We start from the raw sequence: 71,420 nt of genomic DNA, 5'->3' as shown, positions 1-71,420 counted from the left end.
CATGCATGTGTGTGTTCAGTCGATCTGTGCTTGCAAAAATCATGTAGCAGCATAGATCTCATTTAACATGCACACGTACGCGCCACACCCTGAATTAAATTTCTATTTGAAAAAAAAAAAGACTGCTGGAGTGATTTTCATTTGATGTTGGGGCAAGAAAGGACCTGTGTTATTCCAGGCCCTGACACAGAGGGTGTTACATTCACCTTTCTACTGACATGATTAAGATCTCATATCCAGTGCTATCCAAGATAATAAATACAAGTTAAGCAATTCCTCCTTTCTTTTTCTCTATTTTAGGGTGGATGCATCCTTACAGTAATGCAGAAAAGAAAAACAAGTTAAACAATTAGCTTTTTTGACACTCATGTATGCACGCACATTTTTACTTACTTGGCTATTCCTGTCTCTCTCTTTCTAAAAGATTGGTAATACAGGCATTCATGTGGTATCATGTCTCAATCTCCCTCCTGGACGTCCCACTGCTGCACAGATGTCTCATTAAAGGTGCGGTAACACTTCACTTTGAGGAGATGAATGATGATTTCTTCTGAACTTTCAATACGTTTTTTGCAACAGGATATAATGTCACATTCTACTTCTAAAAAATAGTAAATGATAAATAATACACTCAATGTATTTTCAAATATACTGTCTAATCTACTTTTATGCAACATGCAACTTTGACATTTGTATTCTTTTTAGACTTACATCCTCTATTGGTCAAAAAGCTAAAAGCAAAAGATTCTGCTACATCTGTGTACATAAATAGAAGTGAACACTAAATAAAATCTTCATTTTACACTCCTGGTTCAGATCATGCTCCATAATTACTGATCGATTTATAGCAAAAAAAAAAAAAAAAAAAAAAAAAAAGCACTCACTCAACCCTATTTAAGTGAATTGAACAGTAAAATGAAACATAACAAAATGATCATAAAACAAATTAATCTTTTTTTTTTATTAGTCTGCGCTTTACCATCTCTGACCCTCTTCTCTTCACTTGTCTCCACTTAATTACTATAGTGCTGAGGGTGCAGCTACAGCATAGTCTCAAACACAAGTCTTTTCCATCAAAGGTCATTTCCTAAATGAGGCCTGCACAGTTGCCATATGTGTAATGGAGTAGATTAGCTAGATAATGGGAAAAACTGATCAAAGATCAGCTCTTAACTGAAGCTCTATTCATAACATTGTTAAAGCATACCACTCTATCTTCACTCTATCGGGGGGTTGGGTCTGAATCTGTGTGATTCAAGACCAGGTGTAAAAGTTACTCACAGATGATGATGTGTAGTGATTAAAGGCTCAGGGTTAGTGATATTTATAGAAAATGCCCTTGTCTGGAGAACACGACTGAGATAAAATGTAACTTCTGTATGCAATTAAACAAACTTGTTAAATGCAATAAAATTGTGAAAAATGTTTGCATGCAATTAATTTAGGTTTGTAAAATGAAACTAGAAGATGTTTGTTCAAACAGATAATGTTATGCTGAACAAATTATATATATATATATATATATATATATATATATATATATATATATATATATATATATAGTGTTGCAGCCTGTAATTAAAACATGCAATGCTGGTTTTGTCTGGCCAGAGGAGAACTGGCCCCCACCTGAACCTGGTTTCTCCCAAGGTTTACCTTTCTACTGACACAATTAAGATCTCATCCAGTGCTATCCCGGATAATAAATACGAGCTAAGCAATTCTTCCTTTCTTTTTTTCCATTTTAGGGTGGATCCACCCTTACAGTATGCAGAAAAGAAAAGCAAGATGAATAGTTTGCTATTCAACACTCATATTTACCTGTTAGACACTGTAAAGTTGCTTTGACACAACCAGTATTGTATAAAGCGCTATACAATATATATAACATTAAATCAGCAAGCAAGATGAGGCTAGTCTCAATACTTGCATTATATTGTTCATTAAATGAAAAAACATTAACTACAGTTTTCAGTAATGTATAGGGTTGGTTCATTAACAACTTGTTCACAAGCTTCATTATAGTTGCCTTAAAAAAATTAAGTCTTTACCCTTTACTCATGTACTGTATGATAAGGTGCATGTTAATTTGTTTTTGTAAACCAAACAAGTAAAGAGCAGTGTGTGTCTATGAGCACATGCATGTGTCTGAGCGATCGTTCAGCTGTCTTTACCAACGCAGCTGTCCGTTGTCATACAGACAGCTGCCCTGTCAACCTATCAATGAACCATTACTCATTTACATAAACAAACCATGAGTGTGTGTGCTTTTTCAAATCAAGTATTATGTTACAGCAAATGTTAGATTGCTTGTTCTCCTACCTTTAGTCCATTTGTCTATATGCAAACATATTTATGGAAAATTATGAATGCATTGCAATGCATCCATTTATCTTTGTGTGGGCTGCAGGTTCAGTGTCAAAAACCTTCAGACTGAGAAACTACGATGCATCTTAATTGCCCTTGTTATAAGCATTAAACTGGTTAATGCTCTAGGCTACTTCTTTAAGTGTCAAGAGTGAATTAGTGAGAAAGCAGCAGAGTAGATGGTTTAGATACAAAGTGCATTTGTAATAAATGGTGTATTTCATCACACACTGGCAGCTTTGTCAATTTCCTCCATACAGACATATTTACCTACAGCACATATCCATGCATCTGTGGTCCCTCTGAAACTGAAATCAGATTGTGTGTGCACAGTAACTCCACCAACACCGGAAATCTGGCCATGACCCTTGAAGCCACAGCTATGCTGTTCTGATATTTGAAATTAAGAAAAGATATTTGGAAATAAATGTCCCTCCTATGCATGCTGCAGATCTATAACCACTTGTATTGAGTCACTTGTTAGTGTAGTGTGTGTCTGTGTGTTAGTGTCTGTGCCCATATATCTGTTTTCTCATATCTCTGGGAGTAGTTAGGTTGCAGCTGTTGCTCTCAGATGAGTCCAGTCATTCCTCAGCTGTTCCACTTCTGATCACTGAACATATGCATGTATGTGTTTCTTCAAAGAAAACTCATTAACCTCACTAAATCACTCAAATGAAGGTGCAACGTTACATTACCTGCCATTAGAGAATGTTTTTTTTTTATTACACAGACACAAAAATTAAAAATGGCAAAGACTGTGGCATTGACTAAGCTTTTTATTGAAATAAAACTAAAATAACAATTTTTCCACCTGCAAACATCTGATCAGTTGATATTTACATACTGATTTAAGGGTGAAATTCTACATTTGTATAGTACAAATAACCCATATTGAAGCTAGTAGAATTAAATCAAATTTGTATAATCAGTTTGCATTCCGGTATATTCACACACACACACACACACACACACACACACACACACACACACACACTCACTCTCTCTCTCTCTCTCTCTCTATCTCTACTGATGCTGGATACACTTTCATGATGTCATCATTTACCCAAGTGTTTGTCCCTGGAGTCATGGAAGTGTGTGTGAGGTTGTGCATCTCAGATGAGACTTTTATAGTGGTTTATTGATTTATCGTGAGTCTTCATTTGGTCATGTCTTCATTAGTTACTGTCATTAACCAGCTTCTGTAGGATGGTAACACACCAGCAGAGTCTGGGAACTGTCCCTAGGCTGTGGGGTGTAGCCTGGGATTGTGTGTGTGTATGCATGCGCGTGTGTTAATAGGTGTGACAGACTACTGTCTCCCTCAATGAGACGCAGACTTTTCCCAGCCTTGGTAATGGAGCCAGTCCTAAAATAAACCATCCAACACACATAGATAAACACACACTGCTGCGTGAATTATTACTGGTAACTGCAGAATGCGTCACCTGAGAGGGATCCTTAGAGGACGCAGATCAGTTCAAAGGGAACTGACCCATTAAAGTGACCACTAATGGTGGGCCACTGTGATATTAATGTAGTGACACATTGAGTGTTGCATCTGAAATGTTGCCACCCCTCATTTGTGTCTGTTACGTGTTACAACTCTGCATTTCACCATCCAATCAACAATAAGCTAACTAAAATAAGAACAGTAGTAAATGGTACATGCAATATTGGTGTATACAATGTGTGCTAGTTCTGAGCAAATGAGTAAAAATAGACTCATAAACTCATCAAAAGTCACCAAGAAAAATCCAGCCTTTTCATTACTCCCAGAGAGTGTAAAGAGAGTTGGCAAAACCATTAACTCAGCAGGGAGTTGAGCTGATGGTCAACCACTGACAGACATGGTCCCACACACAACTCGAAAGGATTTTTCTGAAAGATTATGTAAATAGGCTAATGATTGAAAAAAAAGGGAAAAATCTGTTTTAATTTGAGATATGATTCAATATCCATATTCTGAAACCAACCAAATAACAAAACAAAAGACTGTTCATTCTTTTTGTCTGTTTGTGCACTTTGCATGCAAGTAGGGAGTGTTTGAGAAAAGGAACAAGTGTGTTTTCATTCATAATGCGTCACGAGAGGAATTTACTCAGGGTGTGACGTTTGATCGGAAACTGTTTCCATGACCATAATCCACAGAAAGCAAATGAACAGGGGTTAAAGAAAAAAAACTAGAGATATAGGTTTATTAAACATTTTCACCTAAGAAAAATTAAACAAATATTGAAATGAAGAATAGTACAGAAATTTGTATTTGATTCAAAAAATTAATTACACAATTTTTTTTTTCTACAGCTTTGAGGGAAAATATACATATTTTTTTTTATGATTTTTTAAAATTATTAATACTTTCATCAGCAAGGATTAATTAAAATAAAAAAGTGACAGCATATGCAGCACAGATTTGTTCGTTTTTTAACTGAGTATACCTGTAATTCACAAAGCATAATCAGCCCAATAAATACACATTAAACTCAAGCCCTGCAAGCAGCAGTGAGGTGAGTAACAAATCTGGACCTTACAATACTTTTTTTTTTATCCTTATGGCAAGAGACAAGGCAAGGATCATCCCTGCAAATGAATGCACTCTTCGGAAAAGAGCTTAAAATCTAAAAAGGCTCTAAAACATGACATTTATGTTTCTCAGAATTTCATCGCTGGAGTTTTCAAATCAGCACTTGCTATCTTATCAAATAATGCACTGATTATCATTCTTACACCCCTCACATGTTTTCATGGAACTTGAGTACATGGTGCTTGGAGACCTACGAATTATTTGCAATAGTAGTAGAAATGTTTAGTTTAGGCTTACATTGGGCCTCCTCTACTGTGCAGGTTAGTTTTTAGTAACGTCAGGCAGAATTGACAGGCTGGAATGTCAACATAGCTTTTGTCTCCTTTTTAAATTAAAAACAAAGGGATCTGTCATGCATTATCAGCATTTATTAAGTTATTTTGCATTGTTATATGATTAAATAGGTTTGACGTGACTGTATTATCATACCTGATGAATCTAATCAGATAAAGAAAAAAAAAGAATTACGTCATATCATAATTCATATCATATCATAATTCAAGCATTGTTATAACATTGCTGGCAATTCCCACTCACCGTAAGTCTTACCACTGCAAAAACGGCAGCATAAACCTTTACACATTAGCAGCTGTGGCACCTTTTACTTTGAGATTGACCCAAGCACCAAACACATGGAGTCTTTTAAAGTGCATTCTCATCTCAAATCCATTCATTAAGATGGAGGGCTTCCTCGAACCCCTCAAAATATCAGTTTGAATCTAGGACACATATGCAATGCAGCTGTGATGATGCTTCATTCAACACTAGTCTACTGGATAAATCTAGAAAGGCAGGTGGCAGTTGGTGGGACATCACTGAAACACTGACCTTTGCATCTTGTAGTGACATTTTATATTTTTATAGTCCTCTCCATCCATAGCCTGGTCAGTAATATTTATCAGACATAGTTTCTCACTGCTCAAAGTTGGGTGGATGTAGCTCTCCAGGAAAAGAGAAGGCACTAGAAAAGAGGATGTGGAAGTACGGTTTATCAGTTTTTAGCTAAAATTGAACACAGTAACTTCCGCTTTATTTGATGGGTTTCTTGGAAACCTTTATCATGCTGACCTGTGCCAGAAACTGGTCAAAATATATCTAAACCTGATGTTTTCCTTCGAAATAGGCCAGATGAAGGATACAAAACTAATATTGCCTTCTGAAGTGGCAGGGTTAATATCAAGCAAGGATGAGTTATTTTAACCCATAGCTCCATGTTTCGATCATGAATGAATCAGTGTTGTTGAACGAATCAGTTGAATAAAGATTCAGTGACTCACTTACAAAAAAAGACGCTTGTTGCCACACACAGACGTGACTATGCAACCTGTGGAAAGAGTCATTAAAAAATCCCCACTACTAATGAATCGACAGTCTGGAGAGTCTGTCCTGGAGCATGTAAACACAGACCAGCAGAGAGGGCTGCTATTATTCATAACTATTAAAAATAAGTCAAATGTAATGTTAAAACATCAGTAATACTAAAACAGTATACAAAAACTGTAGTAAATTAACACTGGTGGGAGACAGAAACAGTGAAATGTGCTGTAGGACAAAATATCACATTTTTAGTTGCCATTATTAGTAGCCAACTATGGTAGTTGTATCACTAAGTTATAGCAAAGTATACACCTGAGTAACTATAAAGTTTTGAATCCACTTGTTTTCTAATAGTTTCAGATGTGAAGCCTTATTTTCCAATCAAACTAACATCTCTCATGACAGTAAATACAGTGAATGCTGCAACTGTTCGGAGGACATACCGATTTATTAATTTATTAGGTTGATGTTTTCCATAGCTGTGCTGAGTGTGCGATTGATTCAGTCTAAAAAGTCACACACTTTTTATCGTCCTAATGGCTTTAATACACAACAAGAGTATAAAAGTAATATCAATGACAGTTAATATAAATCATATATTTTGCTCAGATGGATACTGGGGTCTTCTCTCACCAGCTTACAACGTATGTATATTTGCTAACTTCAGCGTGCGCATAGTGTTAAGCTGGACGGCAAAGTTTCTTATATGCCACAGCAGCATGTCATGGATGTACTGGCAGTAGCAAGTCTTGGTACTTCTCTGCAGCAGCAACAGTGTAGTAGATCTATTCCACCGAGACCAAACACATTGACCTAATTTTGTTTTTATATAACCATGCTAAACTCAGAGAGTTGTCATAACAGGAATCTCTGTATGAATTAATATGGTTGCACATTTTTTTTAATGTTTTGTAAATGTTTGAAAACTTTTAATCATTTTTTAATGTTCTAAACATTGTTTGATCCATTTAAAAAGGCAATGTAGCTAGAACATGTTGAACACACACAGTGGAGCTTTCAGTGTCCACCGAATCGGTACAGTAGTAATCAGTAATTATCTCTGTCTGTCTCTGATTTCTATTATTTTAGGGTTCTGCTGATGTCTGAGAAGAGGTCAAAGTTCACCATAAAAAGATGCCTACACAACCCCCGCAATTTCTTTCTTTCTCTCTATTTGGCATTATTTACACTCACACACACACACACACACACACACACACACACACACACACACACACACACACATCCTCTCTTTGACAGTGCTTTTTGTCTGTTTATCCCTCAGTGTGTGTGTGTGTGTGTGTGTGTGTGTGTGTTTCAACAGCTGTGATTTTCTGTCAGGACTTTGGCCATGGATATGACACACATCCACTCACTTTAAATCAAAAACACTAACTGCTTCTGTTTGTACGGCATATATAAGCTATGCCTCTTTAGCAATTCCTCTGTACAAACATTGTATGACACAACACATTAAAGACTCACAATACTCCAGTGTATGACGCAGGTTTTAAATGACTGATTAATCAAATTGAATAATACATATCAGTCATCACAGTCTCGTAATGCAAAAAATCCCCTCCCGTTCCTACCAGATTTAAGCCCCCCAAAAATAAATTTGTTGATTCACTGACTTGAATATAAAATAATTAGCAAATAGAAATAAATAGAATAAGTAAACAGAACAATTTACTTGAATAATTCAGAAGTGACAATTTTAGATAAATTTTTTTTCTTTCAACTTTTCAGTGACTAACTTTTTCCAGGTTTTTATTTAAATTTATTTTTTTGCTCACTTAATACTGATGCAACTCAGCACCAAAGGTTTTTAGAGCTACATGGTTCAAATGAGCCATATCCAATATGTTTTTAACAATCCTGTAACTAATTCTGTATTTAATGGGTATTTTGATTTATATTTTAATTTATATATAATTATTACTATTATTTAATTGTAATTAGGTTTTAATGACATTGGAACAAAAACCAGAGATCAGATACTAAGGGGGGGGGGGGGTCTCTACAAATATCACTCCATTTGCCTTCACCAATCAGCTTTGCTTGTTTCGAAATGCTCTGCTGAATGACAGTTTTGCTTTAATAAGGCTGCTAGGTTGAGGCAAACATTCCAATGAATCAAAAAGACGTATCCACTTCATGTTACATGCATTCCTTGAGATTTCTGACCTGGGTCAACCAGCAAGCCAGGACATGCACTTCTTCTCAGATCACACAAGCACACGCACATGTATGCACTTACACTAAAAGCACCCATAAAAAGGAGTGAGTACCTGTACCATTTGCCTGTTTCCTGCACTTGAACCCTGCAGGTGACCAATCAGAGTCTGTATCGGCACATTCTGTCCAATGTGTCGGCACATTCTTGTCCATCCCGAAAAAAAAAAAGGTTTGTTTTCTCTTTGTGTGTCATCTTTAAATGTACACAATATGCAATAAGCGATTAGATCATTGTGTCAAAGTTAGAATCCATCATACATCTCTCTCTGTGAGCTCTTCATCTATGTGTCCGTACCTGTCTTTGCTTTGTTAATGTAAGATTGGCCATTAATCTGAGTCTCAGACACTCTGTCATAAACATATTACTTAGCCAGAAGCTTTATTTGAATGGCAGCATGTACAAATATATATGTGCATGAGTGCGTGTGTCACACCTAGTCATAAAATCTGACTTTTGGTGCCTTCAGGCTATGCCTTATTGTCTTTTTAATCTCAGTGTGGCTTTGTCTTGTTATTCCCTGCACCATTTCTCTGGCAACACTGCCTCCTGCTGGACAGGAGGGGTCTGAACAGCTGTTGATAGATTCTTTTTGTTTCTCTCTTTTTTCCCTTCCATCAGATCCCAGGCTTGGAACTTTAAAAGACACAGACATCTTACACACCTGTTCTGTGATCCCAGAAGCTGGTTTGGTTTATTTATTTTCCTCATGCCCAGAAGAATGTGTGTCGCACACGGGTGCATGTGGTCAAACAGCAGTGCCCTCTGTTTGTACTTGATTTCAGTGCCACACAGCTGTCTGAAGACAGATCTAAAATCTCAAGAATTCATTATTAACTTCCATTGCTGATGAACATCACAGTCCTGCCTGTTTATTTTGATGCTGTTGTACTCTTGCTGTCCAGTGAATTCAGTTCTTGAGTGACTTTGTCATAACTGGACAATAAATATTTAGGATATTTATAACAATAATAGTCTGTTAAGTGCATTTTTAAATTTTTTTCTTACATCCTTAAATAAACGGCTAAGATGACTTCATGGAAAAATTGCCAGTGATGAGATATTTAGATACCTTATATAATGGTGGAGGGGTTTTATTTGGTGTTAAACTACTCTTCTGAAGGTTTCGTGTTGCCCAACATCATTGTTCACTCAGAGCTCACAAGGAGTCTTTTGTCTTCAATAAAAGCTGAATGGTTTGGTGTGGCCTATATAGCAAAACCATAAGAGACAGAAATCTGTCTATTGCAAAGTAACAGGGTGTGGATGCAAAATTCATCCCAACCAGAAGAACAAAACCCAGAGGTGGAACTGAGTCGCTTACAAGAATCACCACTCACCCCACAATGCATCGGTCAGCGGAGACCGCCCCAGTCTGAAACGATCACCTGCTATCAAGACAAGAGTATCATTTTAACATGCACCATTCTGGTGTTTTGTGTGTTTTGCCAGTGACCGATGGGGTTTTATAGGGGGTACAGTATTTTTCAAATGGATCCACGTATTTCTGGAACAAATCTCACTTTAAGCTATAATATTTTAATTATTAAATGCATTTTAAATAAATAATACATAAATAGATTAACACATTTTAAATCAATTGTATTTTTTCTGTCAACTTTCACTTTAACTCCACTACATTTCCTAAATAAAATCTATTCTTCTACTCCGATACATTTCCCAGAAGCATTTTCATTACTTACAATGAAAGACAGAACTCAGGGAACAAAGACTGCAAGCACTTAAAGGGATCAAGAACTGGCTTTTTTTATTTTGTAATGTTGTCTGAGGTCCACTTATGACATTTGTGTGGTTTTTACATCCAAAAACATCAAAATCATAAGTAATAGACAAATTTTTACCCTGGTTTTGAGGCCAGCTCAAGAAACTGAAATTTTTATAGGCATGGCGCATTGCAGAATTGGAAGTAATCGCCCACTGCTAGGATTGGATAATAGTTTTGCATAGTAAACTAACTTCCTGTGTGTCTGTTTGACAAGCTGGTTCCTTCATAGTTGGAACCTTCTGTGACTTTGGTTAGATGCACACATAATCAGGACATATCAAGCAATCTCTAACAACTTTTTTTACTCACGTAAGTTTCCTGTGGCATTCCTGTCAGATCCAATATATACGGCACAGATTATTTTTTAATCTCAGTCTGTCTGCAAATCCAGTATCACCGCAGTATTCATTTACATTTATATTACATTTAGCAGACACTTTTATCTAAATCGACTTACAAATGAGGACAATGGGAGTAATCAAAAGCACCAAGAGAGCAATGATATACAATTGCTATGAAAAGTCTCAGTTAGCTTTTCGGTATTCAATTGAGATGCAGAAAGTCAAATCAACAGAACTGGAATGAAAGCAAAGAGATGTGAAAGTAATGTGGTCATAAAAAGCATCAGGTTATTTTATTACGATCTATAACACACAGAAGATTTCTCAGATCTCTGAAGCCGTACAGGATGCCTGTAAAGATCCCTATGCTTTACCCTCATCCTTTCTGTGTGTATATATATGTGTGTGTTTATATACTAGGGGATGCTTACCACATCAAGGTTCAGGAACAATGGACCCAGAGCGGATATCCTCAACATGGACAGGTGTGGTGAGAAAAACCTCATATCTAATTTTTCTCTTTCTCTTTCATTATTCTGCGTGTTCGATACTTTACTTGTCCAATTACTGATGAGGTTTGATTGTAAAGTCAGACAGGTGGTATGTAAACTGATTAAACTGTTCCCTCAACTGCTCTCAAGAGTTCCTTATCAGTTGCTGTTTTGTATGGGAGAGTATGCGAGCACATTTGCGTGAACTTAAGGAGAATGTGTGTGCTTACTCAGACAAAACAGTCCTTTGGTATTATTCAGGGATGATTTCAATTGTCCAGTCCTTTAATTTGGCTCTTGTTTGTGACTCTTTCGGCGGGTTGCAATAGGTTAGACTAGGCGACTGTCTCAATGATGGAGTCAAGTTCATTTAACCAATTCACTGAAAAACACTGGATGCATCCAAAATCACATACCTCTCTACAATTGATCACAGAAGTGTATCAGAATTCACAGTATTCATATTTTCAATCTAGCATCGCGTTAGTTCAGTCAGGCCATGTTAGTCACGCTTGCATCAGCTGACAGTCAGCTGTTCCTGACGTGTACCAATCCAGTCTTGACGCCTATCACCTGCGGTCTATTTAAATTCCCATTATTCAGTGTCTCTTCCATCGCATCGCTGCTTGCAATTAACTCCCTCCTCCAACCCCAACTCCACCAACTGAACCTGTAATCCGACCTAACTTTGTTCTTTCTTTACAGTGTCTTCAATGGTAGCAGTCTCTATCACATTTTGTATACAACTCATGTAATTCTGAATTGTAATTCTGTAACCATACCGCCAACACTAACTGTATGCAATATAGTTGTCATGAAATATACTTGACGGAAGTGGTCCAGACTGAACAGTAGGTTAAAAAGTTCCTGGATGACTTACTATTTCTGATGATATTCTGAAGTGCAAATCCTTCGGACACATTACTATCCCATGAGGTCACAGGAGAAGATTTGTGAATGATAGTGAACTGGCACTGATAGGTCACATGACAACAACAACACTGTGAATGTAGTATATCTTGATCAATTTAACACATACAATATGCTTTTTTAACAGTCATGAAGTAATTATTTATTCAGAACAATTACTTATTCAGAGAGTATGCGATTTCAGAAAGAAATGTTCCTTGTTTGTGGAATGAATTCAATTCTGTACTTTGTGGTGCTTCTTTTAATTGCTCCTACAAACCTTTGTGAACTGCTTCAATTAGCAACTCAAACAGTTTCTTAAAATGGCCTGAACTGGCTGATGAAAAGAGCTGAAGGTTGAACTCCAACCTTATAACAAAGCCTTTTCAAAGGACCACTGATTATATTCTCACTGGGTTTCTTTGCCTGTCTCATAAGCTGTTTTTCACAAGAAAGTAACTAGATGAGGAAGAAGAAAAGAACATGAGAGAAGTGGAATTACTTGGGGTTCGCTGGTGCCACCAGCACCCCTTCATGTTGTTTTCCATGACACTATTTAATCAACTCTCTGCTCTTCTTTTATGAAGTCATAAATCATTATCTGACTGCAGTGAAATAATTTCACCTCCTCTCTGCTTTGTAACCATAGCAGCTGCTCAATAAACCGTAACTTAAACACATTGTGTGTGTGTGTGTGTGTGTCTGAATTCTTCATGGTAACTTGAGATTCACTCATGCATAGCTTTAAAAGTGAGGCTGTTTTTCCTTTTTACAACCTAAAATCAAATGTATACAGCATTAATATCATATGTTTGGTTTTAGTGGCTGAAAGTCACTCATGCACAGATATTCAGTAATCTTCATCTTAAAAACTGACATTGTTAAACAACTCTGACATTTCATTTATGGATTTTCAGCAACAAGACTTACTTCATATAACCACAGCCCTCAAAAAATGTGTATGCCATTTTCAGAATAATACCATAACATAATACAGTAACAGAGTGTAACAGTGGGGAGGGGAGATGTTTCCAAAGCCATCAGAAGCCAGAAATGTTCTCACATGGGCCTGGATAGTTGTCATCATCTTTAATTGCATATGTTGGAAAAGAGCTTCGAGGGACGAAAACAGTTGTGTTGAAATAACCTTTGAACTTGTCTCCCTTGCATTAGCTTGGGTTATGGAGTTCATTGTAGCAGATCCCAAAACCCTCAGACAAATGAATGCACAGACCTGAGGTCGATTTTGCTGGCAGATTTACTTCTACACGAACAAACTAGAACACACAGGAACCTCTTAATTGGGGAACATTTTTTTGGTCATGTCCAATAGGACCAAATGGATATCATGCTTATTGTGTAAGTTCACAGCAGCCCTGGAGACCCCTGAACGAATAAGGTTCAAAAAGAACATCTCTTTCTGCACCAGTTGGGTAACCGCCCCCGTCACAGCAGCCAATCAGACTTTGACTATCTCTTATTCCAACAAATCAAGTCTTGAGCAATCACCACACTTGTTTCATCTACACGCTGTTTAATTCGATTTTAACAGTCACTTCAGCACAGACCTACAGAGCAACGGCTCTGTAACATAAAGACATTTTAAATTAGCATTGTAAAACTGTTTAAACCAACACACTTACACAAGTGCATGACTAGAGAACAATTACAGTGCAGTGCTGAAACATTGGCTTGATGTGCAGCAAAGTATTACATGAGGATTAACGCTACAGTGTTTTACAACGTTTCCTCTGAAAACAATTTCTCTGACCATGCTTACATGCAAATCATTTCCTGATTAAGGTCCATAAGTCTCTATCATGAAAAACACATTTTAATGCTCATAGAAATTAAAAAATCTCAATATATTCCAAAGAAACAGACATGCCTTTTCTTGTCTTGCTATTATGTTGCTGAAATACTGATGGGGGCAACCAAGCAGCTTATGGAATGAAAGTCATTGATTTTTATAGTATTTTTCCCATACTATGGAAGTCAATGGCTACCGTCAACTGTTCGCTTAACCATATTCTTCAAAATATCTTATTTTGTTCTCAACAGAAGAAAGAAACCCATACAGGTTTGGAACAACTTGGGGTTTAGTAAAGAATTCTGGGTTTGCTACCCCTTCCATTTTTAGTAATTTTGCACAGCAGCTCATTTCTGTCTTCGACCACAGCACAAAAAAAAAGGAAGAAGAAAGATAAAAAAAAAAATAGTCAGCATATGACACAGAATTGGTCATATATGAACAGATATAAATATATATTCAGTTTCAAAGAATATTCCAGATACCCAAACTTCTGATTAATACAGACAAATACCACCAAACTTTGGAGTAAATTAGTCTACATTTTAATCTATCACATGTCAGATAATAGATGCTTCTGCTGGATGAAAGTCACTTCTGATCTGTGATTGAGATGATTGAGAGTTTATAACTTGTTTATATGCAACAGTGCGTGTGTGTGTGTGTTTTGAAAGTGCATTCAGAATGAAAGCAATTCCTGCAAAATTGATGCCCAACTAGTTATTCTTTATTACACTTCTGCTCTCCTGATTATGTGTCTCCACCTCTTTTATTTAGAACTTATCTTTTCCTTCAGTCTGGTTTACCTAATACCAGTATTATTGTTCTTTTGTATAACCTCAAAAAATCCCTTGATAAAATCTTGTTTTAGGTCAGTAATCCAGTCCCAGTTATCAAATGCAATAGATTCCCTTTTAGATTTAATATAAAACTCTTTCTACAGAGAGTTTTGTGGTAACTCTTACTACTATTTTTAGTAATGCTGCTAATGTTTTGTTTCGAGAAGTTTGTCATTTATGTTGGCACATGTTGTCTCCTCAGTGCTGTTTATAATATTGGGGCTGTCTAAACTTTTTTGAAGTTTAAACTCCACAAAATATGAAATTCAAATTTACCATATAGTAAATTGGTGAGCATGTGACAAATTTCAGCTGCAGTTTCTTTCAGATGGTTCGGTTTCTTGAGAGCATTGACTGATGCAGAATTATGTCATCTGTATTGGTGGTGGAGAAAAACACTCAGTTTTGAATGCATAAATGCTAATTTTCATTGATTTGGAGTGCACTAGCTTATATATATATATATATATATATATATATATATATATATATATATATATATATATACAATTTTAACCTCCAAAAAAAAATCCATTTTGATATCATGGGGACTGTAAAACAAATGCACTTTGGGTGGACTATACTGCCCTCTTCTGGCCATTTGCGATAATTTTCCTTTACTGTAGTGTAGAGCGGTGGTCCTCAAACCCAGCTCTGGGGACTGTAGTTGAGAACCACTGGTGTAGTGTACAGATATTATGTACTGATCTTTGCAAGTTTTATAAAATTTATAAACGTTTTTTTTTTTTGGTTAAATGTAATTTATTTTAAATCTGAAATGTAAATCTACATACAACATGATCTTGTATCTATAATACTTTGATGATGTTTTTCTTACCTTTCGGGACATAGACAGTATACCGTACACACAGCTTCAATGGAGGGACTGAGACCTCTCGGACTAAATCTAAAATAAACCGTATTCCTAGGATGAACGGAGGTCTCACGGGTTTGGAACGACATGAGGGTTATTAATGACATCATTTTCATTTTTCGGTGAACTAACCCTTTAAGATATAGGATGTGTTCAGATCCCTGCACTCTTGATACACTTCTGTACTGTTCAGAGTAACAACATCTCTCTTCCATCTCAGAGCATGTGCCAGCCATGCCAAGTCCTCAGACTTGTACAGTTCTCTCTCAGTGTACATTCTGCATGCTGTTCAACCATTTCATTAAAAAAAAAAAAAAAACTGTCACGTGTTCATGCAATACAGTTACTTGCATTATGTACATACTGTATGCTACAGTGTGTCATGCTAAACTATTTATTTGAAACAGTTTTATGCTAATTCCTGCATGTGATGAAGAAACTCGTTTTGACCAAGGAGAAAAAGAGTGAGGACGTGGTCTTTGTAACTCATTGATCAATCTACTTTTGAAGTCATGCAACAATTTGTGTTCCATGGGAGTGTTAAGTTCTTAACTAAATGCTATTAAAAATACAGCCTGGTCTTTTCAAACAGATGCAACAGATGAATCAAAATTGGGGGAATCTTAAAGTAAGTTCACTCAAAAATGAAAAGTACTCACCCTCAGTCCATCCGAGATGCAAATGAGTTGGTTTCTTCATCAGAACAGATTTGGAGAAATTTAGCATTATATCACTTGTTCACCAATGGATCCTCTGCAGAGACAACAGGGGATGAACTTTTTTGGACTTGAAGTATTATTATGGATTGACTGGTATGTTTGCCGTAGGGAATTGTTTAAAGTTAAATCAACAGATTGATTTATATCAGCTATTTGGACTCTCGTTCTTATGACACACATTCAGTGCAGAGGATCAATTGGTGAGCAAGCTATATAATGCTAATCTCTCCAAATCTGTTAGGATGAAGAAACCCATCTACATCTTGATGAGTAATGAGCGTGAGTAAATGTACAGCAAATTCTCAAAAAAATGAAACAAGAAATAGGACAGTAAATTAAAGCTAGGATGCCATTCTTTATTATCAATCTTATTACAGTGTTGAAGCCAGCTACAGAAAGGCCATTCCAAATGCTGTACCCATGTACCATACAATTATGCATACTCATTCACTTACAAGAAATTAATTGCACTAGTTGATGTACACATAATGTACATGCGGTTTCCCTTTTAACACTGACATCAGGAGGAGAGATGCGGGAACACTGAGAATATATATAAGGCAGTTGAGGAATATTTTCTGACATAGCCAGAAGGTTTCAGATGGAATGTAAAGTGAAAATAGTTCCAGCACATCTCCAAAATAAATTTTTTTTTCGGGAGTTAGATTTCCCCAAAAGTCTTCAAAATATTTCTCCCAAGACTAGTTTGCCCAAAAAAAAAAAAAAAAAAAAAAAGGAAGAAAACTAATTTTGGAATGCTTCATTTTGATCATCTTAAGGCAATTTTTGGCATTTTTTTTGTTTTGCACATCAAACAGAAGTGCCTTGCTTCAGCTCTCCATCACCCTCCTGGAAAACAAGAACATAAACAACGTTAACATAGGCATGCAGTTATTTGTTCTATAAACATTTATGAATATGTATAATGTTTTTACCTTGGCTGGCAATTGATCCTGCAAGGTCCTGGCTCTCTCTTTCTCTCTGGCCAGTTGGTCCTGACTGTTTCTCAGCAGTTGTTGGAGTTTGGTGGCTGCCTGGCCCAAATCTTTGGTCATCTTTCGCTCCTTCTCTAGACACTCCTAAAACATCAAGTCATGAGCATTAGGGATTTAAATAGAAACCCAGTTTTAACAGTTAAACAAGAAACATTTTAATTATTATCTTCCAGAATGCATGGACAAAGCCATAATTAAAAGTGCATATTTGTCAGCTATTTAATGTGCAAAGTACCTTCAGCTGAGCAACATCCTCCATGACTGCAGTGTCTTCAGCTAACTTCATCTGCTCTAGATGGCTCTGAATCTGTTTTCTGAGGGACTCCTGAGTCTATAAAGTATGGAATAATGAGTTTAATGATTAACAGGTTTTTAGAAATCAAGTAGTAACACAAGGTGGTCTTGGACACCAATGTACCTGCTCCACTTCTGCAGAAAGCTGCAGGTTTAGAGCCTGTTCACCCTGTAGTTTTTCCAATGTCTGTTCCAGCTGAGCCTGGACCTGACCAAACAAACAATACCACATAAGTAGATAAGTTATTGTAGCTAATCCAGGAACTACTGCAAAACCTTTCCATGCCAGCTGACACAAGAGCTGCATTAGTGGACAATGCATTCAGGAAATAAGGTGAAAACAAGCATTCTTATAAAATAGTAGGATCTTCAGTATAGAAGTAGGAGTTTCAAATGCAAAAGACAAATGTTAGTGGTTAATTAAGTTGAGTGTGACAGAAAGAAGCCAAGAGTGCATATATTCTGGGTTAACAGAAGCTGCTGCAACAAAATGCTATAAAATGAATGGTTAGAATTAGGAGTAAAACATCCCCTCTTTGGCAGTACTGGATAGGGAGAAAAACATATGGCCCATAACATAGCATTATGTATAGGGTAAAATCCTCCCAATATGTATAGTGAAAAGCACTATGTAAATAAATATGATCTGACATTTCTGTGGATATTTGTTGATTGATACAGACTGTCTCATAATACAATAAGCAAAGTTGGCAATATTCCAGTCAACCATTTTTGGAAGACTTCTTATATAGGCAATGCCAGGTTTTGAGACCCAACCACAGTTAGCACTGAAAAATCTATCTAATACTGCCAAGTGAGGTGCAGGGTGCCTTTCCATGTCGCACCCTAACCTGACACTCTTCTGCCTCAGTCCGCCCGTTCTCTCCCACTCCCTGAGCAAGCTTTGTCACGTCACTCAGTTGCTGTCTGATCTGGAAATAGAAGCTGTCAATCAACAAAACCGCCTTCTGTGTTTTTCCTTGGCAAAACCTCCTGTTTGCCACATGATTGTGGGTAAACAAAGAATAATAGGTGTAAACCTTGAGCAAATGCTTTGGACTTCAAGGGAAACCAACCTGTGTAAGCTCCTCCCTCTGCGTCTGCATCTCCTGCTGGGCCACACTCAACTGTCTTTCGGATTCTGCTAAAACATGCTTCAACTGAAAACAAACAAAATTAACTTTTAAGTGGCAGAGCAGGGCTAGATCTCAAGATCTTCTACAACCACATCAGATCTTAAAATTAAATGATGCTTGTCAATCAACCTCTTCACAAAGACAAAAACATTATTTAAAATAAATAATGATTGACTAGAAGGCTTTGTTTAGCTTATGTATCTCATATTGTGCTTTAGTGAATCAGCATAAAGACATGAGTGTGTGCTTACGTGCGTTATCTCTTCAGATTGACTCTGGCTGTCAGTGGATGCTGACTGGAGCTGTTTCTCCAACTGGGCTTCAAGCAACTTCACGTTCTCCTCCAGCTACACACGGGGGGTTGGGGGGGGGGGTGTACACATAAAGGATACAGACAATGAGAATTTCAGTTTAGAGAATGAGGAATACTGCATGCTATTATAATGTACTTCTGTATATATACTTGGGTTTTTTACTAGCATGAACCAGTATGTAAGCAGGCTTTTAAAGTCCAAAAAAGAAAGAAATATAAATAAAATAAAAAACGATAAAACAAATTGAAAATCCTTGAGACACATTTTATTCTATATATATATATATATATATATATATATATATATATATATATATATATATATATATATATATATATATATATATATATATATATATATATAAATAAAGACAAAAGTTTATGTACCCATATATTATACGAATTACTGATAATAAATGTTGCCGAAAATCTATATACTCAATCCGTGAAAAAATTTCCTTAGTCTTTCCCTTCTGTGATGTTTTGGCCTGGAGAGAAGCTACAAGAGTTTAGACTGAATTAAAAGCCAGATATAGTTCAATGTGTAGTTCAATAGTTCAAAGGACCCTGTATATAAATTATTACATGTTGCTCATTGGAGAAAAGTCTTTTGAATGTAAAATAAATAATGAATGAGAATGCATTAGTTGAGTCTTAATATGAATAACTGAATTTTTGGATAATACTTTATTTATTTAAATGAAGAGAACTGTTCGAACACACACCTTTATTTATATAGGAACTGGTTGAATATTTTAAACCAGGATATTTAAAGCCTGATAATTTTTTTGCACTCAGTATTAGGGCTTGGGCGTTGTGACGTCATTACTTGGCTTGACCACCACGTTGATGGCCTCCTTTACTGCCACTCGGACTACTGCGCAGTGTTTAGACGTACTCCCTCTCATCCGTGTGTCTTGATTTGATTAATTTTAAAAATCTATTTCAACCATGGTAAACCGTTGCTGTATTGTGGGGTGTAATAGCGCAACACATAATCGCCATGGGGAAAATAAAATGAGAATGGATTAACTTTACACCGCTTTCCTGCTTGGAGGCGCGACAGAGAACATAACATCTGAATATTCATTTATATAGCTTAAGTCAACACTGAGAATATGGAAAATTTCTCGGGTTACTCATCCAAAATACGGGAAATTTCAACATTCATCTTTTTGTTGCTATCCCTCTGCTGACAGCAAAAATTTGTACTACAAAACTGCAGCATTAACTAACTTCTCTCACAACAACCACGCAATCTTAAAAAGCCCAACATCATGCTAAGGTTGCTTTCATGTAAGCAAAACGATGCTTTGAAAACATCTGTTTCGCTGGAAGGGCAAGGAGTAGCAACAAGTCAACAGCACAGAGACTTGACAGCTCCGATTGAAGAGCTAACGGGATATTTTACTGTACATGAGACTTCAATGACTTGTAGCTTCGGAACTATTCTGAAGTGTAGGCGCTCACAAAACAAACAAGATAGCCCAAGATATCTGTAATGCAAAAGTGCGGCAGCAAGTCTTCGCCGGTACACCACTCTTTTTTGGGAATTTCATATGGATCTAATCCGTTAATAGGGCAGATTTTTCTCCACATACCGGTCCCTGGCATCCCTATTTAGCGTATCCCTATAAATCCCACAACATCTTTTTTCTTTCTCCCAACTCTGCTCTTCTCGTTCAACTTGCTGTATGTTTACATTTGCGAGGCTAGCAACATGGCCGCCACGTCCCAGAATGCAACTCGGCGCCCAAGCCCTATACTCATATTTTGTATTCCTACAGTGTCCTACAGTACAACGGTTCATTTCCACAGGTGAAATCTATACCTGTTGGGTCCTCGGGTTGTCCGCTCTCAAGCTCTCTGTTGTCTCTTCTAATTCCTGCACCTTTTTGAGTGCCTAAAAAAAAATCAAAGATTGACAGACTGAAACTTTACAGAATTTTCTAGAATTAAAGATACATAATAAACTCTTTCTCTATGTATATTACTGTTCTCACACTGTGTCTGTAGAATTATATGCATGTGTTAATACAGTGCACATTGACCTACCATCCTTAGTTTCTCTTCTGACTCAATTATCTGGGTCCTCCACACCCTCTCCTCCTCCTCTACACTCTTCTGAAGTGTTTTCAGCATCCCCTCCTATAGAGCGTCAGGAAACAAATTCGGCTTGATCCATTTTTCATTAAGGCTTTGCTGAAACAGATGCTTGGTGTATAATCTCACCGTCTCAGCCAGTACGCTCCTGTACTGCTCACACTCAGACTGTAATGTGCTCTGACTCTCCTGGGCTGCCTGTAGTTTCCCCATTATCTCCTAATAATAAAAACAGCATTGTAGTAAATACAAATATGCCATACATTCCCACTAGGGAGCAACAAAGAACCATTTTAAGATGATAATAGCACAAGGCTAAGATCTGCAGCACACTCACCACCATCTCGGTGTTCTGCTGGGATTCTTGACTCTGTTGCTTTTGATTTAGCACCTCTTGTGCTTTCACAGCAAAGTCCTGAAGCCAATTGGTCTGAAAAAAAAAAAAAGAGAACGAGACACTCAGAATTAGCTAAAAATCAAAAGAAGTGCATCGTGTACATTAGCATTCACAGGTTTGGGGTCATCAAGAAGCAATGAATACTTATATACACATTTGATAATAATAGCAATAATAAAACATTTCTTTGCACCAAAGTCATCATATTAGATTGATTTCTGAAGGACCATGTCACAATGAAGACTGGAGTAATTTATGCTGAAAATTCAGCTTTGCCATCACATGAATACATTAAATTGTAAAAATATTAATATAAAAAATATTTTAAGTAGTAATCTATTTCATATTATTACTGTTTTCACTGTAATTTTGATCAAATAAATTCAGAACAAACTTTTGAATGATATTGTATGTATAGAGTGGCTAACGTTATGTGTATTTGCTCTCAATATTAAGTCAATATTACAAGAGCACCCAAAAATAAAACCAAGTGATAAATACCATGAGAAAACTGAAATCCTAGATACCTGTGCTGTTTCTATGATGATGTGTGGGAAAAGTGAGTGAAGAACTTCTTTGGTCTCAGCCTGGACAGATTTCAGCATATCCTCCAAACTTTCCTGTAAAGAAATGATATGCTCAGTGACAACCGAACTTACATTAAAAACTCTAAAATAAACAAAAATAATAATCTGTGCATAGAAATACAAAAAGGTAAAAGCGGAGACACTTAATTAAATACTGTCTAAACCAAAAGAACATTTTAAATTGTGAAATAATATGAAACAAATAATTCAAGGTTTCTTTAAAATTAAAACGGTTGAGTAAAATGATGACACTTCTTAACACTTCTTTTATCTGTGGCACCATTATTACCGATAACATTTTACACACAGAAAAACCTAGGTAATTTAAAAGTCTAGACGTCTGAAATAGAAATGGAAGTGCACTGCAACAATCTACTTTGTACAGCAAGAGCATATACCCAGCTGACGAGATGAGATGAGATAAGATGTGCATCTACTGCCTACGCATATTTTTATGAATCACGGTGTACATGGAAGATAAAGACAAGCACGTCCACAACAGTCTTGGCTACTTACGTAATTCTTGCCATGTGACTGATTTAGATCCGTGAGCTGCTGCACTTCCTGTTGTAGTGATGTCACTAGGCTCTCTTTTTCAGTTACACTGAAAAACATTATGAAAAACCCCTCATTTTTTGTGGAAGTAGACACTCATCACAGAATGGTGTCAATGTGGGTGACTAACAGGAACATAAACACGTAGGTGGCCTTCAGTTGGACTGAATCTGTACCTTTTATGTAGTGACTCCAGTTTGGCTGTGCTATCTGCCAGCTGTAAATGAAGAGTGCTTTATTAGAAATATGTTCATTTTTTTTTAAATCAACATATGATACACTAGCTTTAATAGTCAAAAGTACTAAATTACATAATAATAACAGGAAAGTCTCACTTACTTTAGTGTCATACTGTTCTTTACAGTGCCTCATCTCTTCTTCAAATAAAGCCACCCGAGACTCCTTTTCTTTCAGACTACAGGAACAGGAAAAAGAGAACATACGGCATTAAATCTTTTTAAACAGAATGTGAAGAAAAAACATGAATTTAAAGCTGTTTGAATCACAACTGATATACCTGTTTTGTAGCTGTTCCAGCATTTCTGTGTTTTCAAGCTATGAATAATAAAAAAAAGGCAAGAATGGTTGAGTCTAAATTGAATTATTGTTTGAGGTGTAAAGGTTTGCATATGATAAACTTACTCTGGTGAGGTCTGAACTCTTTTCTTTAAACTGTTGGAGCTCTCCCTGAAGAGTTGCTATTTGGTCGTCCTTTTCTTTTACGCTTAAATTCAAAGGAAAAGATCAAAAACAGATTCAAATCAACTAAGAACTACTGAACTGAACTGTATTAGTGAAGCAGCAGAAAACATGCGTATCGTACCTGTGCTGCAATTGCTGCATCTCTGTTGTGTTATCATCCTGAAGAGGACAGATGATTGGTTCAAATAAGGGAACAATTAAGAGTCAAATTTACTAATAGTAATGAAATACTAAATATTAAGATAAGTTGAAAAAGGCTAAAAAGCAGTATGTTCGGCTTCACCTGATTTGCAATGATGTTTTTTAGTTGGATCAGCTCCTCTTCTTTATCCTTCAGGCTATAGATTAAACAATAAATATGAATTCATTTTCAACAAATGTTAGATGCAAAGCTTCTGAAAATGTATATGGGGGGGGTTGAACTGTACTAAAATTGTGGAACCCTTTGTGGATAACACAAGAACATTTGTCACTGAAGAATAAAACAAACATTTCATTGTCATCTGAAAACAAGTCTTATTTCTTTACCCAATTTTTGCGTCTCAAGCAAATATGGCCTCACATCTTACCTGCTCTTTGCTTGCTCCAGTTCAGCCATCAAAGCCTATAAATATTAAACATGCAAATCCTTATGAAATTACTGCTCAACCACATATTACAATGTTTAACAAACTGTAACCAGTTATTCAACATGACACCTTAACTACAAATCACTTAATGGACTTTGCACACACTCTTGTTACACATTATATATGCTTGCTATAGTAATAACATCAAATTATATTTAATTACATGCAAATAACTAAACCAAACCCTAATCTTAACCCTGTAGTAAGTACGTGTTATTAATTAATATTGCAACTATGTTGAAATAAGGAAACTGTAAAATAAAGTGCAACTGAGACATTTATATGAGGTTACACACATAACATAATATTATTATATTTTATTATACCGTGACAAAGGCATTTGTATTGGGACATAGAAAGTAGAGTGTCACCTCTGAATTGTGGTTTTGTTCTTTGTTCTGGCTCGCCTCCAGCAGTTTCAGCTGGCTCTGCAGCCTCTCTAACTGTCTGGTCTGCTCTATCTTTTCCGTCTCCATACTGGCCACACGAGCTTGAGCTTCTGAAACGGTGCAGTTAGGAAAAAAAACACTAATTTTACCAATTCATAATTTCACTGCTTCTTTTGTCCAAAGCGATACATAGTATGCAAGAAAGTTAGGGATACCGCAAGATAGGGCTGGGCGATATATAAAAAAAAAAATATCTCGATATTGTCAAAATTTTTACGATATTCGATATATATCTCAATATGTTTGCATTTGCATTTAAATAATAAAAAAAAAAAAACATGATTTCCTTTTGCCCATAAAAAACAAACAAAAACAATTTAGATTAAACAGCTTATTTAAGCATTTAAAAAAATCTAGACCAAGAGATCACTTACTACTTTTTATTAAATGAATACATGTAGGCCTATATGTAACTGAAGCAGTGCAAATTAAGTACAGAAAGTGCATTCTGTCGACTTTTTAGTGCATGCAATTCACAATTTATACTATGCAACTGGGATAAGCATTTTATTTTTATTTTTTTTAACAAGTTTTTAAGCTAAGAACACAAGTCTGTCAACTGTCTGCGGTTTTAAGAGAAGCTCTGTGGCATGAAACTATGTTCCTACTGACATTAAAAACCCTCTTAGATGGGGCATTCTCTCTGTCTATATAATGGAAACTGGTAAACATATCAGTGAAATTCCCCAATAGTAATTCCAATTGGCCATAGCCTATGTTTCACAATTCAAACATCAGCGGTTGAGTAAGTGCATTTATTTTGCAATCACAAATGCAATCAATACAGTTGAGATCTCACGACAGAACACAGACCGGCTCTTTCGTAATGAGGAGTGAGTACGTGCGCATGGTTGCCAGATTGCTTAAAATAAGCAAACACCAGGCAGAAAATGTATCCTTATAACAGTGGAGCTCTGATTCTGAGATTTAAACTCGGAATGTAGTAGAGGGGCGTAGAGCAGTCAGCAGTTACAGGTTCCTTTTTTGGACATTTGGCGCGTTCTTTTGGGAAAGTATGCTTGAATTTGAAATATTCGATATTCCCGATATATTACAATTTTTCATCTTCGTCAAAATTATTCCGATACTATCGCTAATATTCGATATATCGCCCAGCCCTACCGCAAGACATTATACCTCGCAGCATATACACCTCAGATATAAAGAAATGTTTTTAAAGCAGACTGAATCTTGGATAATTCTTCTTGTGGTTCTACAGTGGGTGCTGCTGACCTGCTAGAGCAGTGGCATCTTTATGAGCTTGTTCAAGCTGTGTCTGAAGGCTGTTTCTGCTGCTCTGGGTCTGTCGGAGCTCCTCACTCACATCCTCCAGACGCTTCTGCAGAGCCTTTTCACTGCTCACCCAGGTCCCCTGCAGGGGACGAAGCATGAAAACAGAAAACACAGTTCAGATTTGGTCATGCAACACAAACAGTAGAGTAGAACGCTAACACCAAGGTCATTGGTTCGAAACCTAGGGAAAGCACGCACTTATAAAATGTAAAATATGTGCAATCTAAGCTGCAATGAAGCATAAGTACCTAAAATATTTGAAACCTTAAAAACAGTGACCACAATTTTATGTTCTGATATGATAAAAGACATTCAAACAGTTTTGTGTTCAATAACTTTTTTTTTTGGAGAGAGGCAATGTTAATTAAATTTATTTTATGTCCTAATGGTTATTTACACTAATTTCTAACTGGGTACTAATGTACAATAGGAACACTGATTCTCTTTGTGTTCAGCTACTCAAGAGGTTTCTCATAAGGTTGCTCTACGCAAAAAAAATTCTGTTAAGATCAATGACTCACACTCTCCAGACATTACCAATGTCTCTCCTTAGCCTGTACACTTTCTAGATGCTTAAAATGGCCTCAGGACACTACTTTTATTCAGTGGACTTTGGTTTGTAGCAGTGGATTAGTGAAGAGATGCTAAAGCTGTTCTGTGTGTTTCCAGTATGAATAATCAGACACTTCTTCCTGAAACTGTACTGCTCAAGCAGGCTCACATTCCAGATTCGCTCGAAGAAGTGTTTCCCTGTAGCATGGGCCATTTTCACACAGAGCACTGCGGAGTGATCAAACATTCTGCCAGCATATGAACAATCCCATTAGCAGAGGCACCAGCACTGGGGGGTTAAAGCGTCAGCTTTACCAGCAAGCCTAAGCAAGCTTTTTAAATACACACACACACACAGATTGCAAGATACTAAACTTGCCGACCTGCAGATGTGCAAGGCTAAAAGGCCCAGCGAGAGGTAGCAGAAAGCTCTAATGAGGCTGGTGCTCATGCTGGGAGATGTTTTATAAGAATTAGAGTGGCATTTTGAACTCTTTCATAAGAGGCATCACAAAACTAACTACAACTCAGAACATGAAACAACAGGAATGATTGGCATCTGTGGTGCAAAGAATGGTTTTTAAAGGGTGGGTAACTGACCTGCAGCTGGGCGAGTTGTTTCTCAGCCGCGGTAGCTTTAGATTCCAGATTTTTCCTGAGCTGTTCGTCAGCCTGCAAGGCCTCGTTCTTCTCCACCAGTTCCTTATTCAGCCGAATGCAGTCCTGACGCAGTTTGGCCAATTCAGCATTTTGTCTATTGGATTCAAAAGATTTAATATAGCAAAAAAAAGCTGTGAGCTATAAGCTGTCATCATAAACCGCTACAATGGTCAACAACCCACATGAAGACCTTTTTGACAACTGCATGGTTACTATATTTAATATGTCACGCTAGTTAGTCTGCTGCAGTCTCAAATTGTGAAACAGATGAATTAAGCAAGCAAGACATGATTGGGTTCGACAGGAGCAGTAGGTTCATACTTGCTTTCCGTCTGACTGGTGGCTTGGTTAAGTGCATCTCTGAGGATAGAGTTCTCCTGCTGTAGACGGGCCAGCTGAGCATTAGGGCCTTTCTCCAGCTGGTCCTGGAGAGCCAAGATCTAATGAGGAGTAGAAAGGGCTTAGACATGTCACGTAAATATTAGGGCTGCCAAAGCTCACTAATGTAATTAAAAGCATCTAATCGTGTTAAATTCAATGCATTTACTTTGACATTATTCCCTAATGATATAAAAAAAAAATATATGGGCTAGGCTTTTATATATATATATATATATATAAATAAAAAAGCCTAGCCCATATATTTTTTTTTATATCATTAGGGAATATATATATATATAAGCATTGTAGTCCCACTAAATCCAGCTCATAATATGAGATTAATCATGTTAAATAGACAAATTACCATGTGATTAATATTTAAATTTTCTGTCCTACTAAAATATTTTGGTAGACATCCTTGTAATCTTTGGATAAAAGCGTCTGTTAAATGACTAAATGTAAATGTAATCGTGTCACTTTTTAAGAGTCTTGCTTCCATGCAGGTCTATGGCAATGCCAAGGTAAGAGTGCTGAGCTCTTACCTTGGCATTAAGCTGCTGAGTCTCTGCGAGATGGTCTTGATAACTGGCCTGCATGCGTGCTTGTAGGGCAATGATGTCCTGCTCTCGCTTACTCAGCTGAGAGCTCAGCCTGGTCTCTACAGACGCCACCTTTGACTTCTCCCCAGAGAGTTCCTATAGACAAACAAATCATACACCGGTGATGATCTGACGTGAAAACTGGTCATCAGAATACTTGTGGCTTCTAGTTGAAGGGTTATGTAGAGCTGAAAAAATAAAATGTATATTCTACCATGAAAGAAATTATTACTTATATTCAGCTAATGTTCCAAAAGACTTTCAAAATCAATGTTTTTTTTTTTTTTTTCTTTTTTTTTTACTTCTGAAAAAATATGCATCAAGATTTCCACAAAAATATTAGGCAGCACCAGTGGTGTAATCTAACGAAGTAGTAATACTTCAAGTATTTCTTTGGAAGTATCTGTACTTTACTTGAGGCTTTATATTTCAGTCAACTTTTACTCCACTACATTTCCTAATCTAAATGTATACTTTTACTGTGATACATTTCCCCGAAGCATATTCATTACTTCCTACAAAATAGTCCGAAGAACATGGCTGCAGGAAAGAAGGTTTGACGAATCAGTGGTAAGGCGTTTGCAAGTTATTCTCCTAAAAACACCTTTGCTCATGTGCAAACAAGTACGTGCACAACCGCAGATTATTCAATTCCCACTCAGGTGGAGTCTGCGATATACAGTATATCATCTGTGATAATATGGTAAGTGTTGTCGAAATGACGTGTGATGATATGACATTACCAAATCTCACACAGAGTCCACGCACGTTGATTTATTAGTCTATTAAAACGATAAATTCCAGGCTTTCTAAATTGTAGATGGCAAAAATGCTTCTGTATGCTTTTTAGATTTATATAATTTAATATAATCTATATCACACAAAGAGTACAGTTTTTCTGCAGATATCAGCATGGACACGTTTAATAATCATTTTATACACGTTCAGTAAAGCAATAATGACAACATTTTAGACATAATATGGTTCGTTTTTGCTCAATATTGCAAACGAAAATAGTTCCAAACAAAGATCACAGCACCGTTTTGTGTCCCTGAGCAATGGTGTTTACTTATTGAATTAATCAGCTTTTTGAACAAATTGGTTTTGAATGATTCAGTGATTCACCATTGACTCATTAACACAGTCAAATACTTATGTTTCTGAATGAATCAGTTGTTTGAATCTCAATGACTAACTCATTAACAGTCACTTGCTGTCACCTACTGGTGGTTTTAACTGCACATTTCGACATGCTCTCATTCCGGTGTAATAATCAAGGAACTTAGCTGCCGTATCATGGGTGCAACAGGCGCAATGACATTGGTTATTGAAAATAGGCTTATTGGAAGTAACCAAGCTGGGACTATTTTCAGGTGCTGGATAATTTCATTGCATTACATTTTCCGTCGGTCTTGGTACACGATGTAACTACAGAGTCAAGTTTTAAATAGGAAAAATATCAAAACTGTTTGGTCATTTTTGTGCGAGATGCTAACAGTCTAATCAGATTCAATGATCTATGCTAAGCTAAAATTGCTACTGCTGGACCCAGAAATCATCAGAAATCAGAGTTCAAAAACGGTAAAACTCTAGGAGAGTTGGAAAATTAGCCTATTTAAAAAAAAAGTGGAGTGTTCCTTTAAGAACAATACATATCACATACTTTAAGACTTTTACTTCAGCAATATTCTAAAAGGTGACTTTAACTTCTACAAAAGTTATTATCTGGTAAGATATCTGTACTTTTACTTGAGTAGGACTTTCAGGTACTTTATACACCACTGGGCAGGACAAAGGTTTTCAACATTACCAACCCTGAACTTCTGAACAGTCAGAATATGCTGTAGGTTCAAACCTTGCCTCCATCTCAATCAGTAAAAAGCCAAATATTGATGTTCCACTTTTCCCTCAAAACACAGTCTATTATAATAGAGTACTTATAAGGCTTGATAGGTGTGCACATATCACACTTTTCCTAATTTGTATGCGATTCTTTTTTAGACTGGCATGAGTGTTTCAACAAGTGCCTTACTTTAGTCAAATCCCTCAGTCTGCTTTTAACAGCTGCTGAGTCCTCCTGCTCGGCTGCCAGCTGCTTGTCTCGTTCTTCCAGCTGTTTCTTCAGCACAACTACCGGATCACCCTTCTGTGTGGCCTATAAACATGCATGAAACTCTATTTAGACAAACTTCCTTGAGTTCAAATAAAGTGATTTAAACATATGAGACATAAAAAACTACTTTAGGAAGTTGGCTTTACCTTGTGCCATGTGTCTTGAATAACGCCAGCTTTATCTAGAATCTCAATGAGCTGCTGGGCCTCTCCTTCAGTGAACACCATACTCTTCACCGTGGAAAGCAAGGCCTGGTAGGGCAGGTACAGTGGACTGTCTGCGGGGTCTGCAGCCACCACTATAGAGAAAAACAAAAACAGATCATTTATTAAGATTATGCTTGAGATTATGCCAGTGTGTCATTCTGTATTTGAGGGATCCAAATCAGAAAACTAAGAAGCATATTGCTGCAGATCAGTCTCTGGTCTAATCTTAACTAATTGTTTTTATGAGCAAATTCTCCAAATCATTTGATTACACTCCTAAACATTCCCTAAACACCCACACCATGATCTCCAGCATCAAAATCAAACATGTTCAGAACAGTTCATTCATAGAATGAAACAGAGAGACCAAAACAAGAGCAGCTTCCAAAAAATGACGTGTACAATACAATTAACTGGATGTTTGTACAGTAGTGTGTGCATGTACTATAAAGTTGTTTTTATTTACAGTGCCAACATGGCATGAGTGCAGTGTGGCACCAGGGTGAGATGGCATCCAGGACTGGTGATAAACTCCCATTGTCCAGCCACTAAAGGCATTTGTGTGCTCCCCTAATGGAGCAGCTGAGGCAAACGTATTGTTTGAACAGGGCCAAGAGGGCTGTGCTTCATGAAGAGGAGAGGAATTCTGGGAGCACAGAAGCACACCTGTGTGCTGCCACAAACTCTCTGCTTTTTCCCACGGCAGAGCAATACCTCATCACCAGTGAGTGGAAAATGTATAAGGACGTGTGCATGAAAGGAGGATTTCAAAAGGAGAAAGAAATGTTTGAACAAAAGAAGAAACAAAATTAAATATGATCAGTGTTATTTTATTATAACATCTGGGCTGGGCATGGTGAGGCGTACCAATTTTTTTTGTATTAATAAAAATTTTTACATTTTCCTTTTGATTTAAATGTTACTTGGCTATAGTAATTTAGTTGTGTGTGTCATTTTTATGAGTTTTCTCTGAATTTAGATAAGATAAATCTGGGCTGGGCATATATATATATATATATATATATATATATATATATATATATATATATATATATATATATATATATATATATATATATATATATATATATATATATATATATATATATATATATATATATCTTTTTTTTTTTTTTTTTTTCAATTAAAGTGAACGTTTTTATTATAAGTTTCACTTAATGAAAACAACACTGAATGGTTGATTATTCCAGCAACAGATTAACTAATGAGGTAGTCATTTATCTAGATTTTTAGTGGTATGGCTTTATTTTGTGTTGTGACTAGTAGATTTTGACAATATATAGTTTTTCTTATCTCTAGTTTACAGTGTGCAAAAGAGAAATAAAGGTACAAAGAATAAAGTGAAGACAAAATTATGCATAACATCATAAGAATCAAGGAAAAGGCAGAATACGAAGCTGTTAATGAAACTCAAACTATCGCATGTGCTTAAGAGCTTGTGAAGTAGCTCACACCACACACACATGCATGAAAACCAAGATCAGAAGATCAGTGCCTCCATTCCCCCATGAGTAGCACTTCAGAAAGAAACCCCCTCTGAGCTCTCTGCAACCAATCAGAGCCAACATCAGCAAATAAGGAGTAGTGCTATTCTTACACCCCGCCCACAAAGGAAATGGAACACATCAGTGCTATCTGTCAGAAGAAACAATTCAGACGCTACTCTGAAGTAGATGAATGGCATCAGGAAGTTACACGTTATGACATACGTCATAAATTCAGGTTTTACAAGCTTCACATGTAGATGTAATCTGTGTGGTCTAGGCAGAACAGTTTTATCTATGTGTATTTAAGGGTATGGCAAACCAATCAAAAATATCCTGTTATTGCACTGAGGCCATACTTCCTTTAAAGCATACCTGGTTCCATTAGATTCACTTAGAATGGCTTTTTTCAGTTTACAGGTCTAATATTAGCATCTAAAAATTACACTGCATTCTGATAACGTAAATTTATTTTCAAATCAATTATGTATGTATGTGATATATATATATATATATATATATATATATATATATATATATATATATATATATATATATAAATAATATAATACAAATATGAACAAAAGCCAAATTAACATTCAAAATTAATGAGTTAACCTAATATAATAACAAGCATTAAAGAGTCTTTGAGCTGTAGTTTAGTGCCCATGAAGATTGTAAAACAGAAGCATTAATTTTCAATTAGAAAAACTATGACTCCTAAGGTTTGATGATGTCTCAGTGCATCTTACTGACTACTACTGAAAGCTACTATAATAAATAATATTTTTTTTTTTATTATTATTCTTATTAAGTGAAATGTCTAAAATGTACAGGAAACAGTAGGAGGAATCCACTTAATATATGGGGAGATAACAGCATACCTGGCTCTGACTTCTTCTTAGAGCCTCCTTTCTTCTTGGCTGGAGCTTCTTGTTTGGGCTCTTCTGTTTCGGCCAGCACAGCAGTTGCTGAAGCAGCTTTCGAAGTACCCACTGGAGGCACAGCCATGACAGGAACCCTTTTGGTCACCATCTCCAATGGAGCCACAGATTTGGGCTGAACCTCAGCTGAAGCAGACTTTGCTTTGGATTTCTTCTTCCTCTTATCCTTAGGAGATGGGGCGGGTAGAGCATCTTCAAGAGCAGGATGGGATGCAGGAGGGGTAGTACCTGTAGCAGCCTTTTGTGAAGGGGCCGGGGCAGGTGGACTGGGTTTTCGGTCAGGTGGTGAGGACTTCTGGGCTGGGGATGGTGAAGCAGCTTTCTGGGTCAGGTCATTTGAAGCAGCCTTCTGGGATGGGGCAGGTTGAGATGATTTCTGTGTTGGGGCAGATGGAGCAGCTTTTTGAGTTTGGGCAGATTTTTCTGCAGGGGCCGGTGGAGCAGATTTTTGTGCAGAGGAAGGTGGAGCAGCCTTCTGGGATGGGGCAGGTTGAGAGGATTTCGGTGTTGGGGCAGGTTGAGAGGATTTCGGTGTTGGGGCAGTTGGAGCAGCCTTCTGGGATGGGGCAGGTTGAGAGGATTTCTGTGTTGGGGCAGATGGAGCACCTTTTTGAGTTTGGGCAGATTTTTGTGCAGGGGCCGGTGGAGCAGATTTCTGGGCAGAGGAAGGAGGAGCAGCCTTCTGGGATGGGGCAGGTTGAGAGGATTTCTGTGTTGGGGCAGTTGGAGCAGCCTTCTGGGATGGGGCAGGTTGAGAGGATTTCTGTGTTGGGGCAGTTGGAGCAGCCTTCTGGGATGCGGCAGGTTGAGAGGATTTCTGTGTTGGGGCAGTCAGAGCAGCATTCTGCGATGGGGCAGGTTGAGAGGATTTGTGTGTTGGGGCAGTTGGAGCAGACTTCTGGGATGGGGCGGGTTGAGAGGAGTTCTTTGTTAGGGCAGATGGAGCAGCTTTTTGAGTTTGGGCAGATTTTTGTGTGGGGGCTGGTGGAGCAGATTTCTGGGCAGAGGAAGGAGGAGCGGCTTTTTGGGCAGGAACAGTTGGAGTGGCTTTCTGGTCTGGGGCAGGTGGACCTGCTTTCTGAGCAGGGGCAGTTGGAGTGGCTTTCTGGGCATTCTGGGCATTTGAAGCAGGCTTCTGAGAAGGGGCGGGTAAAGTGGATTTCTGTGCAGGGGCAGCTGGAGCAGACTTTTGGGCTGGGGCAGGTGAAGATTTCTGGGTAGGAGGAGGTGAAGCAGATTTCTGGGCAGGAGGAGCTGTAGTAGACTTTTGGGTAGGTGAAATAGATTTCAGGGTTGGAGCAGGTGAAGCTGATTTCTGAGCCAGGGTAGGTGAAGCGGGCTTCTGAGAAAGGTTGGGTTGGGGAGACTTCTGAGTTTGGACTTCTAGTTTAGGTGCCGGTGAAGCAACTTGTTCTGGGCCTGGAGGAGTTGAAGGACTGGGCTCAGCTGGCACTTCTGAAACCTCAGGAGTGGCCTCTGAGTCCAGGAGCTTCCCATTGGGCTTATCTTCCTTTTTCTTAGCACGGTTTTTCTTCTCAGCTGCCTTGTCCTTTTTCTTCTTATCTGATCGTTGGCTGGATAGGGTCTTCCCCTGCTCCTTCCTCTGCTTGGCTATAGCTTCTTCATACGAGGTCTCCTTCATGGAAAATGTTGAGACCAGAGCGATCCCAATGGCTGAGAACACCATGAAGCCACCAAATACCACAAATCCAAGGGTCTGAGGATCATAGATGTCCATGATTGGTAGCTTCCTTTCTGATATAAGAAAAAAAAAGGTGAGGTTTGGTGCATTTTATCATCAAATAATATATATATATATATATATATATATATATATATATATATATATATATATATATATTCCACCAGTTTAAAATTCCACCTTAAGGATTTTTACCTCAAGAGTAGAACCAAAATCTTTAACAACTTCCAAGTAAAGTCCCTCTAAAAGGTACAATTTGTAAGATATTTGCAGTAAAATATCCCAAAACCACTAGACTAGTGTTATATATTTTGTCCAGCTGATTACTAACAATATCTATAATGTTTTCAACTACTTGTAAATCATGAGAAAATTCCCATTCTAAACAGTGACACAGGGCAGTGTAGTCGCCTGTCAAAGATGTTAGTTACTCTTTGTTAACGCCTTTACTGACGTAGAAACCACATGACAACAATGTCGTGGACAAATGCGGAAGTAGCTTCGTGACAAACTTTAACTAGAAAGAGATGCCGATCTTGCTTGTGTTTTACTCGTCAGGTAAGTTGTTTTGATTTGTATCTTTACAGAAAACGTATGCTATTATAACGATCAACAAGATTAGCATTATGGGGCATACACGCCAAACGCAGGCCATCGCCTCTCTAGACCAGCGAGGACGCGTCTGATCCATAGTCTGATTGTGCCTTTGCATTGACTTTGTATGTAATCTACTCACGCAAATCGTTGAACCCGTGTTAAATCCATGATTTATCTTTCCGTCTGATTGATGGCCATCAGAGGTTGGGTAGAAGACAACAAATTCCATCATTCCACGCTCCTTCTTAGTGGCATTAAACCACACGATTGTTATTGTTTTGATAGTGCGCCCTCTAGTGGCAGGTCCTACAACCTGTACCTTTAACTGAAGATTATTTGATCAAATACATATTTATTGCTTTACTTGATTTTTTTTTTTTTTTTACTAAGGACATTAAAGTTTGCTTTTGAATGTTGTTCTCGAGATCCCAAACTTTACACTTTGTTTATTCTTTAAAAAAAAAAAAAAAAACATTACTTGAGTAGGAAAAGATGATTAAGTGTGCTCCACTTCTACCATATACTTTAAAGAAAAACACTACTTCTGGTAGAAGTGTACCATGCAACCCAAAAAAATAAAAAATAAGGTATAGACATCCAAGTGTGCTACGCTCAATTTCTACTACAAAAACAGTTTTTGGAGAAAACGTTCTTCCGTATAATATGCAAACACTCTGTTCGGTTAAAGCAACAGACTTTCTATTCCACCATGTGCTCCTGTCTGCACATTTCTATACTCTGCTGTTTCCATAGGATTCATACCATGCCAATCACACACCTTTTCTAAAAACAAGCTGTGAACTCACCATATCCTAGAAGCAAGAACTATCAAGACACATTCAGGAGTAGAATACAGACTTTTAGAGGCCATATGTAACTTGTACATTGGAATGTTAAGTTTTTTTGTAAACCGATTTGTGCATAAACTGCTCTATTTTCCATAGCCTTTGACAATGTTTTCTTGTGTTGTAATATATAATGACTTGATTGGGTGCCAATCAAAGAGATTTACAAGAACCTAATGAATGAAAAAGCATAATCAATTTTACATTGAAACAAATATTGTATACTGTAAGATTATTTGCATTATGCTTATACCTTCACATTCACTTATAGACCTGCTCTTTAAAGTAAAATAGACCAATAGGAGATTGGGGGGGGGCCTTGAAATTTTAATGATCATGCCTGTAAAATGTGACAGACTACATTTATGTTAATTTATGTCTTACATGTTTAAAGATGTTATAATATATAATTTATTATTAACAGTTACAAAATAGATAATTTCTAATGACTTCACAGGGAGTCATTTAAAGAGCCAATAGGAAATTAAGGGGGAGACTCAACATTTGCTATGAAACTGAATTAAAAGGATGATTCACACTAGATGGAACGGCATATTTTCCACATTCCATACTCTCATTTGACACCTATTCATAAGGTAGCTGTTCAATTCACATAAAATAAGAAATCAATGCTCAGGGTTTCTGCACTCTACAGCTGTAACGTTATTTGCAACGTGAATGAACCAAGTTACCAAAATTAAGTTTTTAAACAAATTTCGGATAATTCCCACAGACATTAAAGCTGTTATAAATGTTAAGTTTAATGCAGTTTTTGGTAACTCACAAAGGAAAAGCTGGTAACGTTACTAACGGTCTAAGTTAACTACAACAGAGCATCACCCCAAACCAAAATGTGAAACCACTTATTATAGTCATGCTATTCGCTACCTAACTACATAAGATGTCTTTAACCCCTTTCGGCTTACGAGCTAGTTAAATAGGAGGGTAAATAAATGGCTGAGATAAAAGTTTACTGCTAACGTTAATTTCTACTGAAAATCTTTTAAGCTTTTAATGAAAAACGCCATAACAAAAGCTTTGAATCTCACCTTTTCTCGCGGCAGATTTCCGTTGGATGAATCACTTCAGGAAGAGTTTAAACAGAAGTGATTATCTCGAACCAAACTGCCTTCGCCACGCCAGCAAAAAAAAACTAACTAAAAAAAAAATCTTATCCCCAGCTTGAGGAGTCAGTCGATGTCTGTGTGGAGTCGTGGCACTTTCTAGCGCTGGCAGTACGCCGGTAAGTGACCCGCATTCCGTACATTCAGAAGACAGCTGATTGGCTAGAGTGGAGTCAGTCAAACAGGTGCGAACCAATAGAATTTTGCTGTCGTAAGGAAGGCTGGTCTTTTGGACTCTTACGGGAGTTGTAGTTTTTTAGCCGTTTTTTAAAAAAGTCTTTCAATATTACAGTCACAGATTTGATTTGAATACCAGACGATTACATTTGACTACCTCTAGTACATCAGCAGTCTGGGTGCTTGTCATTATGCATTTTATCCATTGTGTTTGTTTATTAATTAACAACCACAGTATCATCAGCAAATACATACATGCGTACACACATATACAGGTGTTGGTCATATAATTAGAATAATTAGAAAGAGTTTATTTATTTCACTAATTCCATTCAAAAAGTGAAACTTGTATATTATATTAATTCATTACACAAGGACATATATTTCAAATGTTTATTTCTTATAATTTTGATGATTATAACTGACAACTAAGGAAAATCCCAAATTCACCTGTGTTTGAATGTGGGTAGTCCAACAAGTCATGTCCTCAGAGATGTTTACACCAAGGTGTATATATATATATATATATATATATATATATATATATATATATATATATATATATATATATATATATATATATACACATACATACATACATTGTTAAATGTATTGTTTTCAAATACACAAACAAAATTTCATAAAAACAGCCTTTATTTTTCACCATTTGTTTCACATGAAAATATGTTTAAAGGATAATAATTCCACATTTTTTAAATATCTTAACATAAACAAAGAGACAGTGGATGGAGGAAATACCTTGCTATGAAAATGTACATTTAAAAGAAAGTCCATCTTCAAGGAAACAGTTTTCAGAGTCATGAACTACCATTTATTTAATTCTTATGAGACTAAATGCTAAATGCTATACTGTTTATACTGTGACTAAGACTGTTGTAAAAGTAATGTGTAAATCAAGGTGTGAATTATTCATTGCTAATGTCCTTTACAGATCAATATAAGATCAGCCAATATTTATATGCTTTATCTTTATTTGCCTTAAGCTTATACCATGACACTCAGTTATAGAGCTGTTTATTGAACATAGACTACAAAAATATATTCATTTACTTTTCAAAGTTTATTCGTTGGTGTGGTTGTGGTTGTGTTGTGTTAGATGTGTGGTGCAACACTCTTTTGTTTAGCAGCGGGTGTGGTTTCCATAGAGCGCTAGAACATCATTAGAAATGTTTAAATATCCAATATATTTTGAGTGATGGTGGGCTATTTATACACAGGTGGGCACTAATTTAACACCTATTGCTGAGGTATTTGGTGCATCCATTCTTCAAAGACAATAATTAAATGGAATCATAGACAACACTTTGGAAGTTGACCAGTTGGTGGTTGGGACATGGTGCTACAACTTAAATGGTTCAAAATGGCTTTCTAATATCTGTCCTCTGTAGTGGATGCCATTTATGAAAGAGTTTACTATACAACTTTAAAAAATCAGGCATCAAATCATATCATGATTTGTAGAGCTCATGCTTTGTAGAACTGTAGAAACATACATCACACAAGGAGTGGACACACACATTCCACATTCTTTTGTTTATTGTGCTTTAGTATGGTGTAATAGCTCTCACAGCATCAAATCGAATGAGAGGGCGTTGAAAGAACACAATAACACAATAAACACAATATACAGTAAAGCAGATTTACCTGAATGTAGTGCGTCACTACACACCTTCTTGCCTCCCCAAAGAAACACAAGTCTTTTCTATTTCATTTAATTACTTTCCAGTATACATTACTGAATTATTAGGGTTTAATGTAGCTCTGAAACCCTAAAAGATTTACAGAGATTAGCATTCTGACTTAAAAGTTAAAGGCATAACAAACTGTAAGAGGTAGAGTCAAAAAACTTTGATGGATGGTAGAACCCACCCCATCTACAACCTCACCAAGGCTTGCCCGGATTGGCCTGACGGGGCACTACAGCAATCAAAACTACGAAAAATCACTCATAACTCATGAAGTGTTTGTCGCAAAGTGTCAAGTACTGTATCTTTTGTTCAGATTACACAACTAAACGTCGGCAGATCACTGTGCAAGTGAAACAGGACTTGTTTAATTGAAAATGAACGCCAGAAAGAAATTAGCGCAGCACTGTTTCCGTAATGATCTTTTCTGAAAATTTTTGCTCCATTTCTTCTGTCCACGTTCCTATTTTTCTTCCAGTGACCTCAACCTTGCTCTCTCATTGGCTGTAGTTTGTCGCGACACCTGACACCACAGGATGTCAAGTCGGCAGACAGGCCCAAATATTTATCATGCTGGATATTTGTCTGGCCTCAGTGAGCCGTCTTTGATGCGTCATTGAGTTGTTCACACATAAAGATTGTTGAGCGCTAATGATTGGGTGAAGACGAACAAATAGCATTTGACGGATTCGATCGCCCTCTGATCAAAATTTTTGCCTATTTTGGATTTTTCGAAAAACCTACTTTTGTGAACAAGTCCTAGGTTTTTGCCTGATTGGAAACCAGATCAGAACAATTCTCTGGAGAGTAAATATCAAATAATTATATACATATATATATATATATATATATATATATATATATATATATATATATATATATATATATATATATATATATATATATATATATATATATATATATATATATATATATATATATATATATATATATATATATATATATATATATATATATATATATATATATATATATAAATAAGACTTCTCAACTCACCTCCGCAAAGGAATGCCAAAACGTTCAAAAAAGACAAAGCCAGTTTCTTATAGCAGCTATAACTTTTCAGCGGTATGAGATATTTACACCTAACTCGATATGCATATGTAAGACCTCAATCTGAGTTACACAGCTAACAGCCATAAATGTTAAAAACATCATATTTCTATGGTATATTACATGAAATTGGCAAAAATGCTTTTTCTAATCCTTGATTTATGTGGTTAGGTGGCTTGCTAAATAGAATGTCTTTTTTCAAATGGGCTTAAATGCCTTAAAGCGCTTGAATCCCGGTAATCGCTGCTTGCAGCTATATTTCAGACTTCTAGTTGCATAATCCTCTAAAACAGCTGAACCATGCACTTGTATAACAGTTCACATGTTTGCTAAATTTATGTGATACACAAGTTAAATACATTTTCCTTAAAAATCCAATAAACATGTGTATAAATATCCTAATTCAATATTTGTTTATTGTTTATTCACCCTCAGTATAAAAAGCAGTGCCCATAAAATGTAAGTGCTTAATTATAGTCTTGAGTTTTAGGTTCCATATGTATAGAAATGTTAGACAAACTAGTATGTTTAATTACTGCTGACTCATGGATTTATCAGTCAGCCATTCAAGGTCAAGTCAACATGGTCTGTTTGCTTAGTGAGTGAAAGTCAGTTACAGTAGCACATGGTCTAGAAAAGTAATTGCCAAAGGAGTATTCAGTGTTCTAGTATTCAGTATTTAGTGTTCTCTAGTCTAGAGCACAGATGGAGCCCAGAACATTATAACCTCGAAATAATGTATGGTGGATATTGTCTCAGCTTTTACCGCGATGTTTGATGTCTGTAAACTCATAATGAGCATCCACACGGACTGATAATATAAAAAAAGCAGACCAGTTTGTCTACTTCAGGAGTAGTTTTGTTTACTCTACAGTGTAGAGTAAACAAAACTGCGTCTCCTACTTTATCAAGAGAAGTGGACAAACTGGTCTGCTTTTTTTAAGGCATATAAAAGAATGCTACTATACATTACTGGGAATCATTAAAATTTCTGTCAGAGCCAATTTACTTTCTGTTGTTTTTGTAGAGTTAATGCATTTTTATCATATATTCTTAGGTCCATTTATAATTCTAATATAATAATAATAATAACAATAATAATAATACAGTATAATAATATATTATTATAATATAATTAATAATACATTTCCCATTTATTTATTTATAAAGACTTTTACTTTGTGGACTAAACACCCTGAAACAGACCAAGCAGTGCCAAGAGCACACTCTCACCTAACCACTCTCATCTTTTAATGGACTGAAAGTGATGTGACGTACAGCCAAGTACGGTGACCCATACTCGGAATTCTTGCTCTACATTTAACACATCCAAAGTGCACACACACACCGTGAACGAACACACACACACCCCGTGAACACACACCCAGAGCAGTGGGCAGCCATTTATTCTGCGGCCTTGGTCAAGGGCACCTCAGTCGTGGTATTGCCGGCCCAAGACTCAAACCCACAACCTTAGGGTTAGGAGTCAAACTCTCTAACCATTAGTCAACGACTTCCCCTGAACACAGGGGAACCAGAACAGATGCCCTCCACTGGCACCTGAGTTTCTAACTGTTATCCGTTACAGCAATATTTTTAGTCCGAGTTGATGATCTTAAGAGTTTTGTCCATTTAGTAGTGTCTTGCTGGGTAGCCCCGCCCATTGTGAAATCTCATTGGTCAAAACACACGCTCCTCAGTCATAACATATAAGGAAATACTCCTAAATGTCGTCAATTTCACTGTCCTCTTTTTCTTTATTTTCATTTTAAGATCTATGTTCTGTTAACACCACTTAAAAAGAAGTACAAATATTGTCGGTCAAAAATCACTTTTCACAACAAAAAAATTGTCATTGCCATCTTCTATTCTGTTCAGGTGCAGTCTTCTGACACAAGACATGTGATTGGATAATCCAAAGACAATATTGAAACACTGTAGGAAAGCAGGCCCATAAAATGATTTTTAGATTGTGGTTAAAAAGAAACCGGGACAGAAGTATATAAAAATGTAATGGCATTGTAAAAGTGTAATGAAAGTCTAGTATGACTGGAAAGTGAGTGGAATTGTATTTGACACTTAACATCTTATATTTCTGTTTCAGCTGCTCAACTTTGTATTGTATATGATGGACAGACTGACATTATTCAGTTTTATTTATATTCCTACTAACCAAATAAATACTGTAAATTGAAATTATATTTCTGTTGAAATAATTTTTAACTCAACTGCTAAGTGACATAAAATTCATTAAACTATACTATAAAAATGCTACAGTAAAAACCTGTTAATTGGTTAATGGTAAGTTCCCTTACTATACAGGGAAAACAGCAATAGATTTAACCTTACATTTTATATAATTTTACAGCAAAATTTTGATTAATGTACAGTTTTTGGAAGTAAAAAAATAAAAAGTCATTTTATATTATACATTGGAAACCATAAATTGACCTTCCCAGAATTCCCAGGGTGAGACCTGTGTTATTATGGTGGTTGTCAGTAAAAAACTGAACTTGGTCTTGACATTTCAGCAGAAAATGGTTGTAGAATTTTCTGGTTTAAAATGTTTTTTGTTTGCGTTGTTGTTTGGTAAATTACAGTTTTAAACAGTAACTTACAGGTTGTTCTGTAAATATGTCTGAATTTCTACAGAATAATTTGGGCAAGCACAGCTGCCTTTTTTGTGGACACAAGGTTTGGTGCATATCTGATTTGTTTGGTCTTCAAGGTTTTAGTTTTAGCATAAAATATTTGAAATGGTGGATAGAAAAAAAGGAGGGGGAAAAAGGAAAAAAAAGACTTAAAAACTGCTACTAGGTTATTCTTCCCTGAATTTCATATCCCATTACATCACTGGATAGCCTACAGATAACTCTACACTTATGTACAACAATTCAAATGCAAAACAACAACATTTCCACTTCAACTGCTGACATAAACTGATTGTGTGGTTTGGAAGAGCCGACCCACATCTTGACTGCAATGACAACATTTTCCAACTTGTTTAAGAGTCCAGCTTCCCTCATCACTGATTTGGCAATTAAGCTTTTTGTTATTGGCAGAGCATAGCGTGGTGGAATGCCATCAAATTCTTGCATTCTTGCATTAGCACACACACATTTGGCCAGTCATGATGAGTCAAATTGCAATCCATCACCACGATCACCTTAACTGAAAAACAAGTCCGGCTAAACTGATGAATTCTAAATGTGAAAAGTCTTATAGAAAGCCCCTCCCCTGTAATCATAATGTCATTAATATCCATGAGTGAAGTGTCATTATTTAGTGACATCACAGCCAGCATGCTGCTAAAAATCCTGTCGGCATGAGACAAATACTTTAATCAACAGTCAGATAGTTATGTCTCTGGGAACATTAGCTGAACAAAAAGAGTGGGTCATGAGGTCTGAGGTTTAGAGGCCAATGACAGGGAAATATAATCATAATGGAGAAGTAACCAGTTCCTCTTCTCATCGACAGTAAAATGTGAATCATTGGATAATGTAATGAGCCCTACAGCCAAAAACAGTGGACAGCAACTCCAGCTCCAAAAAAAGGAAGAAGGTAAACATCGGGGGGAAAAAACATCATTCAGTGTGCTTTTGGCGAATCCATCAAATATTATAAAACTTAACACTGGTAAATAGCTATTTCTTCTTTTTAGCTGCAAAATTGTGTCTTAATATAATGTCTGATATTTAGCATTTCTCAAGAGCAACCAAAAACTGGGACGTCATTGAAATTCATAAGCACTGCCACCCTCTGGTGGAAAAAGTACATATTAAAACCATTAATAACTGATATGTAAAGGTGGCCGGTTTTATTCAATGAACAACTATACTAAAATGTGATCGCATGTAGATTATTTTCAACCATATAACCTTCAGAGCCTAATGATTAGACTCAGACATATTAACCAGAAGGTTGTGGGTTCGAATCTCAGTGACTGCAAGAAATGTCGGTGGCAGGGAAGTGGAAGAATAGCACTCTCAGCCACCCTAAATAACCATGACTGCAGTGCCCTTGAGCAAGGCACCACTCTGAACCCCATATTGCTTTCCGGGTGCCTCACCAAGAGTGGCCACCCACTGCTCCAGGTGTGTGCACTGACTTAGATGGGATAAATGCATTCTGGTATGGGTTACCATTTACTGTAAGTGGCCTATACTTCACATCACAAATCACATGCATACTTTTATATTGCATTTTAGACCGAACACTCAACATCGTCTAATATAAAAATCAGATTAAAAAGAAATGAAAAGCCTTAAAATGGGAAAACAGGGCATGTTTATTTTCATTATTGCAAGCTTTCATAAAAATGATGATACTCCGTATGAAAAAACTTTTTCCATCCATACAACCATTTATAAAATGTGTCTTCACTGAGACATGATTGTAATAGTGCTTTTAAAAAACAATCTCCATAAGCAATACAGTTACATCTTTTGTAGTTTTACAAAAAAAAAAACTAACTTTTTGGTCCAGTTTAAATGTAGGAAGTCTTAAACTGTTAGTAACAACATCAAGAGAAAACATTTAGTCCAGTAAAACAATACATTTGAATATGCTGATTTATATTTAGTGAAAGGATGTGAAGGCAAACTATCAAACAACATTAACTAAAACTTAAACCGGTGGCATTTTTCACAGTTTCACAGACTGGAGAATTCGACTTAAGTGTTCAGAAAAGGATGAGTTCAGGGAAAACATGAAGCTAACTTGAGGGAAATAGTTTCTTACACGTATATGGAAGCACCATCTTATTCATGGTTGTGTAACCTTTACCACTGGATTCCACAAACAACTAATAGTAACTGAAAATTGAGAGTTGTGCAATCCACCCACAAACACCAAATGGGGACATTAGAGTCAGTCTACAGTTTAAAGTAAAAACAATCAGATTCAATACAAAAAGTGTAGTTTTTCATCCTGGAAAAGGCTAATTTGACATAGAATTTGATCGTAAATTATTGTCAACATTTCCCTGCTAAAATGCAAGCAACATTTTTATCTAGTAATCTGTGACATGTTGGGTCGTGTCTTCCGATGAATCTTGACTGAGTAGAAACACGTTATAAAGAAAGATTCCATGTCACATAACACTTCTCAGGTTTATACTGCTCTGTTTGTAGTCACACGTCCAGTTAATGTAAACATATGCATCAGCTTTCCAATGTGACAGGAAAAAGCAGATAAATCACATTTAAAGGTAAAAAATTGCAGTCATAAATCAAAACAACAGAAAAATTGCTGAAATTATGCACTTTTTCTTCTTCTGTCAATGTGGTTATTTAAATTTGTCTGCATAATCTTAGCTAAAACATATCATCTCATCTCAAAAAACCTGGAATACTGAAATAATAAAAAAAGAAAGGGATGCTAACACAGACATTGTGTTATTGATAATTCAAATAAATGAAAGAGCTTTTGGTTGATGTCAGGTTCACTGCCCTCAGTTCGGTGGCAAGATACGAGCAGAAAAAAAGGGGCATGAGAGACAAAAACAAAAACAACTAGATAAAGTGTAACCATGATAGAGACATTGCTGGTGGTGGTGGTTCGTGTTCATGTTTTAGAAAGGTTAATGAACCACATGTAAGGCATTTGAAGTAGATGCATTCAGGTTCCCCTCTAATGGGCCGGTAACAATGCAAGTAGCTCAAGATGACCCAGTGGCCTCATCGTGGGGTCAGTTGCTATTGAGGATCTCAATGCTTCCCTGCAGAAGGGACATGCTGTTCTGTAGTGGGTCAACAGAGAAAAGAGACAGATATATATATATATATATATATATATATATATATATATATATATTTCATGAAATATTTGATAACTAAGCATATCTAGAAAAAATTGTGTTAAAGTACTGTTCAAATGTTTTGGGTCAGTAACATTTTACTTTTCTTTTTTATGTGCTGCATATATACAGTCTAGTGAAATATTGCTACAATTGAAATGTTTAATATATTTTAAAAGCAATTTATTCCTGTGATGGCGAAGCTGAATTTTCAGCAGCCTTTACTTAAGTCCTCAGTGTCACATGCTCCTGTGATTTTTTTTCAGGATTCTTTGATAAATAGAAAGTTTAAAAGGACAGCATTTCTTTATATAGAAGTATTATTTTCTATTAAAAGAGCATCTTACAGACTTCAGTCTTTTGAACAGTAGTTTATATTCAACACAGAAATTTAAATATAGACATTTCCAGGCTTAGAAATCACATCTTTAAATGTAAATACCTGAACACTGCTGAATAAAGATGTAATGATAAACATAGCACTTTTGCCTCCTCACCTTGGCATGTTTTATTTCCAGTTCGGTCATCTCAATCAAGTTCTTACGGAAGGCTACTACACGCCTTGCCTTGAAGCTGGTGAGCTCTTAAAACACAAGACATCAATGTTAGGAAGTAAGGAATGGCTCAGCCAAATTAAATCACCGATAATTTAAGCACTTTGATGATACTTTTTAGAACAGTAAAAAGAAAAAGAAAAAAGGGGTAATTAACCATCTTTCCAGGCACTAAGGCTGCACAATTAATTGAATTTCTAATCACGATTACAATTATGGATGCCACAATTACGTAATCGTTTAAAGCAGCAATTAATCATTCAAAGATCACTTATTTTATTTTGCATGCTTAAGATGCATTTTTTTTTTCTACATGTCATCTTAAGGGTTTTTTAAATTTTTTTCATTTTAGTTTTAGTATAACATGATAATACCATTCACATTCTTACTTTTGACTATCTGATGTATAGTTGACATTTGAGGCTTAATACTACAGAATAGCACTAAAAGAGTGTTTTCAGCTTGTTTTTTTTTCATATGAAAATATAGCATGCAGTTGCATCAAACAATGGTATAGACATCATTCAATGTAAATTGTGATAATCATAATTAATAACCGCAATTACAAATTCAAGGGAATAATCGACATTTATGATTTTTGTCATAATCGTGCAGCCCTACCAGGCACAATGGTTATAGTTCAGAGGAAGCTCCCGGATTTAATCCTACAATCTTTTGGCTACCAGCCCAGATCTATAAGCACCATATTAACTCTTCATATACTATAAACTCAGATCAGAGTAATTCATCAAGGTTATTAAACAGTTAAATAAAATGCAGTTTTGATTGTACAACACCTTTCTTGCCAGACTCGGAGAGCTTGTCAAACTTCTGCAGACACTGCTTCTGGTTCTCCTCAGCCTGTGCGATGTCTTTACCCTTCAGACGAGCCTTGTCAAGAGCTTTGTTGGAATTCTCATAATCGGCAAGTGCCCGTGCACGTCTATACAACAGGTCCTGAAGGAAGGAGTGGAATGCGTTATTGCTCAACCTACAATCAGGATGAATCAACTTTTGTGTGTTGTTAGTGAACAAAGACCCAGGGTGTTCGGCCATATGCAGGTACTTTTTACATAGTGGCAGGCAAGCTACAGTATACAATATTTTAGTTATAAAATAAATTCTGTTACTGTTCGTACCAATAATGTGCACTTGAAGATACAGCACTGATTTACTGGTTAAAAAAAAATCCCTGGGCAGTGTAACACTAATGTGTACAAAATGTTTTTTATTTTCCGCTCTACAATGGCCCTATTCTCAAAATCACTATAAAACACACAGTCTAATACAGTTGGTTGAATTATACAATTCAACATATGTAACCAATGAAACCAACTAAAATAGCCCAAACAGGGAAGGTGTTACCTTAGCAGCCTGGATGTCCCTTGTGTAGTATCTCAACAACTCTGTCAGCTTGAGTTCTTGATCCGATGCCACCCTGTCCTCCACTTTCTGCAAAACACAAATACTTGTGATCTTATAAATGGAAGTGAAAAAAAAGAAGGTAAGATAGCTCCTTCAGAGATACTCACTCTAAGCTTTTCAAACACTTCAGCACATTTTTCCAAGTGCCTGAAAGAAGAAGAAAAAATTCTATCAATAAGGCTAAACACTTTCTTTGTAGAATAATTGGTTTTTAAATTTTGAGGACTTATGATTAAATGTGTTTTTCTCTATTTCTTATTTAAAAGAAAGTGGAGTGAGGCCATTGGTTGGCAGGGCAAGTGAGAAGAAAAAAAAATATTAAAAGATTATTAAGCCATAGAAAGCCGTCTGAATTTAAATGAGCAAATGCTTAAGAGTTTAGGATCCCAATATTATTTTTACCCTAACTGATGCAGTGTGTAGCTTTTTAATTCTCAAACAACCACGTTGGAAAACATACCTTTGCTTATCTTCCAGGATGATAATGTTAAGATTCAGTCTCAAATTGTGACAGATTGGCCTGCACAGAGTCTTTGTTGGAGTAGACTCTGTACTGCCTGTCCAAAAATAATTTGCACACTAATATTTCATTGGACAACCTTAGAAAATTCACTTTTTAAATTTGATAACATTGTACTTTCATTGTGGCATTGTTTCGACAGCATTATGCAACATCACAACATTATTTCCTTCAAGAGATGCATTAATTTTATGTAGAGTCAAACCGCTCTGTAAAGTCATCTCCAGCACATCCCTAATACTTTCAACAGGGATAAGCTCAGGACTCTGTGGTGGTCAATTCATACAAGAAAATTATTTGTCACGATCACTGAACCCCTATTTTTACAATTTGAGCCAGATTAATCTTGACATTATCATCATAGAATATGTATATGGGTATGTTTTCAACATGGTTATTTGAGAAATAAAAATATATCAATCCCTCCAGTAATGATCCAATCCAATTGGATACTACTTGCTTATTTAAATCCAAATGGCTTTTCTTTTTTGTCCAGGCAGTGTATATAACAGTAGTAACCATTAACAAATACTAACTCCACTAATATCAATTAAGTACACTCTTTAATGAATCAAACGTTTGTTACTGTTCTTTGTTAAACTGTTTTTACTACCAAAAATATGAAACAGAATGTATTTCTCACTTTTTAAAGGCAGTATTGTTGTCTGCAGCAGTGTTGTTCAGAGCCCCAGAAATGTGGTTATAATCATCAGCAACATCTTAGGAAAGAAACACAATCTTTTTGTGAATATGAATATCCCTTAGCATTAACAAACAGCCAAAATACGTTCAACTAGTTGATTCATTAAAATTAAATGGTCTCACTTTTGTGAGAACGCGTCATTTTCTCAGCCTTAGCGGTGGCATCTTTGATTTTACTGGAATAATCCAACAGAAAATTCTTCTCCTGTTCAAAAAACTCATCAACCTCCTGCAAAAAGAAAGTTAAACAACGGTCATATCAGAGCACTGCAGCCTTGTGTTGATATGAATAAAAACACCCCCAAGGAGAGTTGACTGATACACTGACCTTGACCCCTGATATGAGGACCTCATCGGCAGTCTTTACCATGTTCTTAAAGAACCCACCAAACATTTCCTTGGCATTTTTCCTCCTCACGGTGAGCTAAACAACAAATGAGAAGAGGAATACAGAGTCAAGTACAATATGAACCATTTAGAAGGCAGAACAATAGTGCACACTCTTTATCCCCACTGGCTGAGATCCAAGGAGGTCACTTGTCTTTCCTATCAGTATAACTGACACTTATCAGAGCAATGAAAAAACTACAGGTTGGAGCTGAGTTCCAAAAGACGTTTTCTATATATATTTGTCTGAATCAGCAAAAAACAGCTGTCCAGTCAGAGACAATTTTTGCGCTGAACTAAGCAGGATGTGGCCCTCAGAGTAATATCCTGTCATCCCCTCCCCCTTTATCTTTTTCACTCATCCTCCACTCTCTCTCCATTTGTGTATTAACTGCCAGCAATGCAGCTTCACAGGAAATAAGCAATGCCAACAGTCCCTCTCAGTGTCTCTCTCAGTTTCCTCGTCTGTACAAAACGGAAGACTCACATCCTGGTCGTATTCCAGGAATATCTGGAAGTTTCGGTCCTTTCTGAACATGGGGTGGGAGGAGAGTCGCTGAAGAAAAACTTCATGAACCTGCACAGTCTTCTTAAAAACGGCAAGATATTCCCTGTAAGGAGACAATGTTATAAATAAATATTATTAAATGCAATTAATGCCACAACCGATATTCCAAAAAAAAAAAAAAAAAAAGAAATTATGCATATATATTATATATATACAATTTGGAATTAAACTCACGCCTCAAGTTCCTGCTTCATTTTGGCATATTCCTCTTTTGTCATGCTCGATTCCCCCTCTCCCAATTTATGCATCTTCTCCCGAGGACCCTCAAAGTCAGGTTTTGGTGGGGCAGGAGGGATCTAAGAAATATTGTAAAGGCAAGTCAATTCCATTCAATTTAAGACTTTTTGGCTATTCCAGCAGTCTACAATGCAGACTGACTGCAAGTAGAGAAACTTTGTGGTTTTCACGTTGGCCGGCAGAATGCCTGTTGCTGATGATGAGCTTTCACAAATCTAGACAATATGAATATGGGTTTTGACTTACAATGAGGCCAGCATATTCCTCAGTCTCCACAATTGTGTCATGAAGCCAGATGAAATCTTCATGCTGTCGTGGCACAGAAAAGTCCGGATTCTGAAAGGAACTAAGTGTGGTCTGAGAGGAAGTGAAGAGCAAATCGACACTGTGAGTCAAAGACGTACTGTCCTCCACTACTACAGATCATGGCACGTTACACTATGAAATGCGTGAATGTGTGCAAGCTACTGACTTATTTGAAGGACTAATTTTGATCTGTTGGCTCACCTTGGTGTGGACGGTAAATTTGACTTTGTCACGTTCACATAGGGCATCAGGGATATCAATGACGAGAGAGGCATCATTGTTCAAGTCGACTGATACAGAGCGCACCTACATAAAAACATGATTTGTTGAAAACTGAATCATCTTGCAAAAAATCAAAATCAAGAACAGACATTCAAACAAGTACTGAGAACTATAGTTATGTCATATAGAGTCTGTCTCTTGAACAGTTTTGGGGAGATTTTTTTAATATTATTTCACTGTCTGTCTATGCTTATGAACACAGGTTCTTGAGCTTAATTAAAAAAAAAAAAACATGTTAGTAAAGAAAACGTATTTAGTCATCTATCCCACTGTAACTGTAGTTTGGAAAAAAACTATAGATTTACACATATAGATTTACACATATAATGTCTACAGAAAAGAGACTACAGCAAAAACAATACAAATACAAAGACGATAAAACTTCATCACTACAGTATAATTGCACTGACAACTAAACCAATATAATTATTGTTATGTAGACAGACAGACAGACAGACAGACAGACAGACAAACAGAAAGAAAGAAATACGGCAGACAGACAGATAGACAGATCTGTCACGAAATTTTAAATCCATTTTGTAGTTATTGTTGAGGAACAGCTAGTAAAGAGTTAATGCTATCAGTGAGAGTGACGAGTGTACGATCACTCACTAAAGATAAGTGCAAAGCACAGCTGGGCGGTTAGTGAGCAAGCGAACAAGCGAGCAAGCGAGCAAGACGACTACTCAAAACATAAATTAATAAGCTTTATCTTTACAGTAAAGATATATGACAACACTTACCTTCTCCTTATCACTGTCTTCTGAGATAGATGTCATGTTCCGGAAATCTTTCGCTTTATTTTATCGTGTCTGGGTTGTATATTAAACTATACTTTTAACTTTGTAACTGCAGCTAGCTGCTCTTCCCTCTCCACTTTCGCCTGTCACTGTGGACATCCGGTTCATATATTGTTCTGGCAGCACGTCAAAATAAAAGTCTTTAAAAAACATTAATTCGTTGGATTTTGTACTTAACCTGTACTTAACGATAACAATAGATAACCTATTGTTAATAACGTTTGACATGCTGTTGTGTATCGCTGCTTAAAATTTTGACCACCAGATGGTAGTAATTTCTTGAATAACTATATACATACATATAACATAAGCGTTGGCTATCAACAAAAATCAAGAATATTTTCAAAGCCTAAACCAAAAAGTTGTATTGTGGGAAATTGTGTTTTATGAGGGCGTGTGAACGTAATTTCAAGGCACTTTGAACTACAATCCCCATAATTCCCCAGTAGATCCAGTTCAAATTGCGCTCCATTTGAAACCGGAATGCAACAACCTCATGATCGCTTGCCCACTTTAAAACTTTTTGGTTTCCTTATTTTAGTTAATCTGACCGTTTTCCAAAACATGCGCAGATAGCTGCAACAATCGCCACAGAAACAGGATAAGCGCATCACGTATGGCGATTACAATGCAAGTATTGAAGCTGTTGATACAATGCAAGTGTGTGAGATCAATGGGCTTCCCCTCTGGTATGTTCTCGCGCGTGGATAACTTTTCAACCGGCTGTCAATGGAGAGCACGCAAGAAGGTCAGTCAGTACAGCACAGTGGACACTGACCGGTACTCGTCTCTAGTGCGAGAGGTACTGTCATCAAAAACCAGCTCCCAGACTCCTGAAAGCATCGAGGATGAGGACTGTCAGCTCTACGGACCTGTAATAAGATCCAGACCGCCTTCACAACAGCCCAAATTACCTAAAAACCTGCATCCACTGTTAATTGAGGCCAAAGGTCAGTCGGAGTATGTGCCGGGACCTTTGGCTCGTATAACATTACAGAGGGACTCTAATAATGCATCTATACCCAGCGTGACCCGGATCCTCCAGAAGACCATGCCACCCGACCAAGCATTTTACCTAGAAAGGTGGAAGAGAAGAATGATCGCTGAACTCGGAGAGGAAGGGTTTCGAGAATACAGCTTAAGTAAGAATAACCATTTTCTTTCATTATTGCTTTTTAAACGAATTATTACACCTCCTAATTCATCTGTGTTGTTTTAGACCTTTTCAGACTAGGAAAGCTGTTCCATGCTGCCATTGAGGACACTTTCACCCAGGAAGTCCCTTTTAAGGAGGAACCTGAGTGTCCAGCAGAGGTGTCAGGATATATAGAGAGTGTATCTAATGTGTTGAATGATATAACAGGAGTAAGAGCTATTGAGAGTGCTGTGAATCATTCTGCATTACACTACCTTGGCATTGTAGATTGTGTTGCCCAATACAGGTGAGGTTCATTTTGTTCAATAAAAGTTATATGTATGAGAATTTATAATCATCATATTCATACATAAAATATGCTGGTCTTATTGAATTTAAAATCTTACCTGCTTTCATACAGAGGTTCATTGTGTGTCATTGACTGGAAGACCTCAGAGAAGCCTAAGCCCTCCCTTCGCCATACTTATGACAATCCATTACAAGTAGCTGCATACATTGGAGCTTTGAACAGTGACCACAACTACAACTACCAGGTAAATAGCATTATGACATCTTTTACACCTGATATTAAGATCTGAAGTATACATAAGCTACTGTACAAATGTTTAGGGTCCGCAAGATGAAATTAATACTTTTATTCCGCAATTATGCTTTAAATTTATTAAATGTGACAGTAAATTCATGCTATGATACAAAATATTTAGTTTTCAAATAAACACTGTCCTTTCGAACATTATGCTCATGAAAGAATCTGGAAATAAATCTATCACTGTTTCCACAGAAATATGAAGCGGCACAACTGTTTTTAAAATTGTTAATAAGAATACATTTTCTTGAATATCAAATCAGCATATCAGATTAATTTCTGAAGGATCACGTGACACTGAAGACTGAAGTAATGGCTGCTGAAAATTCAGCTTTGCTATTACAAGAATACATTTTAAAATCGTACTGACCCAGACTTTTGAATGTATTATGTGTTGTCATGGAATGGCTGTCCTCAAAACCTGTTCATTATTGGTCACATGTTAATATCAGATGGATACATTTTTGTCTGACCATTTGTGAACAGATCAACTGTGATAAACCTGGCATTGTATATAATGAATATTGTTGGCTCCTAGACAAATAGTTTGTTCCTCTTTTCCAAGTTGCTTTGTTTCCTTTGTTGCTTGAAGTCTTCCATCTAATATGATTTATTTACAGGTAGAAAATGGTTTAATTGTGGTGGCCTACAAAGATGGATCACCCGCACATACTCACTTCCTGAACTCAGAGCAGATTATGCCATTCTGGGAGAAATGGCTACTTCGACTAGAAGAATATGCAGAGAAATAAAACACCTTTTAACTAGTTTAACAATTCTAGCTGATTCTACACAATGTGTAATTCAACTGTATGTTTCACATTTGATGAAAATAATAAATGGTTGTGTTTTACACATTTTATTCATGGAATTAGTTATTCATAATATTCACTCTGATGGGACCCAGTTACAAATCATTACAAATCATTGACAAACCAGGCTGCCCTATAATTTGGTTCTCCTGTGAAGCCCAGGCTTGTGAAGAGGCTGTAGGATAAATGATTCTCTTCCTCTGTAAAACAGTACACTGGATAACCCTGAGAGTGGAGTTATCCTCTAAATAATGCTAAATTTATTTCTACATAAAATACTACAAATATATATGTATCCTCTGATTGCTTATAAGATTATTTTCAGATATAATTTAATATTTTATTTGCATTATCAAGACTACTTTATTGTGGCTTTTTTCTAGACTGTACCTCAAATTTGTCCCCATAGCAAATCGTACACAATGAATACAAAATTGGTCTAAAATATTTTTATTGATGAAAAATTAGCCTCATTAAACAAACTATTATTTTTAAAATCTTATGGGGCCTGAAATGGAGGAATTTGGGTCAATAATGCTATTTAAACTTTTTTTTTTTTTTTTTGCGGAATGTGTTTTTGGGCTGACACCTTTGCTAGGACTGTAATGGATAAATAGCATATATTGCTAAGAAAATATCTAATTGTAATTGAAAATATATAATTGCTATTTGTACTAAGTGTAAATAGCCACTAAAGACTTGACTGTCAAAAAAACAATATCTACCTCAGAGACCTGCTGGCACATTCAGATGATATTGATTGGAAGATGTTTATTTGCTTGGGTACTTACAGTACATTTCCCTTTTGTTATTTTTAATCACTTTTCAGCTACATCAAAGTGATTATTTTGTTTTGAATGTGGATATTTTTCTCACAAAAATGCATTCATTTGCCACAGGAGGACTTTGTTCACCCCCGAAAGCCGTGTGAGACACTTTTTTTTTTAAGGGTGGGCGCTTTTTATTTAACCCATTTAAGCCCACATGGCAACTATTGTTGACAAAGTTTATAGCTGTCATTTTCCTTTTGTTAGTATTTTTCTAGATGTTATCCATGTTTTATTTCTCAATGACATGCAAAGTTCTTTCGCCACAAAGAACCTGTTGTGAAATATGTTGATGTTAAAGGTTCTTTATGGAACCATTTAAACAAAAATGTTCTTCTATAGCATTGTGAAGCACCTTTATTTTTAAGAGTGTATCTTGGGGTATACTGTGTCAATAGGTTAATAAATCAAGGTTATTTGTCTTGTTTTCCACTTTTTGCTTTCATAATATACCTCCTAAAACATAACTTATCTCTTTATGGGTTGTGATACACAATATCCTGTTGAGTCAACTGGCTGCACTTTGTCCTGCACTATGCACAAATGGATTTGTTGTGTTTTTATATTCAAGAGATTATAAGATAGATGCAAATATTTGGGGAATTTCAATTTTGACATTGAAGAGATGCATACAACATATTTGCCCACCGGCAACTTTAAGAAAAAAAAAAAAACATGCAAATAAGTTCAAGCATCCATGTTTAGTCTCAGTACCTGCCCTTATAGAACCAAATTAATGTGCTCAGCATTGTATTTTCTCACTTCATACTTCTCATAGTCTGTCTCCCAGATCTGCTTTTCATTTCAGAAAATGATCCATATATTACAGTAACGTAGTTACTGCATCTGATCCAAAAAATGTTCAATCTTAAGTTGAGACTGGATTGGTGTTGCAATATTTAAACATAATTTAGCTTTTAGATAACACATCTTGACTCGACTTGAGTGTTTTCGATCATATAAATTCATAAGAACAATTAGATAATTAGAAAATAACAAGATTTGTCAATTAAAAAATAAATATAAGATAATTTGTGGTAGTATACCACTGCCTACATGGCCCAGCGGTTGAGAATCACTGCAGTAATCCAACCTGCCACATTTCCTAATTAGGGTAAAGAAAAACATTAGACTTTTTATTCAGAAGCCAAAAGCAAAAAGGCAAAAATAGGAGAAGAACCTGCACCAGCACCACTGACAAATAAAGAGGAGATGGCCACAATACAATATTCAAATCAATATTCAAATCATATATCTTGCACTACCCTTCCATTACATAGTTCTCAGCTTCATTTTCAGAATGTGCGATTGTAGGAATATATGTTTAAATCCTAATGGAAATTCTAATTATAAGGTTACTTAGAGGTCGCAACAAGATGGCATTAAAAAATGGCACCATTAGAATAAATATGCATGTGGATTTGGCAAAATAAATAAATCAAAGAGTTAGTGATGTTTGGGTTTGTCTTTTACTTGAACCGAAATCCCAGAGTTTTCCTTTTCTGGGAAACAAACTCACAACAAAACCCACTTTCTGAAATACACCCCCGATCTTACCCAGGATCTTAAACAGGATGGCTTTATAGGGTTTTGTCAACTCAAAGTCAAAACTTAGTCTGCAACTCTGAGTTTGTTCATCTCGCTTCGTGCTACAGGTCACAGTTCTGGTAGCTCTTATTAAACTGTTATTGTAACAAATTTTACTGTTGGATTACTGTTTTTCTTTATGTTTATTTATACATACAAAAAATAATACACAGGCATAGACTAACACAGTGTTCTCTATACTAGAATTTGAAACGTCAGGTCATTATGACTTTCATAATAAATTAAACAAAATGAACACAGCACACAGACATATTGTGTTTTAATAAGTAAAGAATGAACTAATGTAGAAACATGCGTTTTATCATTTAGAAATTCCTACAAATTGTAGCTTTTTTCAGAGCAGTTGACTCTAATGAGATTACATGATTAAGTGTTAATGAAGCATTCTTTTATAATGATTTGTTGACAGGTTTTCAGGACAAATGTAATTTCTATGTTATCAAGAGTAAAGACCTAAAGTTCACTATTATTACCAACAGCAAGTAAACTGTATTGCTGCTTGAATGTTGAAAAGCCCCAAACTGCACTCGTCACAAGCTCTACTTGCAGGTGTTTTCAAGCACTTTAATGGAGTCTAACCATGGCTGGCTCCAGACCGTTATCTTGCACTGAGTGACCTTGAAGGGAAAAATAAAAAAGGGTCAATCTCTTTTAACATGGAAATCAAGAAATGTGAACAGATAACCACAATATTGTAATTTAGACAGTGTGTCTCACTTGTGCAACACTGGGATCCTCATGAATGGCACACTGGGTCCCAACTACACCCTTTCTGCAGGTGGTTCTGCCCATCTTCACAGTGAAGATGTATTTCAGGCCAGAGACAACCTGGAGTGATAACCAGAGACATTTGAATTTGAGACAAAGTTGGGCCAACCCCAGGTTAAAAACAACAACAACAAAACTGTCTGGCATTAAAAGTTTTTCCTAAAATAAATCATTTACTTAAGTTAAGGGCAGTCACTGTCTTACAAAGTCATGCTGGAGAAAGCTTTCTCTCTTTCCGAGTTTCAATATTTGTTGAACATATCTAGCAAACAACATCTGAACAATACTTTACTCTCTTACCTGATATAAAATATTTTTATCTTATGTAGCATATACATAGCTTTCAAGTTGAAGACTTTTCAATTATGTTTGTTCTCTTTGTACAACTAGGAACAATTTTAGGTTCTGAGATTCAATTTTGAACAAATCTTTAAATGCTTTTACCGTTTAAAAAATTTTGGTCTCTTCATTATCCTTATTATCAGTTTCTCCAGTAATTACTCATGAGTAAGATTAGATACTTATTCCAACACAAGGTATCTGTTTAGTTGGCTACTAGTCACTATAACAATAGTGACATGACTCTAATTCCATTTATACTAACAACTGCCATTAAATTCTATAGCATATGGGGTTACTATTTACATTGAAAAAAATACTAGTCACTACTTGACTACAGAGTCTTGATAAGTAAAAGCTTAAATGAACATAAAATAACGTACTATATTAAGAAATAAAGTAAAACTAAGAAACATCAAAACAGTTTGTTATACTTATACACCCCTTTGACTGATGACGCCCGTCTTGCTCTAAACAGGCCCGTTATGTAAATAAGAGCAGGTTTGATGACGTCACCACTGTCAGTCATCGTGACAGCACTCTAAAGAGGAACTAGGTGCGATTCAGCGACGTTCCCAGTTTAAAGGATTACAAACCGAACAAACATTTAAAACTAAGTTAGTTACTTACTTGTTGTTGTACGTCGATGACCTCGGTAACCTGACGTACATACGCATCGTTACTTTCGCTGTTGTACTGGGTCACTGCGAACTGTAACGCATCCTGAACCCCTTTATCGTTAATGTCTGCAGCTATAGGGCCTCCAGGAATCCCATCGCTCGCCACGGCTAAAGTCACGGCCAAAAACGATACAATCATCTTAAAATACATGCTTGAACGGGATTGACTGGCCCTGTCTTGATTCTTCCTTGTCGACAAACCAAAACTACAGATTACATAAACAAGCGTCACTCTCTGTAGAACTGCGTGTGGGGGCGGGGCGTCGTGTCTCTACCAATCAGATTCAGTGAGAGGCAAAGGGTTTGAAAAAATGCATTGTTTTGTCTTTCCTTCTTTTTTTTATTACAGCAGGTGTAAGGCGTACACTGAACATTCTTTTTAGTCTTCCTCTTTACTCATTGCAATTAACTGACATTGTTTTGCAGATTATTTTAGACATATGCTAAATATTTGCTGAAATATCAGAACGTAATAAGGGGTTTTTATGTGGAATAAATCAAAATTGTATTCCCTGTTTTGTTATACAGCTGTTTTTAGTTGGTTGAGATTTTTGAAGAAAAATAATACAGTTAAGTTACTGAATGTTAAAATAACTGGAATTACTTGATTTTGGTTTATACATATGGTATTTATTTATTTTATTTATTTAGATATCTGCTCCACCTACCTGATGTTTGTTGCGATGATTTGATGATTTTTGTTGTATACATTGGAATTTTTTTGAGAATTTGATTTACCAGGGTTTACAATTCAGATGTCTGGTTCAGCCCCTGTGTCTGAATTTTTATAATGTCTCTTTCTTTTTGTATTGAGAAATTTGTTGGCTCTATTTGTATAAGCAGCTTGGATAGAACATGCAGGTCTTTATGGCTTATGGTTTTATAAATCTGTCCCTGCGACTACTATGATCTCAACAAAAGCAGGGGTAGTACACTGTGGTCTTCCTTAAAAAACAAAATCCTAAAATACTGCTCTTTGTGAGAAAGCACTGACAACACTCATTCACTGCAACTCTTACAGAATCTTTGGCTTTTCCTTATTTTTAAGTAACAGCTGTTAAATCTTTTGTCAGTTTTTTATAATCAGTATATTTAATCAATGCATTGTGTGATGTTGCCCAGTGATTGATTCTTACCTCTGAACTGATCAATGTTATTTGCAAAAGTTAAGGAAAAGGGGACTGTCCCTTCAGTTTCCTTCTTTAGATTTTCCATGATTATTTTACAACAATAGACTTGATACCAGGCAGAAGTTTACATCATTATTTAAAACCACTGTAAAAAGGGTTGCAACAAACCCCTGAACGCTCACAGATGTTTTGCCCAAAAATCCAATCTTGTATTTTTTCCACCACCGTATCCCTTTAGGGTCTCCGTAAATACTCATACTTCATCTAAATGTTTACTTTAACTCTGATCTTATATGTAATCATGTAAATATATTTAAAATAAAACAAATATAATTCTTCTCATGCCCCAAAGGGGACACATTGCTGACTTTGAAAAACCCTGATAGCTCAAGACATCATTCAAATTGTGGAGGAAGTGGAGAGCAAAAGCCACAAATGACAGCTTTATTTAAGAAAATAACGCATTGCTCTCATTAGTGCATGCAACAATCTGAAGTTTGTTCAGTTGGAAATGCAAGGCTCAACATTTAGGAAAGTTGAGATTTTTCAATGACCCAAGTTAAGTTATATAAATAATTACAATATAATTTTGTACATTTTTTTCCTGATGAACATAAAAACTCCTGTACTGTTCAAATCAGTAAACATTTTTGAAACTGCCTGATAAAAATAATCTTTAAGCATACATGATCAAATCATCAATTTGCACTATTTCACCCAGATTTATTGAACCCTGTCCTCAAGATTGAATGTTCTTTGGTAAATTAATTGAAATGCAAATTAAAACAAACAGTACAAAGATACAGCACCAACTGGAAGTGTTAAAATGCAGTATTTCGGAGAAAATATATACCGTATTTTTCGGACTATAAATCACATCAGTCCAAAACTATGTCATGATGAGGAAAAAAAACCATAAATCGCACTGGACTTATTTAGAACCAGGAACCAAGAGAAAACATTACCGTCTACAGGGCGCTCTGTTTTCAGTGGTAGACAGACTTACAGGAGCACTGAGCAGCATAGAGACGTGGCTGGAGACGGTAATGTATTCTATTAGTTTATTTCTCTTTGTTCATTTCTCTCGGTTCATGTCAAATTAATTTTGATAAATAAGTTGCAGGACAAGCCAAACTATGAAAAAAGTGTGACTTATAGTCCGAAAAATACGGTACTGATAGAATTAAAGAGCCTAAAACACATCATTCATTATACTGAAGTAAATTAAATCATTTACATGCATCAGTTTTCAGAAGCTGCCATCTAGCAGTTGGTTTTAATTCATGCTGACATACAAACTGGTACAAATGGTCTTGGAGTGAGTAGCAGTCAATATTATTTAACATTAGAAACATCACAGAAATATTCAGTAAAATTAATAATGTAAAATATATAGACTAGCTGATGACAATGTAAACATGGGATAAAAAAAATCTGAGGTTTTAAATTTAAATTAAGAATTTGTGAATAAAAAAAAATACAAATAAAACAACAGCCCATATACTACTGGTGAGTCACACAGAAGTGGTCCCTGAGAATGGAGTGGTCTGTATTTTAACATTCCCTGAAATCTGCTACTCTTTATTCCCTTATTTACATAAACCTTTCACTGTGACAGGGGCTTGAAACCATATATAGTCCTCCAGATCTCTTTTACTTTTTTGTAACTCCCCAGTGAGAGACAAATCACTGGCTATAGAGATGACTTGCCTTTTCACTTTTGTGGGAACTTTAAAATCCATTTTGGGCTTGAACCCAGTCACGCCACAATCCCGGTGACCCAGAGCCATGACCGTGGTAGTCACGAGGCGCACAGACTTGGTCTCTGACAACAGGTCAGCCACGAACAACATGCGGAAAAGCTGTCTTAGACAGGTTGAGGTCCTTAAGCTGTTTTCCCCGGCCCCTACGGCCACCGCTTCCATGTTCACCTCATACAACTCCGAGGGAATGATGGTAGACCCACCCAGCATGAAAAGCACACGAGGAACTCGGCTAAGAGAGAACAGTGCTTCTAGGTGGGCCAGCACTTCATCAAGCTCCTGCAACGTCCGCTGGCACCGACGCCAATCCAAGCCCTCAGATGGCTTTACAGACCGTCGAATTATCGTGTCCACTGTCTGTGAGAAAGGCAGCACAATTACGTCAAACTTTATTAGATTTATACATTAAGGTTAGGTATATTTAATCAAATGAGGTCTTCTGTAATACCTGAGTGGCATTATGCTGCTGTTTCTGGAAGAACACCATTTGGTCATATGTCATGGGCATCTGCTGCCGCTGGTAAAGAACACACTTCAGAAGCTCACAAACAAATCTACAGCAACCATCCTGGGTGATACGGCCGGGAAAGACAGCATTCACTCGTCCTTCTTCTCTTGCTCTCCTGAATATTTCCTCATCATCAATGTGGTTTGCAGACACTCCATTAGATTCACAATCCCTCTGACTGCAAGAAGAACTGGCCAAAGCCTCCATCTGTTGGCAACCTTGAAATAAAAACAGTGGAATCAAAAATTCAGAGATTTTTTTTAAGAGGCACAGACTAAAGTAGCAAACATCAATGAGATAAATGATGACACTTTTTTTTTGTCCAGATGGAAAATTATTAATGGTTATATAAATAAGTTCTGTACAATAATATTTTTTTTCGCGTGATGCTGTGGGCATACATACTACAAAGACATACTTTTTAATCTGTACTGCAAGTTTCAAAAGCTAACATCTGCCTGCTTAAAAGAAAATTCGTTTCACCATACATTACCATATACAGCTACAACCAATGTAAAGTGTTCAATTGCATTATTTTCATTACAATATACAATTAAGAGACTCGAACAGCTTAAAACATGTACTTGAAAAATCATGTAAATTACTTTCATCAATTTCCAGAAGCCGACATTTAGCAGATGGTTTACTTATAATTATTTACAGAAAGTGAAAGTAAAGCAAAACCATTAAAATGCCATTTTGTCACTCGATCATGACCATAGGACCGTGAAACACACACACACACAAACGATAAGTTTATATTCTTTAGACTTCTCATTTGTGATAAACTTCTTATTACTATTACTATTGAGAAGTCGATAGGAAATCTACGTTAACCATTTGCCAGTACTTACCATCATGATCGTCAGCTCTATGTTCTGTTCTCGCATGTTCGGGGCTGTTTCTATTTTCTTTGTCCACTGATGGGTTTAAGGGCTCCCCGTCTCTCTCTGTCTCACCAATGTTGTCCAGCAGGTACAAATTTTCCACCTTAGATTTACCGGAGGGTTCAGGATTATCGACCTGGCACAAAATGTTCCTCTCCTTCTCTCCCTCAGATGAAACCTTTGATTCTTCTTCGTGAGATGTACACTGATCGGTGTGGATAATTGTGTTGTAGCTGCTGTTAGAAACTTCGTTGGTTTTGCTATGTTTGATGACGGTCATGTTTGCACGCTCGAACTCTCTCTTCTTCGATCCCTCTTCCATTTCTACTGTTTGAGTTTGCCCACCGGGCACGGCATCATGGGAAACACGGGAACCGGAAATCTAATAAGAGTCCCGTGCCTGCATTTTTATTTTACGTTTTTTGAAATAATACAGATTTTTTGAGGATACAGATTTGTTTATTTTTAATAGCTAAGCAATTTTTCCAGTCTTTTTATTAGATTTGTTCTCTCTTCGAAACTTAAGCAAAGCGGCGAATGACGCCCTCTGCAGGTTGATTTCTTTTCATATAGCCTAATCCTGATTCTTGGCTCATTTTTGACGAAATATTATTAGGTTATCGTTGGGTCTGTCAGATTCTGTCATGACTTCAAAGTAGAGTTGTGACGTTCGCGAACGAATCGATTCTTTTGAACGGCTCATAAACATGAACGATGGGAGCCGAGTCGCGACTGGAGAGGAGCCGTTCTTTCTATCGTTCTTTTTTCCTATGCGTGTTTCACACAGATTCATACAAATGAGCTCCTCCAGGAGACAGAACAGTTATAGGGGGAGGGGCGCACCCAGCGCAGGCCAACCCTTTATAGCGTGATGATATTAGTTATTAGTTGTGCATGCATTTACATTGCATTTTGTGTTCATTTAAAACTTATTTTAAAGTCATTAAAAATGTTCTTTTGTGATACTGTACTTGTATAGAAATTTTTCACTAAAAGCTGTTTTCCACAGACATTCATTGCAGCCCACTTTGTTATTGTTCATTGACTTGAAGGGGCTGATGTCCTATTTGCAAAGTTTACAGTAGTAATAGTATGTAGTATGTAGACATTTCCATTTTATTTATTCTAATTTTATCTACTTTAAAAAAAAAATAGTTTTCTATCAAAATGTTCTTGTGTGATAACAATGTTCTTGTGTGGAAGTGTTTGTAGTAAAAGCTGTTTTGCACAGAAATTCATTGCAGCCGGCTTTGTTTTTTATGTTTATTTGTGAGTAGGTATTGTATGAATAACATAATTCAACGTAGTTTTACACACACACACACACACACACACACACACACACACACACACACACACACACTTTGTACTAAAGGTAAATCAAAATAATGCTGTCACTGTCTAAGCAGAGGGATTTGTGCAACCCTATGGAATATAGTCCACACATGAGAAATGAGGTAATAATCAATATTTCAGAATAATTCAAACTCGGATATTGGTGTGTGATATCTGAGCTTTAATTATTTGACTACAAATCTCACCTCATAATACCTCCCAGTGATTATTTCCAGGATAAACTGAGATGCTCCCAAGCTGGCTTCTTAAAACTGACTAAATATTTAAAAAGAGCCAAAAGAGCCATTCTTTTGAACGGCTCTTTGAAAGGAACGGATCGCGAAGATCCGGATCCCCTCAAAGAGCCATAAATCCCATCACTACTTCAAAGACTTTAAATCGTGTTTTGTCAATTAAACTTTTTTTCTTAATTAAATATTTACTGATAATATGAAATAAAATATTGTTTTTAACAAGGTGATAATGATTAGAACGTCAAAATAAGGTTTTAAAGGATGGTTAACCCCAAAATTTTAATTCTGTCATTAATTACTCACCCTCATGTCGTTCCAAACCCATTAGACCTTCGTTTATTTTCAGAACACAAATTAAGATATTTTTTTATGAAATATGAGAGTTATTTGACCCTCCTATAGACAGCAATGCAAATGTAATATTCCCAGGTCCATAAACAAAGTAAGGTAAAACAGTCCATGTGACATCAGTGGCTCAACTTATCAGAACCTCAAATCTTCATTAAACAGTCTGAGTAAATACATCTAAATGGCACTTTCGATGCAGCTTCTGTGTTTCCTCTGCAGTGGAAAGATGGAGCTTGTTGATACTGATTTTAATTGAATAGTAACAATCATATACTGTCTTATTATTGTAACGTATTGATCAAATTTAAGAAACAATACAATTACAATTACAGTACAATTTACTATATTTTTTTCTTTATTTTTGATCAAATAAATGCAGGCTTGATGACCATAAGACACTTTCATAATGCTGCATAATTATAAAAAATGGTAATATAATAAATTCCTTTAATAATACCCTTTAATAAATAATATATATAAATAAAATATATGCTATAAATACATGCTACGTGTACTGTGTTAACTGAGACTTGTTATAGCACTTGTTGTTTTTGATTGCTTCCACTGTCCTCATCTGTAAGTCGCTTTGGATAAAAGTGTCTGCTAAATGTAAATGTAATTGTAAATATAATATAACCCTTTCACGTCACAATTTCGCTAGCCTACTTCAAATAATAGGCCTGTAAGTGGCACTTGGGCTTCATTATTAATTATTTCATTAAATACTAAACAGTATATAGGCCTACATAAATATAATAAAAATTAATTTAATACTGATTACAATTATTGCGACTTATGCAGATGCACGGTACTGTGCAGTGATTTTGTAGTCATTTAGCATCCAGTTTCTCAGTGATGTGATCTGATTTATAAAATGAGACAATTCGCAGATCCAGATCGCTCTACCGATTTATGTATAAGAACGTAAAATGACCGCTCCACTTCACATATTCGTCTAATGAAATTTGAATTTCTTTTGCCAGATCATGATTGTTTGGTGTATTATACGTGACAAACTTGCAGTTATGAATTATTGTTTAGTTAGTTTTTTCCTTCCGGCGACACAAAGGCACTCACTGAAAGAATGACTGTGGAATATTGGTCTGCAAATATTGCACACTAAGCAGCAACGCCTCAGGTTGACAGCTACATAAAAATAAACAAGAATTTTCCGATTTTTGAGCGATTAAATATGGTTTTGTACACATTGTAATGTTAATTATAATTAAAATATTTTTTGTCTTAACTGGTAACTTTTATAATCACTGGAAATTTATTAAGATCCACTGTTCCGGTAATGATAAAAGTTACATTACAAATGAATATGGATCAAAACGCTAAAGAACAAAAGTTCCATCGCCATCGTTTACAGACGGTATTTTGATAAATGAATTTAAGATTATTATAGATTTACACATCACAAATATATAACAAAACTCTTTGTATTTTGTGTATTTTGTTTAAAAAAGCGCACATATACTTTGCTAGATAAATAGCTAGATAGATAGATTATAGGTCAAAAGTGTATTGATAAAGTTGCACATCACCGTTACCACACTCTTTCACTCGCTCCCCGCGGTTGCTACCCTACCAGGACTACAACGCTTTGACGCTCAACCTAGCGCACGTCAAGCGTATGCGCGTTTTGGCGGACTGGCCCATGAAACCATCCAATCGCAACACCGCTTCCGCGTACGAGCCGACCAATAGCCGAGCGCCATTTCCCACGCAGCCTCCACTAATAACATTAAGGTAGGTTGCATCACCGCACAGTCTCCCCACTAACTACAATTTGACAGTTTCTCAGGTGAGGCAACACGCTACAGGAGCTCTTTGAATTTCTCTCGAGTTTCAGCGCGCATTTCTCTGTGAGCCTGGGGTTGCTTAACTCAAAAACCATTTACCAGAAGCCCTCACACCACGGCACCATGAGCAAAAAGAAAAAGGAATGGAGAGCGGAGAAAGGTAAGTTTCTCTTGGACTCTGATCGTGTCTCTTTCATTTAAATACAGGATTCATAACAGTAGTGTCAGTTTGGGACTTGACATCCACCGGCTTTAACCTGGGGTCCATGCACGCACGGGGGGAGAAATTTCGTCTTATAGACGCTCTGCCTCTTGAATCAACAGCATGGACAGATGCACACCTTCAGATGCAGGTGGAGCATCCGTGAGTGATGCTGGGATCAAGGCCCTTATGTGTTCACCGTTAGAAATGTGTTAAAATGCAAATATAAATGCATTAATTGGTGTTTAAACTTTTTTAAATGAATTGGAACATGTACAGGTTTGATTGACACAGTGAAACGCCTTATGATAAAATAAAATCCCCAACCTGGTGCTTTACATGAACTACGACCACTTGACTCCATGTGAGGCAGGTTTTTATAAATGCATCAGCTTAACTACGAATTAAAAGATCTGTTATTTTAACATTTAAAGAAATTAATTCCAGGCATGCATGCACTTTTGCTAGATCTTGGTCCTGGATATCCACCTTCATAAGTAGTTTAGTTCTAGACATGTTGTCTAAAACGGTAAGCATACTGCTAAAAAATTAGTTGGATCAGGTGTGTTTGAGCAGAGTTGGAGATAAACTTTCCTAGAAATTTGCTTTCAGGGAACAGGATGGTATAATGCAACTTTGATAGTGTGTTTGACCGTTCTGCATTGTTTAACATCGTAATTTAGCTTGTTTTCACCTGGGGACATTTATGATTTTGCTTTACAACAGAGACACTTTATTATTAAAACACAATTACTTTTAATATTTTGAAGTGCACAAGCACTGCCTCCTGTTCTTGACATTACCTGAAGTTCATGACAATACAGTTTATTGATTGTTGAAAATTTGGCCTCCAGTGAAGTATGGTTATGATGTGTCCTATGAAGTTGCAGGACTGTTAATTATTAGGTTGACCGTGATGCTACTCGACACACATTAATGGTCTTCTATCATAAATCAAATGCATGTATATGATAAGAGCTGGTGTGTTATGATTTAAGAGTAATGCAGTGCATTGCAGTGAACAAACTTCAGGTACTTGTGTTATAATATCTTTTGATGATGACTTGATGAAATGAATCCAGTTTGTAGGCTTTTTTGCTATTTTAACCTGTTAATTGTCACCCCGTCCTGTATACGGGACGCCTACGTTGACTATACTATATTACAATCAAATTTAATCTAATCTTGACAAACTATATATCGTTGGAAAGGTCTAAGACTCCCAAATATATATTATACCAATATATTTTGTTAAAAATTATGTAGGAAAAGTAATAGATCACTTTATGACAAAAGTGCACCCTCAGAAATCTACATTACAAAAGGAGCTTTGACCTTTGTTTAAAAAAAAGACTTCCTCGTTGCCTTTTTCTCTATCACATTTTAGAAATCATCAGAAGCTATATATCACTTGAAAACATAAAATCTCAAAATTCATCCTTTAAAACCCATTTTAAAATCAGACATTGCATTACCATGTAAATGGCACATCAAAATCATGTTACAAAATGTTTTCAGTCATGAATTATAAAAATGTAGGTTTATATCATGTACATTCACGTCTATCTTCAAAAACGTGAGTGACAGTTAACAGGTTAAAATTGCAAGTACACATTGCACTCATTTCACTTTGTGAAACAGATCTTCATTCGTGTAGCAATAGGGAGTGCAGGATGATAAAAACGAAAAAAAAAAATGGTTGAAAAGGCAGATGTAGGGCCAGTCAGCTTGAAAAATCAGTAGTGTCGGCAGGGGCACATCAGAGCAGGTTTATATAAAAAATATAAAGGTAGAGTTTAATTTTTCTTGAAAAAAAAAACAAAAACAAAAACAAAAAAAAATTTTTTTGGAACCTCTTAGAGCTTGTTATATTTTTACAATTTATTTTAAATATTTATTTGATCCCCTGCTGATTTTGTAAGATCACCCACTTACAAAGAAATGAAAGGCCTGTCATTTTTATGGTAGGTTTATTTTAATGTATAGAGACTGAATACCAAAAAAAAAAAGAAAAAAAAAAGGCATTATATAAAGGTTAGAATTGGATTTTAATTTCAGTGGGAAAACTTACAAAATCACCACTGGATCAAATAAATATTTTCCCTATTGTATACTGGACCGATTTCTAGAAATAACAAATGTTTCATTTTAGTTACTAATTTCTTTGTTTTGTGTATTTCTGATTTCATTTTCATATTCAGTCAGTACCAAGGTAGTTTTAATAAGTTAAAATACAACGTTTTCTAGAATTCTTGGATTATGATAAAAACAAGAAACACAAATAAAACCTTTTTTTTCAAAGTTAATGTTCTTTTCTTTTGAAATACAGAATTATTGGAAGTTTTTTTTTAACCATCTCTTCTATTCCATGAAACTTTAGTAAGGAGTTTTGTCACTTAGTGCCAACAAAGGTTGCATTAATGGGACAAAACAAAAGTGAAACTAAAGCCTAAGAAAGAAAGTTGTCAAGCTGTGGATGAAGAATAAAAGGAGGATAATTTAGACTGTAATGAGAAACCAACTGTGTAAACTTTAGTCTTTTGCAAACTAAACTTTATTTAAACGCAAGTTCTCAAATTTTGGCCACATAAAAATGATGAAATTACTGAATTGTATTGTCCGTGTACATGAGTTGGAACAGATCACACACAGTCTGGTTCCATGTCAGGCCTGCAGCTGTATGCTGAACAGTGTACCCTCATTAGCTTGTCTCTTCTTTCTCACACACATTCATGGCTGCCGCAATTACCACACCAAAGAGTACCACTCTGACATGATGCATAGAGCTAGTCGCAGATGTTCTTTTATGAACCCTGCAAATTCAAACTGATTAGCTTTGCTTCACAAGACATGCTCTTGTCTGTCTGTCTCCTATGACAGTATTGTTTCTTTTTTTTTTTACAGAGCACTTACTCAGTCTTGGTTTAGAGGATAGGCGCAAAGATTATCGGGGAAACTATGTGCCACTGGACAAGATTCCCACCTGGGCAAACCATGACAATAACACAGGTAATTCTCAATGCTTTTCTGACTTATTTGTTTTTTGAGCAATGGCAGACTTGGTAAAGCTGCTTGAAAATGATTTGCAGTTTGTTTAGTGGTGAAGAAATTACACACTTCACCTGTTTTGAACTAAGATTAAGATTTTTTTTTTTTTAGCAAGGATGTGTTCAATTGATCTAAAGTGACAGTTAAGACATTTATACTGTTACAAAATATTTCATTTTCAAGTAAATGCTGTTATTTTGAACTTATTTTGAACTGGAAGAATCCTGAAAAAAAAGTATCAAGATTTCCAAAAATATAACAAACCGCACAAATGTTTTCAAAAATAAAAAAGCGTTTCTTGAGCACCAAATCAGTATATTAGAATAATTTTTGAAGGATCATGTGGCACTAAAGATTGGAGTAATGAAGCTGTTAATTCTTCTTTGCAATCAAAGTAATAAATTACTTTAAAAAAAAAAAAAATATATATATATATATATATATATATATATATATATATATATATATATATGTATGTATGTATGTATGTATGTGTATATATATATATATATATATATATATATATATATACATATATATGCATGTGTATATATATATATGTATGTATATATATGTATGTATGTGTATATATATGTATATGTGTATGTATGTATGTATGTATGTATGTTATTTGTTTATTGGTGATACAAGTTCATTGTAATAATAAATCACAATATTACTGTTTCTGCTACATTTTTAATCAAACAAGTGCAGCCTAGGTCAACATCTTAACCACCCTGAACTTTTGAACAGAAGTTTATGTGTCTTGGCCAAAACAAAAAGAGCATATTATGTTATATTAAAGTTGCATTGTCATTCTGCAAGAAGGTACTGGTTGTTTCATGCCCTTCTCTGCCTGCAGACATGATAATCACTCTGCATGCAAGTGACTTGCTGCCCTTTTGAAGGGAAAGGACACATGGGTCAGTGTGACCCTGACAGCTCAGAAAATCATAGCTTATTTATGGATGACTATAGTTGTGCTGCCAATTAGAAGACCCTAGAGGTGGGGCATGTTGCAAGATTTTGTTTACAGTAGCAAGTTAGCATGGCAACTATTTAATTTTTAGCAGCGTGGCAGAAGAGGCATTCTGTGCTGAGCTTTTTAATAATCATTCCTGACCACTGCATCTTGCATTTTTAGAAGCAAAGACCCGCTATGTGTTCACAGCCCCTTAGAAATTCATACATCTGAACAAAAAAAGTCTGAATGAATGTATTCGTTTGTCAGACTAGTTTTTAAAACTCAATTTAAACATAAAGGCTGAGTTTATACAACTGGCCATAAAAGACCAGGAATGATTTTAAAGACATATATCACCCAAATAAGAAAAATCTGTCGTCATGTACCTACCCTCAAGCCTAACCCTTATATTTTGTGTGAACCGGTGGATCAACAGATTAATTGAACTCAAGAAAAGGTTTTTTTATTTCTTTTTTTTTTTTCACAGATCAGACATTTGCACTCCTCTCATAAATGTGGCAAATGTTTCAGTGAATGATGATTTACATTCTCACACTTCACACTTTTACACTTCACAAACAAAGCTACCAGTGACTTCAGAAGATTTGTGTAGTACTAGCTTTTTATGATGCTATGTGTGCTTTTTGAAGCCTCATGTAAAAGCGATCTCAAACAGAAGTCAGTCAGGGTTGAAACTGCACAATGGTGAGTAAATGAAGATCGCATTTTATTGTTTTTATTTCCTTGAAGAAATTTTTCTCTGCATTTACTTTTCAGTGTTATTCATCTTGTTCGTCTGAATGCAAAAAATCCAGGCGAGCATGAATTACTTGGCTTTTTTCCCCTGAGGCACAGTGGGAGAGATGTTTCATACAGAAAGTGGAAACAGTCATTTTTATTATTTT

At 36.2% G+C, this 71,420-nt stretch overlaps 6 protein-coding genes across 13 annotated transcripts in view; 2 read left to right on the top strand and 4 right to left on the bottom strand.

Annotated features, from left to right (window-relative positions):
• Window positions 1-16,606: 16,606 nt before the first annotated feature.
• On the bottom strand, window positions 16,607-37,113 carry LOC128026052 (ribosome-binding protein 1). Of its 6 annotated transcripts, none has more exons than XM_052612772.1 (30): window positions 36,883-37,075; window positions 33,260-34,444; window positions 32,630-33,052; window positions 30,181-30,332; window positions 29,954-30,076; window positions 27,865-28,017; window positions 27,263-27,381; window positions 26,882-27,035; window positions 25,670-25,808; window positions 24,359-24,486; window positions 23,928-23,962; window positions 23,642-23,696; window positions 23,480-23,517; window positions 23,299-23,380; window positions 23,174-23,211; window positions 22,996-23,071; window positions 22,833-22,873; window positions 22,618-22,705; window positions 22,042-22,134; window positions 21,455-21,547; window positions 21,247-21,336; window positions 21,070-21,162; window positions 20,846-20,917; window positions 18,953-19,048; window positions 18,642-18,725; window positions 18,417-18,497; window positions 17,690-17,773; window positions 17,507-17,602; window positions 17,212-17,355; window positions 16,607-17,125 (listed from the first exon to the last, which is right to left on the bottom strand). In XM_052612772.1, exons 2-30 carry the CDS (start codon window positions 34,425-34,427, stop codon window positions 17,087-17,089), a joined length of 4,077 nt encoding a protein of 1,358 aa, XP_052468732.1. In that variant the 5' UTR covers window positions 34,428-34,444; window positions 36,883-37,075; the 3' UTR covers window positions 16,607-17,086. The 6 variants fall into 6 exon arrangements, with proteins under 6 accessions (XP_052468732.1, XP_052468730.1, XP_052468733.1 ...); XM_052612770.1 differs by having other exon boundaries at window positions 32,630-33,439; window positions 33,494-34,444; XM_052612773.1 differs by having other exon boundaries at window positions 32,630-33,205; window positions 33,413-34,444; window positions 36,883-37,074.
• A 7,068-nt stretch (window positions 37,114-44,181) lies between these two features.
• LOC128026062 (sorting nexin-5) lies at window positions 44,182-51,649 on the bottom strand. Its single transcript, XM_052612794.1, has 13 exons — window positions 51,439-51,649; window positions 50,615-50,719; window positions 50,354-50,464; window positions 50,045-50,166; window positions 49,790-49,913; window positions 49,244-49,339; window positions 49,039-49,144; window positions 48,857-48,932; window positions 47,801-47,840; window positions 47,634-47,720; window positions 47,066-47,225; window positions 46,212-46,297; window positions 44,182-45,657 (listed from the first exon to the last, which is right to left on the bottom strand). Exons 1-13 carry the CDS (start codon window positions 51,472-51,474, stop codon window positions 45,607-45,609), a joined length of 1,200 nt encoding a protein of 399 aa, XP_052468754.1. The 5' UTR covers window positions 51,475-51,649; the 3' UTR covers window positions 44,182-45,606.
• Window positions 51,650-51,913: 264 nt separating this feature from the next.
• Window positions 51,914-54,099, top strand: LOC128026065 (mitochondrial genome maintenance exonuclease 1). The gene is made up of 4 exons (XM_052612797.1): window positions 51,914-52,637; window positions 52,715-52,937; window positions 53,052-53,184; window positions 53,858-54,099. Exons 1-4 carry the CDS (start codon window positions 52,112-52,114, stop codon window positions 53,987-53,989), a joined length of 1,014 nt encoding a protein of 337 aa, XP_052468757.1. The 5' UTR covers window positions 51,914-52,111; the 3' UTR covers window positions 53,990-54,099.
• Window positions 54,100-56,587: 2,488 nt separating this feature from the next.
• Window positions 56,588-58,500, bottom strand: LOC128026069 (cystatin). The gene is made up of 3 exons (XM_052612800.1): window positions 58,222-58,500; window positions 57,202-57,312; window positions 56,588-57,101 (listed from the first exon to the last, which is right to left on the bottom strand). The coding sequence occupies exons 1-3, from the start codon at window positions 58,420-58,422 to the stop codon at window positions 57,024-57,026; spliced, it is 390 nt and encodes a 129-aa protein (XP_052468760.1). The 5' UTR covers window positions 58,423-58,500; the 3' UTR covers window positions 56,588-57,023.
• A 2,147-nt stretch (window positions 58,501-60,647) lies between these two features.
• Window positions 60,648-62,915, bottom strand: LOC128026063 (MAD2L1-binding protein). The gene is made up of 3 exons (XM_052612795.1): window positions 62,527-62,915; window positions 61,613-61,890; window positions 60,648-61,521 (listed from the first exon to the last, which is right to left on the bottom strand). Exons 1-3 carry the CDS (start codon window positions 62,879-62,881, stop codon window positions 60,991-60,993), a joined length of 1,164 nt encoding a protein of 387 aa, XP_052468755.1. The 5' UTR covers window positions 62,882-62,915; the 3' UTR covers window positions 60,648-60,990.
• Window positions 62,916-66,243: 3,328 nt separating this feature from the next.
• The window catches only part of LOC128026060 (ADP-ribose glycohydrolase MACROD1), a 517,908-nt gene continuing 512,731 nt past the window's right edge, over window positions 66,244-71,420 (top strand). For all 3 annotated transcript variants that reach the window (XM_052612789.1, XM_052612788.1, XM_052612790.1), the window contains exons 1-2: window positions 66,244-66,461; window positions 69,408-69,512. In XM_052612789.1, coding sequence (XP_052468749.1) covers window positions 66,425-66,461; window positions 69,408-69,512 — 142 coding nt within the window. In that variant the 5' untranslated portion in view covers window positions 66,244-66,424. The remainder of the gene's footprint in view (window positions 66,462-69,407; window positions 69,513-71,420) is intronic.

This window comes from Carassius gibelio, chromosome A13, assembly GCF_023724105.1.
Source record: "Carassius gibelio isolate Cgi1373 ecotype wild population from Czech Republic chromosome A13, carGib1.2-hapl.c, whole genome shotgun sequence".
Taxonomy (NCBI): Eukaryota; Metazoa; Chordata; class Actinopteri; order Cypriniformes; family Cyprinidae; genus Carassius; species Carassius gibelio.
The sequence above is the reverse complement of the archived record's forward strand: the minus strand, read 5'-3'. Positions and strand labels throughout refer to the sequence as shown.

What these genes read in the sequence shown, in the direction of transcription:
- LOC128026052 (XM_052612768.1), bottom strand. Translation starts at nt 34,427, where the DNA reads ATGGACATCTATGATCCTCAGACCCTTGGATTTGTGGTATTTGGTGGC. An exon ending in AGATGCCACTGCTCTAGCAG is followed by an intron (nt 24,487 to 25,669) that starts GTCAGCAGCACC and finishes GCACCGTTTCAG; the next exon opens with AAGCTCAAGCTCGTGTGGCC. An exon ending in TCATCATAGAAACAGCACAG is followed by an intron (nt 21,548 to 22,041) that starts GTATCTAGGATT and finishes TTTTTTTTTCAG; the next exon opens with ACCAATTGGCTTCAGGACTT.
- LOC128026062 (XM_052612794.1), bottom strand. Translation starts at nt 51,474, where the DNA reads ATGACATCTATCTCAGAAGACAGTGATAAGGAGAAG. An exon ending in AACAATACTGCCTTTAAAAA is followed by an intron (nt 47,841 to 48,856) that starts GTGAGAAATACA and finishes TTCTTCTTTCAG; the next exon opens with GCACTTGGAAAAATGTGCTG. An exon ending in AAGTGTTTGAAAAGCTTAGA is followed by an intron (nt 47,721 to 47,800) that starts GTGAGTATCTCT and finishes TGTGTTTTGCAG; the next exon opens with AAAGTGGAGGACAGGGTGGC.
- LOC128026065 (XM_052612797.1), top strand. Translation starts at nt 52,112, where the DNA reads ATGGCGATTACAATGCAAGTATTGAAGCTGTTGATACAATGCAAGTGT. An exon ending in GATTGTGTTGCCCAATACAG is followed by an intron (nt 52,938 to 53,051) that starts GTGAGGTTCATT and finishes GCTTTCATACAG; the next exon opens with AGGTTCATTGTGTGTCATTG. An exon ending in ACCACAACTACAACTACCAG is followed by an intron (nt 53,185 to 53,857) that starts GTAAATAGCATT and finishes ATTTATTTACAG; the next exon opens with GTAGAAAATGGTTTAATTGT.
- LOC128026069 (XM_052612800.1), bottom strand. Translation starts at nt 58,422, where the DNA reads ATGTATTTTAAGATGATTGTATCGTTTTTGGCCGTGACTTTAGCCGTG. An exon ending in TCATCGACGTACAACAACAA is followed by an intron (nt 57,313 to 58,221) that starts GTAAGTAACTAA and finishes TTATCACTCCAG; the next exon opens with GTTGTCTCTGGCCTGAAATA. An exon ending in AGGATCCCAGTGTTGCACAA is followed by an intron (nt 57,102 to 57,201) that starts GTGAGACACACT and finishes TTTCCCTTCAAG; the next exon opens with GTCACTCAGTGCAAGATAAC.
- LOC128026063 (XM_052612795.1), bottom strand. Translation starts at nt 62,881, where the DNA reads ATGGAAGAGGGATCGAAGAAGAGAGAGTTCGAGCGTGCAAACATGACC. An exon ending in TAGAGCTGACGATCATGATG is followed by an intron (nt 61,891 to 62,526) that starts GTAAGTACTGGC and finishes TTTTATTTCAAG; the next exon opens with GTTGCCAACAGATGGAGGCT. An exon ending in AGCAGCATAATGCCACTCAG is followed by an intron (nt 61,522 to 61,612) that starts GTATTACAGAAG and finishes CCTTTCTCACAG; the next exon opens with ACAGTGGACACGATAATTCG.